The sequence below is a fragment of the Hyaena hyaena genome, unplaced genomic scaffold (genome assembly GCF_003009895.1).
Source record: "Hyaena hyaena isolate Hyena2069 unplaced genomic scaffold, ASM300989v1 scaffold_732, whole genome shotgun sequence".
In the NCBI taxonomy this organism is placed as follows: Eukaryota; Metazoa; Chordata; class Mammalia; order Carnivora; family Hyaenidae; genus Hyaena; species Hyaena hyaena.
In genome coordinates this window covers 420493-492581 of record NW_024081364.1, presented here as the reverse complement: position 1 = coordinate 492581, position 72089 = coordinate 420493, and the positions used below count along the sequence as shown (strand labels likewise).

The 72089-nt window shown below is 38.7% G+C and overlaps 1 pseudogene; it reads left to right on the top strand.

The window, feature by feature from the left end:
* The first annotated feature begins 21633 nt into the window (after positions 1-21633).
* LOC120220862 lies at positions 21634-68769 on the top strand (annotated as a pseudogene).
* The last annotated feature ends 3320 nt before the right edge of the window (positions 68770-72089 follow it).

Sequence of the window (72089 nt, the reverse complement as noted above, 5' to 3'; positions counted from 1 at the left end):
ATAATTATTATGGTGAGAAACAAGGAAATCATATCTTACGAAGAATAATTTCAGCAACTTTTACATACAAGAGAAGGTAGATCTGAGCAGAGTCATTCCAAAAAGCAGAGCCAAAAATAACAAATGTAGGTGTCAGGACCACAGACTTAAATGAGACCCAAGGAGATACTCCTTAATAATGAAAACTGTCAGGACAAGATCTCCCAATACACTGAAGATGCTTAAGAAGAAGATGATGACTTTCAGAGACACTAGAGGGTATTTCTATCCAAACTGCTGCTACACGAACATAATAAATGTCCTTCCAGTCCTAAGGATCTGTGAGATTATATGCACAAAATGGAGAAAATCTTACTAGAACATATATGTTGCCTGATTTGGCGTTTCTCTGGCCACAGGCACCGTCAGACCAACTTCTGCCAAACCTATCCAACACCCATCTCCTCCTCCTGAGAGAAAAACTTTTCTTAAGTTACATCCAAAAGTGAACATTATACTATTATCCTACTAATGTACAAAAGTGGCACAATTACAGAGTTTCTGACTCTGTAGTCTACAAAAATAGACACAGGACTGTGGCTTAGTTTTAATATTTCAAAGACCCAAAGAGAACACTTACTAATTCCCATAATGAGAATGGATTAACTAAACTGTAAAGTTCCTTTATTTTGAACGGGATTATGTTGATTGAATTATGTTGTCTCCAGGTCTTAATCACAGGAAGCCCTAAGTGTTTTCATTGTTATTAGCCAGGAAAATTATTCATTAGTTTATATACTTTTGTGTTCAGGAACTTATAAAACATGAAATCCTTCAGTTAAGAAATAATTACTGTAGGGGCGCCTGGGTGGTTCAGTTGGTTAAGCATCTAACTTCAGCTCAGGTCATGATCTCACAGTTCATNACAACCATATGGCGCTCATCCTATGTATCTGAAGGTTCCATAGCTGGTGACACATATCTCAGAAGCAGGCAAGGGCCAGTGAGCAGCCACATGTTAAGGCCATGCACAGGTACCTTTGGTAAAAATGCAAGCCTGAAGACTTGACTGAAAGACACAATAAGGGGTGCCCGGGTGGCTCAGTAGGTTAAGCATCCAACTTCGGCTCAGGTCATGATCTCACGGTTCGTGGGTTCGAGCCCCACATCGGGCTCTGTGCTGACAGCCAGCTCAGAGCCTGGAGCCTGCTTCAGATTCTGTATCTCCCTCTCTCTCTGACCCTTCCCTGCTCACGCTGTCTCTCTCTCTCTCAGAAATAAATAAAAAACATTAAAAAAAAAAAAAAAGAAATAATTACCGTGGTAAGAGATTCAACAAGATTGGTCACCATTCTATATGTCTGTTAAAAGTCAATTAATTGTTAGCTTTTTTGGGAGACAACAGGTCTTGGAGTCGGAAGAACTGGTATATATCCAGGCATTGCTGGCTAACTGTTTTGAGACCTTGGGTAAATTATGTAACCTCACTGAATATCTGTTATTACCTCCTTAAAATGAGGATAATGTTTGTGTTTGCCTTTGTACTGAATACTACTTCTATGAAAGACTTATATATACCATCAAATACAAGATAGACTACATTACAAATGGATATATTCAAAAACTGGTTTCCCCTAGAAAATATTTTTGGTGCTGTCAAAATATTTTCATCCTAGGAAAAAATAGTTTGAATGAAATTAAGATTTGTTAGTAATACACAGACATCATATCTGTAATTATCACTGACCATGTGGTTTGGTAGTAGACATCCTACATTCATTGGCATCTCTTAATTAACTAAGATACGGTTAGAGCATATGAGGTTTACAATGTCAGTTTCATATTTTATGATCACGATCTATAACCGAAAGCAAAATAAAAGTCCTCAGCAGGGCGAAGCAGTCCAGAGCTGGCTCTTGGGCTAAATCCTGGCCAATGACTGGATCAGACCCAAGAATAGTTTTTATGTTTTTGAATGGTTGAAAACAATCAAAAGTAGAATAAAATTTTGTGTCACATGAAAGTTACATGAAGTTCAAATTTTAACATCCATAAATAAAATTTTATTGGAACACAGTCTCACTTATTTACCGCCTTACTTATTTATTTATTTATTTATTTATTTATTCATCCACTCATTCATTCATTCATGTCATTCATTCATTCATTCATTCATCATTCATTCATTCATTTAATATTGCTTACCATGGCAGGTTGAGAAATTGTGACAGAGATTGTTTGGCCTTTAAAGACAAAATATATTTACTCTCTAATCCTTATCAAAAATGTTTGCCCCCTGATTCAAATGACACCGAACTGAATCACTTCCATTGAAGACTATCTTAACTGCTTATTTCCAAGTCAAAAGATAAATATTACTTTGGAAGTCAAAACTTACAAAGTACATATTTGAAGCTGCATCTATATATAATCTTTTTTTATCATCATGGAGGGAAAATCTGCAGTCTTCCTAAGAAAATAATATTATCCTTTCAGATAGTTACTATCTGGAAGCTCTTACCTAGAACATTCATCTCTGTTCTGTTTCTATTTTAGGAATAAAATGAGAAACTTCTAGACAAATAGCATTAACATAATTAAGCAGCTACTGAAATGCTAACGCAATACATTTTGGCTTAAAATGGATTTAACTGACTGCTGCTCTCAAAAATTTTGAAGTGTTTTTAAAATGTTTTAAGATATACATTTTGGTAGGAATATATATATATACACACAGATAATATATATACACAGAAACACATTTTATTCTCCCACCTACACCCAGGAACACATATAAGAACACTGATGAAAAAATCAAGCTACAGGAGAACGCTCAGAGTTGGTACTAGTGTGTGATCCTCCACTGTTCCTCCCCGGGGTGAATGGGGAATTAAGCTGCCCTTGCCTCAGATTCATCCTTGAGATGCAGAAGATAGCAATTATGATGATAAAAACACATCACAGAGTGTTGACAATGAAATGACATTACATACATAATACACTTAGAAAACGGGGGTGGGGGACATATTAAGCCCTAAACTATGTTCATCAACAATTATTCTCATGGTTGCTTCTGCTAATGCAATTTCCTGTTCCCCACCATTCAGAAGGGTCTACAGATATATGACAACATCTCTAGGGATACGTGATCTGTCTTAGCAGCCTAGGAAAGAAGAGCACCCATTACCCTGAATATCTCATTCTGTAAAAATAATAATTTATGAATGGAATGGAAGGGGTGGAATGGACTCCAGATGCAAAAATTCTCCCCTTTTCTCTCGTCCTTAGCAATGCTGAGTGCCCAGAAAATGTCTGCTAGTTAAGTATCTGTCTTTATTGGAAGGAAGTTTTGAAAGAAGGAAGGAGAAAAGAACTTTGGGCATTTTCCACTCTCTTGTAGGGATTCTGGTGACAGGTGAAGAAGGCTTATCTTTTCTTCAGGCAAAACCTGTTTATCATTCATCAAAAATGCAAAATGTGTAATCGTAGACTATAAAAAAAAAAAAAACAGTGTCAGGAAAGGGTGAGTAAATATGAATACATTCTAATGGCCAAAGCCCAGCAGAATGCAAAAATAATTTGAGAATCATAAATTTTGCTTTTGAAAATTTAAGAAAGGGAAAAACATATTTTGGGAGAAAAGGTGCTTTTTGTATGGTTTTGTTTTGTTTAATCTGTCATCTAAAGTTTATCTTTATGCATGCAATATTAGATCTATCACATTTCCCCTGCTGGATTATATTTTTTGCCAGTGATGAATAATACAATGTAACTAACTTGTAAACATATCAGACTGTGAACCACTGATAATTATAAGGTTTGATTTGTAAAATTATTTTTCAATATATGTCTGAAATGTTTGTAGCAATGGTTTATGGTCAATATTGCAATGTCTGCGCAAGGCGAAAGTAGTCCTTGAATGATGGATTTACTGTTCATGTTGGTAAGTCACCTTACCTAAACCCTTCTAAACCCTTTGGGCAAACTATATAGTTTCTACTGAATACTTGCTTTTACTATCAGAGACTGACAGACAAAAGGTGCTGCGGACCCACCATAAAAGCCTTATAGTCTCAGGCCAGCTTTACCTAGGAGGTGACATTTCTCATGTGCTGGAGGAATGACGTGTTTTCTGTGTGACTCCAGAAGGAGATGATTCTTGGAAGCTTATAGCTAGTTTTCTCTGGATGTCAACACACCTATCTTCTCTTTGCTTCTTTACTCTAGTAAATCATAGCCATGAGTAGGAGTAGGATTGTATTCTGAGCCCTGTGAGTCCCACTGAATCATAGAAACAGGAGGTGAAGGATTGGTGTGGGGGAGCCTAAAAGATCCAAACACATGACATAACTTAAATGTTAAGAATTTGACAAAGACGCAACTCTTGGAGCAAGCTATTTTTTAATGGTAGATTAACTCTGTAATTAGACTTCTTAAGCCTATCACCACAGACTGAGAGAACTTCACACAGTTTTCGCCAAGGTCTCTTTGGAGCAAGTATGTAAGGTACTAACATTCACTGAATATTCTAAGGGATTCAGACATATGGTGATATATTTAATAGTTGTATTATTGAAACTGAATCTAAGGTTTGTCCGACTTTAAAGCTGGTGCTTTTACCAGGATGGTGTACAAAATCTCCTGAAAAAAACAGAGAGAAGAGCCACCTTCTATTTTATTCTAAAGATATTTGCTATAACTGTTTACACATTTAAATGCTGCTGAGCATAATGAATACTTGGAGTGCAGAAATGTCATGCCCAGGAGAACCAGCGGGGGGGGGGGGGGGGGAGGGGCTCAAAAATGGGACCGTAGGGCTCACTTGCTTATCTCCCCAGCCCTCCTCCCTTAATGCACTGGCCCTAAAACTTCTGGCATTTTCCCCCATGCCTTTCAACCCTACCACCTTTCCCTGTGGAGTTCACTGATGATACTAATACAAACATTAATCACAAAATGCTTGACATTCGTTTTTCAAACAAATAAATAGAAGCAAAGCACCTAGGAAAATAAGAATCCACTCCCAGAGTTTTGTCTTCACAGTAATTATAATACGCACTAAATATTTAAAGGGTGCAGGGCTCAAAATATGATTTCATATATGGCTGTTCTTCCTTCCCAAGAGGGAATAAAAAAAAGAAATTAAAATGTGAACTGTAATGAGAAAAGTTGCCCTGGAGATGAGGAACTCAAAAGGAGAGGATATAAAACAATATGAGAATGGAGGGTACATATTAAAAGGTTTTAACAAGTATTAGATAAGGAACATTAGATACATTTTGAAGGAAGCTGAAAAATAATTCCGGTAGTTCTATGAGAGTAGTTTCTTCGTAGAAAACACAGCGAATTAAAGACCAAATTTCTAAAGAAACTTTCATTTACATTTCATCTCTTTATCTTATAACCATATAATGCATATAAGGTTACATGTTAAGAAACTGCTTATTAAGGTAGGAAAAAACCAACTCCTTTTTGAATGGGCATTGTGTGTCTACCTTGAAAAAAACCATTCATACTAATGAATATTTTGTGTTACATGCTGCAAGGCAATTACTCTTACAAACTGTCTTGCTTCAAAGCACTTGGTAAAGAGCCTCTCAGAGAGAGAGAGAGAGAGAGAGATAGTGTCAAACAGGAAAAATAAAGCATGGTCTTTGAGGTAACATAGGGAAAAATCTACAAAATACCGAAAAGCCAAAATCACACAACAAACTTCTCTATGAGGGTTGAGAATAAAGCCCAACACAGAGCTGTGACTTATGTGTCTCACTTTTTCACATACTGTAACACAAAAATGAGAAAACAGATTTATAAGAATGTTCAGAGCAATATTTTTTGTAATGAAAAACATCATATGACGTTTTCTCCATAGGCAAATGATACCACTGCTACTGAATAAAGTAGATTTCTGTGTGCTAATATGAAAAGCTCTCAGAGTTATACTCTTCAGTAGAATAAGCATCTGTACAGAAAAGACCATTGTGTAAAAACAAAATCTATCTGTATACTTAAGGGAGTATACAGATCCTTGGGAAATTTCAGAAGAGACATAAAAGAAAGGGTTGATACATGGAATCTAGGATCCTATGGAAGGAGATGGTGTCTGAAGTAGGAAGAGCCACTATACTTTGTCTTTTTATATGTTCAAAATATCTCAAGTCTTCTATAGTTCTACTTCGGTTCTTTATGTATTAGACCTTACTATACTTTTTACCTATATATACTAGATATACTATACTATATATTGATTTCCAATTAGAATTGAATTTTACAATAGGTAGAAAGTATAGTATAGGTATATACTAGATATACTATATAGATATACTATTATATATATATATACTATATGTATATACATATATATAGTATAGTATATAGTATATAGTATATGTATATACATATATATATAGTATAGTATATCTAGTATATACCTATACTATACTTTCTACCTATTGTAAAATTCAATTCTAATTGGAAATCAATTATTTACCATGAAAACTTTGGTGTATGTGCACATTTAATATTATTCTAACTGATCATCTTAAAAGATCAAGAGATTAGAAGCTAGCCAACCAAGAGACATGGGGTTTTTGTTTACAGTTTTCACATCTGGTAGTATGCTTCATTATTTCTTTATAACTACTTAATAATAGAATTGACAACCAAATTTTGCTACTGGGTTGGTTTGTTCTAATTTCATGTCAATCACATGCAGTACATACTTGGGAAATATGTAGAATGTAGTTCATACCGAGATAGATTCCATTATAAGGTTTCATCATTTTAGATACAGATATAACAAGTGGTCATTCTTACAGTGTTTCTATAAAATCAAAATTCTTTGTCTCATTTTTACTTCTCTTGACATGATGTTTTTTTCCTACTCTATACCTGTGGGTATAAAGTACCTTTTCTCTACCTCTCTACCTTTCATTTAAAGTCTATTCATCATCCCCAGTAAATCCTTTATATAAATACAGAAAATCTTGGTATAATACAAAGTGATATATATGTTGGCGTAAACAGAAAATAACTATTCTTAACATTATCAGTACAAAATCTTGCATAACTTTTCTTCATTCACCAATCTCCAATAATATCAGAGAGTCTACAAAGTTCAAGTAATATCATTTGACCAAAAGCAAAACAATGAAAACCAGCGGTGCTTCCTACACTCATGTTGCATCTGACATAAATTAATGCATTTATTCTAATATTATGAATAAATTCTAGAGTTTTGTGGTGCTGTAAAGTGACAGGCAGTTTTATGAGCTATCAAGAGGAACATTTACCCTACGACCCAGCAATTGCACAAGAGGAGCATTTACTCTATGACCCAGCAATTGCACTACTGCGTATTTATCCAAGGGATACTGTTTCAAAGTATTCAATAGTATTCTATTCAAAAACAGGTGTGCTGTTTCAAAGAAGCATCTGCACCCCAATGTTTACAGCAGCACGACTCACAACAGCCAAAGTATGGAAAGAACCCAAATGTCCATCAACGGATGAATGCATAAGGAAGATATGGTGTATATATATATATATATATATATACACACACACAATGGAGTATTACTCAGCAATCAAGAAGAATGACATCTTACCATTAGCGACAATGTGGATGGGACTAGAGGGTATTCTGCTAAGCAAAATAAGTCAGAGAAAGACAAATACTTCATGACTTCACTTATATGTGGAATTCAAGATGCAAAACAGATGAATATAAGGGAAGGGAAGCAAAAATAATATAAAAACAAGGAGGGGGGACAAAACATAAGAGACTCTTAAATACAGAGAACTGAGGGTGCCGGAGGAGCTGTGGGTAAGGGGACGGACTAAATGGGTAAGGGGCATTAAGGAAGACACTTGTTGGGATGAGCACTAGGTTTTAAAGTTTGGTTTTTTTTTATGTTTTTTTTTAAATTTATTTCTTAGGAGAGAGAGAGAGACAGCGTGAGCAGGGGAGAGTCAGAGAGAGAGGGAGTCACAGACTGAAACAGGCTCCAGGCTCCGAGCTGGCAGTCAGCACAGAGCCCGATGCGGGGCTCGAACCCGCGAACCGCGAGATCATGACCTAAGCAAAAGTCAGACGCTTAACCGACTAAGCCACCCAGGCGCCCCGAGCACTAGGTTTTATATGTAGGGGATGAATCACTGGAATCTACTCTTGAAATCACTATAGTACTGTATGTTAACTAACTTAGATATAAATTAAAAACAAATAAATAAATAATAGTTAAAAAAAAAAAAAAGAGGAGCATTTAATGGGAAATGGACACCCACCCAGACTGTTGTAAAGGAGACTTTTATTTGGGGTGGGAGAGTTGAACAAATAAGGCCACGTCAGGCCATGACAGCATTCTGTCATTCTGCCATTTTTAGTTTTCTGCCTAAATTAACATTCTTAGCAAATCTTATTAAAAATGTTTTACCTCAAAAATGGAATATTAAAAGTCAGATTGAGAAAAAATACCTCAATTTTGTTAATACGAATTCATTACTGTATCTTTCCTCAAGTTTCTAGGGAAGATGGGTAACCCAGCAAAGTAAAGAGATTTTAGAGTAGGAAGTGAAAAGAAGCGATGTGGACTTTGTTCATTAAAAGAGACGCTCGCAAAGGCAAATTAATTCCTTGACATTAATTCTTTCTGAAGTTCATTCAGGATCCTCAAGCTTGAAGGTGAGTTTCTCATAGCTGAGCTCTGGACAAGTTATCTAGAATTTTTCACCAAGTAAAATGTAGTTGTGAAACTGGAAAGGAGAAATCCTTAAAGACTCTGCAGGCCTTTTAAAATCACAAATCATAGTTTCAGCAGAAACTTAGACCTCATGTAATCTAATACTCTCATATTATAGATCTGGTAAGTGAAGCTCAGGAAAGTGAAGTGTCTCAATAGCTAGCTGGATAAATTTTCCTTTATCATGTTTCTTTGGTTATTTATTATCTTCTTGCCTTTAAATGTTTTTTTCTGGTGCTCCATATCTCCAAATAATAATAGATCATATTTTCTAAATATGCACTAAAAAACTGGCCTTGTCTGAAAAGAGGTGAGGCCTCTGCTCTTGAGAGGTAATCTATGTCATACTTGAAAGGATTATCTTTGTTTAGAGATTGGCCATTCACAACAGTCTGTTCAAGTTCGAAAGGGTGGGCGCTTCCCAAATCAGAAAGGTCAACTATGTGATTTTGGGTTGGGGGCGTTGGATCATGAGGTATCAGTTGACGTGGAGACTGAACTCAACCATGAGGTCAATCATTCAATCAGTTTCACCTATGGAATGAAACTCCAGGAAACACTCTGAGTCACTGAGCTCAGGTGAGTATCCCATTGCTGGCAATACTCTGTGCATATGGTCAGACATCATGGCCAGGAGGAGGTAATACCACCCATGACTCCTGACTCCACCCATGACTCAAGAAGCTCTCTGTATTAGGACCCCTCCCAGATTCTTCCCTTGTATTTATCTTCCCTTGGCTCATTTTATTCTGTGTCCTTTCTCTATAATATACCACAATCATGAATATAATAAACTTTCTGCGAGTTCCCTGAGTCCTTCTAGTGAATGAAACAAAGAGGGTGGTTTGGGGATTCCTTCCACCATTGCAGTTGATGTCCAAAGTCAGGGCAGTTTTATAGGGACTGTTTCCTCAAATTTGGCAATTTGACTAATTCTGTATACTAACTTCAATAGTCACATTTAAAGTTTTCTTAAAAGTTACATTATCTCATTTTTGGATCTGATAATATGAAGTTGCAAGAATAACATTCCCTACAGAAAGGGGCTTTGAGGGGCACCCGGGTGTCTCAGTCGGTTAAGCATCCAACTTCGGTTCAGGTCACGATCTCACAATGGGTTTGAGCCTTGCATCAGGCTCTGCACTGACAGCTCAGAACATGGAGCCTGCTTTGGATTCTATTCTCCCTCTCTTTTTGCCCCTCCCCTACTCTCTCTCTCTCTCTCTCTCTTTCTCTCTCTCTCTCTCTCAAATGAATAAATGTTAAAAAATTTTATAAAAAAAAAAAAGAAAGAGGCTTTGATGGTTAATTTTATATGTCAACTTGGCTATGTCACAGTACCAAGGTATTTGGTCAAATATTATTCTAGATGTTTCTGTGAATGTTTTCTAAGATGATATTAATATTTAAATCAGACTTTGAGTTAATTTGATTACCCTCTATGATGTGGGTTGGCCCCATCCAATTAGTTGAACATCTTATTAGAAGAAAGACTGACCTCTCAAAAGGAAAAGAGAATTCTGCTACCAGAGACTGCCTTTGGACTGGAATTGCAATATCCATTCTCCCCTGGGTCTCCAGCCTTCTAGCCTATTCTATAGATTTTGGATTCATCAGACTTAAAAATCACATAACCCAATTCCTTAAAATAAGTACTATCTCTCTCTCTCTCTCTCTCTCTCTCTCTCTCTCTGTATTTGTATGAACTTCCTATTGATTCTGTTTCTCTGGAGAGCCCTGATTAATGCAGGGGTACTGAATTTTTACCTACAGAGAACCCAAGAGCCACTCTAAAGCTTAGAGATATGAAGGTTCAGAAATCCCAAAGGAGAAGATGAAATTTATTGTAACGGGATTTCTAAGTGTTTTCTTACACTGTTACATCAACAACTCCAGAGTTCATAAAACACTAAAGGAATATGTTATAGAACAGGATATTAACAGTTTAAAGTCCCCTCATATTGACTATCAGTGGCTCAGTCTGGCACTAATCTACATGAAGACCGATACAATCAACGAGGAGTAAAATGGAAAGTTAAAATCAGCACAAGGGAAAAAGAACTGACCACTGTGTCATTTCCCTTCTCCTCATTGCTACAAATATTTCTTGAAACCCCTCTGAGCTACAGAAAGCTATGAAAAAGTGATCTGAAAGAGCTCTACTTCCTCTTTTTCCACAACATTCCTTGACGGTGGCCCAGAGGAAAGCAGTTCTGTCAATAAAAACTCCTTTTTATGAAGAACGTTTTTGGGACCTCACCTGTCTATACAGTGTATAAGAAGTTATTTTTTTTAACGTTTGTTTATTTTTTGAGAGACAGTGAGAGACAGACCATGAATGAGGGAGGGACAGAGAGAGAGACACAGAATCTGAAGCAGGCTCCAGGTTCCAAGCTGTCAGCACAGAGCCTGATGCAGGGCTCGAACCCACAAACTGAGAGAACATGACCTTAGCCGAGGTCAAGACACTCAAACAACTGAGCCACCTAGGTGCCCCAGAAATAATTCTTCTTCTTTTTTTTTTCTTTTTAATGTTTATGTGCTTATTTTGATAGAGCATGCATGTAAGCACTGGTGCATGTACAAGCAGGACAGGGAGAGAGGGAGTGAGAAGGAGGGAGTGGGGGGAAGGGAGAGAGGGAGAGGAAGAGGGAAAGGGAGAGAGAAAGAGAGAGAGAGAGAGAGAGAAAGAGTGAGAGAATTCCAAGTAAGTTCTGTGCTGTCAACATGGAGCCCAATGTCAGGATCGATCTCATGATCCATGAGATCATGACCTAAGCCAAAATCAAAGTTGGATGCTTAGCCAACTGAGCCACCCAGATGCCCCAGTGAGTTTACACACTGATTTCACTCATCAGCTTTTCTGGGAACACAATTTAACCCCTAACAATGAACAACAACCACAATTCAATCATAAAAACAGAAGACAGTATATTATTTTATATAACATAGGTTTCCTGGGGGTTGAAGATGAAGAAAACAAAGACATTGGAGAAGGATTTTCATCTGTGTAGTTTAGAATCTTATGTACTTCATAATGGATATATATATAAAATATATTTATTGCATTAAGTATTATACAGTATATATTTATATACTTATATATACATATGAATTATTTACCTATTTAAGAATACCGACAAGCAAAAAAGTTTCAGATTACTGCATTTTATGACCCAATTTCTGGGGGGAAAAAGGAAGTTGTTTATATAGCTGCTTAGAATACAGGGAGAAAAATGCAAAACCAACAGTTGGTAATAATTACCTCTGGAAAGGGAAACAGGTTGTAACAGAAGCATGCAAGGATTTCCTCTTTTTTATTTTTCTTCCTTTCCAATTAAAAAATATGTTCAAAATCTAATTTTATAGTTAAAAAATATTTTAAAGACTCCCATCGGGACCCTTTAAAGGAGCTGAAGTACTGCTGGGGTGCATCTTGCAATGTGGCCATCTCTTGCAGTGACACGGAGCTCTGTAGGGCAGAGTACTAAGGACAGCTCCTGAGATCAGCAACAGAGCACAGGGCTCGCCTGGGACCCTAGCTCAAAGCTGGGATTTCAACTTTACTGTCCTGTAAAAGAAGCAAGTCCCATACTCTAATTCCCTTTCACACATGAGGGAGAATGTCCCAGGAATAAAATAGCAATGAAGAGTAGGACTGAAATCTGCACCCACCTGACCATAAGCTTTCAGGACTTCACACTGCCTGGTTTGTGTGAAACGGTTTGTGCCGTTTCTTTCTTTCTACCCACTAGAAGGTAAGTGCTTCAAGAACAGCACCCCATGCATGCTTGCTTTGTACCCCTCCGGGGATCTGAGAGCCTAGATGCTGCCTGCTGTCTAGTTCATTGAACATATTTGTGTTAAACAAATAAGTGAATGAGAAGTCCTAGCAAAGATACTCATGATCTATCTGACCACATGACCTGTATCTAATAAATAACTACATGGTATATATAAGTATGTACAGCTTCATATACCCTCTCCTGAAGATCCTTTTAAACACCAGATCTTACCATTTTAACTAATTATGAATTTAACCATATATACTTTTCACGGTAACACCAAACACACAATTTTTAAACTACAGAGTTAACAGAAGAAAGATCACTAAAAAGGATTGCAGGTCATGGGGGTAATAGCTGCTTCCAAAAGAAAAACCAGAAAAGATAGCTCTGATGATAAGTAAATAACCCATATTTGACTTAAGACAAAGATCTAAAGTCATCATCACGTTTAAGTTGGGACTGCTTTAGAATTCCGATTTAAACACAAATGGTGGCATAAACATGCTGTCTTTGAGAGTTCCTCTTACCAGAGAGGTACTTAGCATGCAAACCTATAACATAAATTTCATTTACAAATGGCATTGCAGAAAGATCGCTGCTACATCTCATTCTCTAGTCACAATGGATGTGAAAAAGATAACTAGTTAGTGGAATAACTGTAATTCAAGTAGAAAACTGACATAAAGCCCCACAAGCTTCTCCAAGTAGCTTCAGTTTTTGACAGCACAGAGTTCTCTACACAGATATATCTTCTGGTTCAGTGACAGTTTTACCAGAATAAAAGATGGACAAGAATTAAAGTGCCATAGGGCAGTTGAATACAAGCAGACGTAGTTAAGAATTCTTTTTCGTCTGCTGTTCCTAATTCTCATCACATGTTAAACCTACTGTACGCCTGTGAGTGAGTCCAGTGCATAATATTTTAGGATAGAATCCAAGTTATCCTCATTGAGCTGTTCTAAAATCAGGGGACAGAATGCCACATAATATTTAAGAAGTAATCAGTCTTCTCATTGGATGATTCTTCAAGTTGTGCTTCATTGTATCCTTGTTTTTAGAGCAGAGATGCACAATTTTAATTTTTTTAAATGCTTATTTAATTTTGAGAGAGAGCACAAGTGTGCGGGTTAGGAGCAGAAAGGCGGGGGGACAGAGAAACCAAAGCAGGCTCCAGGCTCTGAGCTGTCAGCACAAAGCTCTGTGTGGGGCTGGAACTCATGAACCATGAGATCATGACCTGAGCTTAAGTCAGACACCTAACTGACTGAGCCACCCAGGCGCCCCTAGATGCACAATTTTAATGTGATGAAAACGGCGGACAATTGATTCATCCCTGTCTTCATATCAAAAAAAAAAAAAACAAGCGGTGGGCCTAATTGGACGGAACTTAACAGGGGAGTTATTTGAAATAAGTGGAAAGATAGTCTTTTTTGAATGAAAAACAAAAACAAAAAACCTCTGAGAAGCAGAGATACAATTAACCACAATAGGGTAAACTCCAGGGACTCTCATCACCTTATAAAATTTCATAATTATCAGCTGAGTGGCTACAGAGGACTGGTATTTTTGTTTGTTTATTTGCTTTTAGATAATAAATTCTGTAGACCTCTCTACAGTTAAATTGGAAACAAAATGTATACAGATGTTTCTAATACTTTAATGGTCAGATGCAATAATATTATAGAATTTTAAACTTAGACACTGCTGGTGAGATCAAATTATCTTGTCTCCTTTTACATGTAATGAAATAAATGCTAATAAAAATGTACATGAGGAGATACAAAATTACCAATTTTTCAAATAGTAATAAATGTAAATAATTTAATAGATACTTTTTCAGTGTTACTTTGTAACTAACTCAAATATCTTTGTGTGACTGTGAATAGAGTCTTTTAATTTTATAAATTATCAAAAAATGCCAATTCTCTAACATAGAACTTGATACAAGGAATCTTAAAATTGTGAAATTATTTATTGAGGTGAATGGATAGGCTTTATCAAGTGAAAGACAATTTACATTGGCTTCTTAAGAACAATTTAATTTTACAAGTTTAGAGAATTTCCCTGCATCCCAGACATATATTTGTAGTTTTTCTTTTTACTGAAAATACAAAAAACAATAAAACAAGAAACAGCACAAGACTTTGGTGGCAAAAATACTTTCGCGTGGTTCTCTTAACTAATAAGAAAAATGTAGAGATTTTCCTATGATTCTAAAGTGGGGTGGGGGGATGGGACTCAATTACAAGGCATTAAACTGGGCGATTCAAAAAAAACAGGTACATTTAATGGAAACCAAATTAGCTGCATTAAGGTAACAGTTACAATTTTAAGAGAGTTCACCGAACATTACATTTAATTTTTTCTTTTGGCAATAAAAGCCATTAGAGTTTCATTTTATTAGCTGCAATATTTTGTAAATGCAAATAAAGAAATTTTACTTAAAGTGTACCTATCCAATTATTTTAAAGTAAAAACAATGTGCTTGAAACTGATTCTTATTATTGTCAAAAAAAATACACAGCAAAAGCTAAATGAGTGAATTTATAGTTGGAAATATCCAAGAAACATAAGTAACTAAATTCATTTGAAAATCCACCACCTTTTCCTTCAGTGAAACACTCGTGTTTCTGAGGCTGGGGGGCGCACAGGGCACTTAATTCCCTCATGGATCCTGGTGCTTTGTTTCTTATCAACTGACTCTGTCCTTTGTGACTTTTCCACTTGAAGCACTGTCCAACACACTCCCATGCTTCTCCAGGCCCATGGAACTTGCAGTGTAAACCAGGCCACCTTCTATCCTTTGCTGCCAACGGGGTTCCTAAGTTACTTTTGCAAGGATTAGCCATTACTGAATAATCTGATATTTCCACATAAGGCTCCTTTCCATCCATCTTACTCCCTCAAAAGGGATTTTGTTTATTTTCTTTTATTGCAAATTGTATTTACATTAAAAAGTCCATGGAAAGCCTACAGTGCTCTGCTTTGGAAAAGCAGAAAAGGATATTGTCTTCAGCATCTTCCTGATATTCAGCATAATAAAGGCTTTGAAAAGTGTCTCCCTCTACAACAAAGGACTGATTCACAAAGGACTGATTCTTCAGGCTGTAGCTCAGCTCCCAGGTGCTGGAAAGTTCTTTCCCATTCTCGCTGTGGCTGGGTCACAGAGCCCACCTACTTCCACACCCAGCCCTTTGGCCACAGTCTCCAGAAATCTTCACCCCATCCCTGTTTCCATCCCTTCTCACCCATTCCTCTCCATTCTATGCCTGCAGCAAATCAAATTACAACAGGGAGAGGCCAGGAAGCAAAAGAGCGAAGTCCAGGGCTCAGACAACAGGCAGGTAGGTGCCAGCAGGGGAGGCATGGAGAATGAATGGGTCCCCACTCTAGCTGACAGCAGCCATTACCTCCCCAACAATGGAGGCCGCCAGGGAAATGCAGCTCCAGTCCTGCCAAAACTGCAGATTTCCCAAGAGGAACCCCCGTCTCTGGGGATTCCCGGGAAGCTTCTCAAATCTTAAAAGCAGACACAAAGCTAAGTCTAATTTACAAACAATACTATGTGAACTAAATAAAACTTACCTGTCATCCAGGTATGAACAGTAAGATAGCCAAGTCAACACCACCTTCTTCAGATTCCTTAACTACCTAGAACACTGCTTCATACGTAGTTGATAACCACTTAGAATTTATAGTATTGTATACATATATATATGTTGATAAAGTCAATTAGTCTATCAGGACCCACAAAATGGAAGCCACCCTACTGACCTGGCCCGAGTTACAAATCTAAACTTAAGTCAGCTTGCACTTATCGAAAACACCTGTTGAGGAATCCTAATATGCCAATCACAATCCTCCAGCTCAGCTTCAGCTAGTTCCACCTTACTCTAGAAAATAAGGAAAAGCCTGACCTCCTAACCAGTCATGCCCAGTTTCCACCATGCCTTTTCCATCACTCTGTAAAATTTGCTTTTGACCCAAATCTGCCGGGAAGACTGTCCACTGCTTGTGAGTCACTGTACTCCCCTAATCCAGGGATTGTTTCCTGTGAATAAATGATTCACAGGATAATCAAATTATATTGATTTTAGCACTTGATAATGTGCACATAGATATAGAGAGAGTCAGCCCGTGTGCTGCAAACCTCACATTTACACAAATGTGGAGGCAGGGACATTTGGCAGATACTATAGTTAATATGTCCAGCTTTGTCTGAATAAACAACTCAGTTTTGTGTATTCACCTTAAAAACTTCAAAAAAAATGGGGCGCCTCGGTGGCTCAGTCGGTTAAGCATCCGGCTTCGGCTCAGTTCATGATCTCGCGGTTTGTGGGTTCGAGCCCCAGACCTGGTTCTGTGCTGACAGCTCAGAGCCTGGAGCCTGTTTTAGATTCTGTGTCTCTCTCTCTGCCCCTCCCCAGCTCATGCTCTGTCTCTCTCTCTCAAAAATAAATAAATGTAAAAAAAAAAAAAAAAAAAAAAACTTCACAAGCTGGGGTGCCTGGGTGGCTCAGTCAGTTAAGAGTCCGACTTCAGTTCAGGTCATGATCTTGCAGTTCGTGGGTTCGAGCTCCGCATCGGGCTCTGTGCTGACAGCGCAGTGCCTGGAGCCTGCTTCGGGTTCTGTGTCTCCTTTCTCTCTGTCCCTTTCTCAAAAATAAATAAACACTAAAAACAAAAATTAAAAAAAAGACTTCACAAACAATAGAAGCTGCAGATTATTTGGTCTTTGAGATCACTAATACTTCACTGATGCTAACACGGGTGATTACAGCTTCACCGGGAATGATCTTGTAAACTCCAAAAAGAAGGAAAGAAGAATGGGTAAACCTTGCTTTCCTTTTACAAGGCTCATCCTGAAAGATTTTTACCCCTTGGGTGAAGTATGACTCTATTTCATCTGAGTACTTCCCATCTCTTCTGCAATAAATATGCAGAGAAAGGAAGGAACAACAAACCCGTTAAAATGTGACAAGATGCGATCACCCAAAGGAGACGCTGCGAAATTCATACCAGGCTGAAGATCTTTATAAACGCACAGCTGATCTAGAGCTTTGTGGATAGTGTTCTTTCTCCATAAATAGAAAGTAACCTACTTCCCACAATGTGCAGTGCGTTTTCACTCAGCTTCTTATTTTGCTCAAAAATACTGAAACTTCTTTCTCTATTTCTTTTTTGGGATTTGGGGAAATGCACACGAGTACGTCCACACCCAACTCCAAGTGGAAAGGATAACACTGAAGGAGGGAATAGGTTCCAAAGAGCATTAAGCAATTGTACTTTTTTTCACAATGCCCAGTCATGACTTAGATCATTTTCTCTCCTGTGTGTTTCTCATGTATTGGGTACAAACAATAACCAGCCGGAGGGCCCCGATCATCCTACATACTAAAGAAGTCCCTTTCCTTTACCATCATGTGGTTACATTTTGGTGCTGTTTTCAGTACTTTCCAATGAAAACTGCTTTTGTTTACTTGTCTAAATCGCAGGCTGCGTCACCGTAATAATAACCTGATTCCTCAATAAACAACTGAGTTTTGTGGCCTCTCTAGAGTGAAGGGGTTTCCCTTTTCACACGGTTCGATCTAAAAGCTAGTCTATCTGACGAGAGATAGAAAAATGAACCCATGTCCACAAGGCACAGATAAAAAGTAAAGCATTTATCCCAGGATTGTTGGGTTTACTGTATGACTAAACTCAAATCCTTTACCCTCAGCTTTGAGATTTTAAGATTTCACAGTAATATTTGAGGAGCTACAGAAAATTCATCAGCTCTATAAACTGGCAACCTCTATTTCCATGTCCGGTGGCTGTAAGTAGTGAATTAATTCCTAGCAAGACATCACTGGGACTTACAGCTCTGCCTTCACAGATAAGGCACCCCTGCTTTAATATGCAACTAAATGAAATTGCTGTAGTAACTTTAAACTTCCCCATCACGCATCTTCAACACTTTGGGGGGAAGAATGCTGCATAAATCTCACAAATGATAGGATGAACACATGCCTGGAGTAGGTATTATACACCGCGGAAAGGCAGTCGTCTGGGTGCCCTAAAGAAATCTAATCTAAAGCTCATTTGGATTCTCTTTCCTGATTTGACTGATCAAATCAAACAAGGAATTCCTCATCCTGACACTCTTGCTCAGTTTTTAGCCCCCAGTTGACAGAAGAATAGCAAAGGACTTTCACAAACCCAATCTTTCCTCTAGTGGAACAAATTCCCAAGCATGTACCTCGTTTACAGGTAAGAAAACTGCAGCTAGGAACCACCATTGACTTAGGACCCTGGCCCGCTACCCCCCACCTTGGCACCTGGTCACCAAGCACCCAACTGCAGGGCTCCAGGGGGAAGGAATCAGCTGCTTCATGCTCCTCTTCACGTAAAAGCTTAAAATAACAATTTTGGGGGTGTTGAAAGTATACAATGACAGGTCAATCTTCTTAAAGCCGAGTTTATGTACTACCACCTCTATATGTGGCCATTTGTAACTTTTATGAATGGGGAAAAGTAGTACATCTGGGCACCACGTGATTGGAACTACAAACAATGTTTGCAAAAATTAATATCTTACAGATAATTTAAAGAGCTCACTGGAGTTCCAATAACATCCACCCAACAGATTAATTGGATTATATGCATTCCTCTAGGGCAGAAAAGTCCTCAAATTCTGTAAAGAGCCAGTAAGTATTTGGGGCTTTGAGACCAGGAAGTCCCCTCACAACTACTTTAATGCCTTTATAGCAAGAAAGCCACCTGGTAACAGGAAACAATGGGTGTGGCAGTGTCTCAATAAAAGTTATTTACAAACACAGGCAGCCAAAGGGACTGGCAGTTGCCTGCCCACCCTTGCCTCAGGGCATGGCATTGGTAAAGTCACTGCATACTGGCACACCCAAATATGGAAAAGTCCCTATACCAGACTGGAGAGAAAAGCCAGGGTGGGAGATGAACACTTTTCTGAAAACATAAAACTACCTTGATTCTTAGGTCCTTTCCAATTCCAATTTTCTCAGTTATGGGATTACTAGCTAGTCATTGCCGAGTCTCTGGGAATAACACCAGCTTCGGAGTGGAAAGACAGGGTCCGGAAGGACACTGAAACTCATCTCATCCATTCCTTGTCCTCATTCAATATTACTGAGACCTTAAAATGTCAAGTATGTAAAGAAAGTGGAACCACAATTCCTGGTCCATTATTATACATTTCTGCTCTTTCCCCTTATCCAGGTCACCGTCTATGAGTAGTTCTTGAGGAAGAAGACAGTGGCTTTGAATGAGGAACAAGAAGCCTTCGTGGGAGGTTAGAAAGCCTTTGGGGTGAAGATGCACTGATGAATCTTGAATATTTTCTATTTTACTTCTTGAGCAATTTGAACAAATTCTAAAATTTGTTTCCTACTAAAATTTTATGACAAAGTTGTGTTTTCTTTTAAAGTGATTTCAAGTGACTTTTTAAAAATATTTTTTTTTTTGCTTTTATTTAATTTTGAGACAGAGAGAGACAGAGCACAAGTAGGGGAGGGGCAGAGAAAGGAGGAGACACAGAATCCAAAACAGGCTGCAGGTTCTGAGCTGTTATCACTGAGCCTGATGTGGGGCTCTAACTCACAAACTGTGAGATCATGACCTGAGCTGGAGTCGAAAGCTCAACCTACAGAGCCACTCAGGTGCTCCAACAAAGCACAGATTTTATTCTGGGTCCACTGTTTCTTCTTTCTATATCCTCTGCCTCTACTCATGTCCTCTGCCATGAGGTACTCAAAGACCTCTCTTTTGGTACCCAACGCCAGCCCACAAGGAATCAAAACTACCATCCCATCATCTAGCAGTGTTTTTTAGTTAGAAAGTAACCTATGAAAATAAACCTTTGTGAGAACTTATGTCCAAACACTTGTGACCCAGATGATGAAGTGAAGAACATACACCAGAATTTTAAGAACCTTTATGAGATCCCAACACTCAAAAATTATAAGCCACCTTATCTTCTGTAACTCTCCGTATCCCATGTACATGTGGCCACCATCCTTCAGACCTTAGGATGCTCACCCAGAACCATCATGGCAGTTGCTCTGACTTTCCAGACACCTTATTCTAATATATGAAAGATTCTGCACCTTTGACTCATGAGGATGACTCACATTCCCACCTGCTGTGACACTGTGTCTTAGCTCAACCCTGACAGTCCCTTGTGCTCCTGGATGTTTTCTTAGCATAATATCCTCAAGGTTCACCTATGTTGTCAGTTATGATAGGATTTCCTTCTTTTTTAAGACTGAAGAATAGTCCATTGTATATACACGTACTACATTTTCTTTGTCCATTCATCTGTCAATGGACATCTAAAAGGTTGTTGTTGGGGCACCCAGGTGGCTCAATTAAGTGTCCAACTTCAGCTCAGGTCATGATTGGTGGGTTTGAGCCTGTGTTGGGCTCAAAGCATGCAGCCTGCCTCGGATTCTGTGTCTCCCTCTCTATCTGCCTCTCCCCCACCTGCGCTCTTTCTCTCTCTAAAAAACAAATATTAAAATGTTTTAAAGGTTGGTTTCACTTTTTTTTTTTTTTATAAGGAAGGGAATACATTTTCACAGTGTGAAAAAAAGGAAATAAACTTTTTTGGAAGAGTCTCTGTCTTTGAGAGACAGAGCACAAGTTAGGGAGGGACAGAGAAAGAAGGAGACACAGAATCCAAAGCAGGCTTCAGGCCAGTAACTCTCCACTCAGAAAGAATATTACTTAATCATTAAGAAGCATCTAATTGCAAAATGCGGTGATGTGCATGGCACCTCGAGAGCGGAGACGGAGAACCAATGTGGAGCATCAGGGCAGACTGCCTGGGAGAATGGAGGTGTGAGGAGCTGCGGAGGAGACCAGGAGTTGGCCAGGCAGAGGGGGCAAGGAGCCTTCCCAGCACAAACTCAGCTGGGAGCCAAGTAAGGAAGAAACGTGGTGGGTGAGGGGCTATGAGAGAAGTCGTCGCCTCACAACAATTGTAACACTGGCAATGGCGAGTGCAGGGCAGAGCAGCACAAGTGGCTGGTGGAGGGGGATGTGCAGGGGCCAATCCTGACCGATGTGCCCGGCCACGTGACCTGCTGCTCAGAGTCACATGGTGTAACATGGGTCCACCTTTCTGCTACTGGCTTCTCTTCATTCCCTTCTGCTTCCTTCCAATTCAGTCCACCAAAGCTTGTGGACCACTGACTGTATGAAGTAGCAATCTTTGGGAGAAAGGCAGAGTTCTGCATGTTCATTCTGCTCAACTCCATGTTAATGAAACTAGCAGGATATGTTCTTGGTGCTTGAATTAAGTTGGAAATCCAAAGAACTGTGGACTAAGCACAGAAATTCACGACTGTCTCAGGAGAGAGAGTGAGAGTCTTCATTCCAGTGCTATCTTTGAGAAGAATTTTTCAAAGGTTTCATTCTGTCCAATGGTGTTATTCAATATTGGAGAATATTAAGTAGAGCTCAGAGAAACTCAATTTAAACTGTTCTTGTTTAGATTCTTATTATGTGTTTTTTTGTTGGTGGTAGATAGCTTTGTCATTTTAAGATAACATCTGTTTTCAAAAATATATTTAATTCGGGCTAAAAGTTAATTAGAAAGTAATTAAATGTTAATCAGAAACTGATCACAATTTAAAACAGTGAATTATTTGATCTGAAATTGTGTTTCAAAGTTTTATTACAGACTGACAAAATAGCCATAAGAATGAAACTTTAACAAAATATTATGTACATTCTATAAGTTGTTAACAATGTTCATACAATTGTAATAAAATGAAGTCAGTCATTTGTCAAGGGACTAAATTTTGTTGGACATATAATTAGTTCATCGGAGTATGATAGTAAATGCCCACCAGTAATTACTGAATTATCACTCAAATTATTTTGTGAATTTCATAGTTGATAATGCTGAAAAGATTATAATTAATTTTTCAAAAATTCTATGTGTACTATGGATAAAATCTTCATGCAAATTGCCTACCTCTCTAGTCAGCCCTTAACAAAAAGCTATGACATACATATGAAGTAAAAATGACAATTATATGTGTCAAATGAAATCCATTAAAAGCTAGAATGGATGGGGTGCCTGGGTGGCTTAGTTGGTTAAGCATCTGACTTTCGCTTAGGTCATGATCTCACGGTTCGTGGGTTTGATCCCTGCGTCGGGCTCTGTGCTGACTGCCAGCTCTGAGCCTGGAGCCTGTTTCAGTCTGTGACTCCCTCTCTCTCTGACCCTCCCCTGCTCACGCTGTGTCTCTCTCTGTCTCCTAGAAATAAATAAACATTTAAAAAAAAAAAGCTAGAATGGATGACTCTCATAAGACAAACAACTATATAAAAATGAACTACCAAGTTATTAATCATATTTACAGCAGGATAATTAGTAAAGAAATTACTTTTATAATTCAAGTAAAGCAAAAGTAGAAAATAAAACTAGACAGATATAAACAATATTTCTAAAATTCAAAGCAGCATTTGGTTATGTTCCATGAGGTCAAGGATTTGAATTCTTGAAGTATTCAACAATTTATATTTCATAAAACAGGAACAAAGCAAAATTAAAAAGCAAAAATGTTATTTGAATTCATAGTAAACTCTCCAAGGTTTAAAAATTTTTACGTATAGAGGGGCACCTGCGTGACTCAGTCGGTTCAGCATCTGACTCTTGATTTCCACTCAGGTTATGATCTCACAAGTTACTGAGTTCAAGCCCTTCATGGGCTCTGTGCTAACAGTGTGGAGTCTGCTTGGGATTCTCTCTCTCCTTCTCTCTCTGCCCCTCCCCTGCTGTGTGCACACACACACACTCTCTCTCTCAAACTAAATAAAGTTAAAAAAACATTTCACACATAATCATCAAGTGCAATTATTTTATATCCTAAATGTCTTTTACTCATTTTAAAGTTTCTGTATATTAATATACAGAAACCTAGTTGTATGGAAGAAGGCTTTATGATTTCTGTAGGAACAAATCTGAAAGTTCAGTTCATTACACTTGAACTGTACATGGACTTACCACATTGTATTATAATTACGTGTTTATTTGCCTCTTCTTAGAGGTAGATATAGGAGTTACCGATGTAACGTTAATGTACATAACAACTTGTGAGGATAAGTTTTTCTGTAATATGATTATCCTATCCTTGTGATTTTTACATCTTATTTTAGAACTAGAAAAAGAAGAATGGCTACCTCTGATCCAGCAAAGACCCTACTGACCATCTGATTCCTGGACTCATGTCCAACCTGGGGAACTTCTCTCTGACCCATTTGGTATTGAGAACAATGTGAATTTAACAATTCACATGCAAAATTTAGACAGTAACTTTAGCCCAAATACACAAGAAATAGCTGAAGCACAGGTTTAAAATTTATATGGTGATCATGCTCTACAAAACACAACATCAATAAAATAGTTGGGAATTCGAAAGTTTATTGCAGATATTAACAATATGAAATGAACACATACTCCTCTATTAAGAATATGTCTTACAGCTGCCCTGTGCAGATCATAGAGAAGATAACTATGTATACAACACATATTTTATGTGGCAGAGCTTCAACTTCTGAGGAAAATTCATCTGTAGATATAATATTTATAATAGCAATACACATATATCATGTCCTTCATTGAAAATAAAACACATTTTCATCTTTTAGATTTTATGCTTTTAATAGTATGGCTGTAAATATGAGAAATATATTTTCTAAATACCAACTTTACACTGTGGCCAATTACAGCATGAAATATTTTTTGGCATGAAACAGTATTAGGGATATATACATGGCCATGATGCAATAAACTTTGGCTGGGGAAATTTTTAAGAAAAAATAGCTACTAAATTATACTACATTGCCTAAATAGCTTTTTGCTGAATAGAAATTTAAATAAACCTAAAGGAGAGGAAACATCACAGAATTTCATGGAAATGAAGTCAAAAGAAAAATGCAAAAGACTTAGGGCAGATGTCAGTCATTCATCAAGATAAATGAAGTATCAGAATCTATTAATCAGAATGTAAACTGCAAAGATGCTGTTAGAACACACTATGCATATGTGAGAAATAAGCATATGCTTTTCTCTGAAATCAACTGCACCTCAAGTGTGCCAAGGCACAGATTAACGAGATACCTAATAAATGTCTAATCACAGAACATTGTGCCAGGAAAAAGTGAGGGAAAATATAAGTCTCCTGCTTGTCAAATCACTGACCCTCTCTACCTCACTTTCGTTTCTACTTCTTCATTCACTTACTTTTCATTTTCTGGGTTATTTTTCTCTGCTGTCCCCTCTGTTACTTGCCTTATCGCTGGCCATATCCACTGATATGTGGGATGTGGATTTTTAGCTCCTATCTGCCTTACTGTCTATGACATAAATACAGCCCCTCTTCTTTTCCATTTTCAGCTTTATTGAGGTATAATTGACAAATACCACTGCATGGTATATAACACGTTCATCGTGATGATTTGATCTATGTACAGATTATTGAAAGGATGGCCCCCCATCAAATTTATCAGCACATCCCTCAACTTACATAGGTACCTTCTCGTGTGGGTGAGAGAACATTGAAGTCTTACTCTCCTAGCAAATTTCAAGTATATAATATAGTATTATCAACTCTAGTTACCAATTAATACATGAGATCCTTCCTCAGACTTAATTCATCTTCCAGCTCAAAGTCTGGACACTTTTCCCAGCCTGTCCCTATTTCCCCCACCCGGCCAGTTATTGGCAACCACTTTTACACTGCATTTATCAACCCTCTCACCTTTTATTTTATAAAGTGAGTTCTAGCTTCTATCCCAGTAGCAGGTGGAATGTACTAGTGACATCAGGACAGTTATATCAACTCAAGAAACTGCCAAATGTATTTTTCAAAGTCATCCCAGGTGTGCGATGAAATCAAAATGGTGCTGTTTGTTCTTCTTCTGTATCTTTCTTCCTGACTTCTCCTAAATGTTTCTTTGGAAGATTTTCTGGCTTGTTGGTTTGTTACTAATTACCCTCAAATGATACTAAGGCACTGAAACTGTTGCACAGATTTTGGTTAGTGTAGGTTCACTGGGTCAAATAGGATCCTCAGTTTTTCAGAATGGATTGGTCATCCTTTCTGAAGAGAGAATTTCCGTAACAATCCAAGAGTTTTCAGTATTCCTGAAACGTTACTCAGATTCTCGTGCCAAAAAGCTCTAGTCTTCAGCCCTTCAATTTTTTTAAATGTTTATTTATTTCTGAGAGAGACAGAGACAGAGACAGAGTACAAGTGGGAAAAGGGGCAGAGACAGAGAAAGACACAGAATCCAAAGCAGGCTCCAGGCCCCGAGCTGTCAACACAGAGCCCTACAGAGGGCTAGAACCCACAAACTGTGAGATCATGACCTGAGCCGAAGTTGGAGGCTTAACCAACTGAGCCACCCAGGTGCCCTGCCCCTAAATTTTTTTCTTGATGTTTATTTATTTTTGAGAGAGAGAGAGACAGAGAGAGAGGGAAACAGACAGAGCACGAGCACAAGTTGGGGAAGGGGCAGAGAGAGGGAGACACAGAATTCCAAGCTGGCTCTAGGCTCTGAGCTGTCAGCCGAGAGCCCAATGCAGGGCTTGAACCAAAGAACCTATAGGGCGTCAAATTCATGACCAAGAAATCATGGCCTGAGCCTTGGTTGGAAGCTTAATGAACTGAGCTACCCAGGTGCCCCCTTCAACCCTTCAAACTTTTTCTGTATCTTAAGCTCATTTTTCATGTCCTATTAGGGTTTCTGAGGGTGCAAATCCAGAAGTACTTACTTGTTAAAGCTGGTTCTACCCATATATGATATTCACATTGTTTCCTTAGGATTCAAAGCTTGTTATGTCATAGATCTTGAAAGAAACAGTCCCACACTCCCACTCTGTATGTTTCATTTGAACCTTACTGACAGATCTCAGCTGCTTTGCAGAACTGTAACATTCCTTTGCAAAAATTACACCTCTGGTATACATTTCACTTTATGGTGATGTGACATCCTTAGTTCTCACTCATTGATACAAGTAACATTTAAAGCAGCTTAAATATACAAATATCCAAGCCCTCTTTTGCATCAAGTTTTCATGCCTGTCCACTTAACTCCAGCAGAATGTGCTTTTTGACAGCATTAACAATGGGCAAGAAGAATGCCTACCACTGAAATAAAGGCAATTCAGGAAAAAATATTACTAGTGCATCTATTGGTTTCAAACATCCCCTTCATTCATATTTTTTACTAGAATAGTTTTTCTCTAATTACCTTACTAGGCAAATGCAAGAAAATCTGCTTCCACTTACCTTCTAAAGGTTTTAGTAAATGGCTGAGAGAGATTCCTGGTAAAACAGGCCAGTTCAGACTGAGGAAATGATTGGTTTACTGTGGGATGGGGGGAAGGTTGGCCTTAGGAACCAGAACCGGCCCAGGGAAGGTATAAAGACAGAGCGCTCTCTTGCCAGAATTAGAATGTTTTCTTCTGATCTCTCCAGAAGTTGTGGCTGATTGACCAGCAGTGTTTCTCAGAAAGGCAGTGTTAGGGTTTCATGCTATTTAAACAGTAGTAGCATAATAAAGAGATAAGGTATTTTTCTTCTTAGTTAAATAAATCTGAAATAGAAATGACATTGGAAGGAAAATGTGCTCTGACACAGAGAAATAACTACCAGTGAACAAGTGACTAGAGACATGTATATTTAGAGGGGAAAAAAAGTCGAAGGAATTCTCTCTATATACGTCATTGTGATAGCACAGAAGATAGTAATCTTATCTATTTTAAATATAATGCAAATATTTCAAGAAGAAATGTTTTCTAAGGTTTTGAATTCATAAGGATAAAAAACTATCTTCAGCCTCTCTCTGTCCTGGTTAGCTCCAAAGTTAAAAAATTTAAATGTTTTTTGTTGGTCTTTTTCCCCCCAAAGTAACCAGTATCGACTTTTTATAGAGAGTCCCAACTAACTTATTCCCAGGAGAAACAGGTGTAAATGTTCAAAGAATACAAAATGTGTTAAGACCCAGCTTCACCGCAGTCCAGAGATAAGAGATATTCATTCCTCCCTTCTGGACCCTTTCTCTTTCTTTTTTTTTTTTTTTTAAATTTTAAATGTTTTACTTATTTTTGAGAGAGAGAAATAGAGACAGTGTGAGCAGGGGACGATCAGAGAGAGAGGGAGACAGAGAATCTGAAACAGGCTCCAGGCTCCGAGGTAGCTGTCAGCACAGAGCCCTATGTGGGGCTCAAACCCACGAACCGTGAGATCATGACCTGAGCTGAAGTCGGACGCTTAACCGATGGAGCCACCCAGGTGCCGCTTGTGGGCCCTTTCTCTAAGTCTGTTTAAGCTTCAGATGTTGGATTTAGAGAAAAAAGTGCAGAATAAGATTGTAGTATGTTAAAAACGAGCATGTAACACTATTCTTGGCATTCTGCTTACCAAATGTCTAACGTTATTCCAATCTGCCCTCAAATTTTGTTGTCTTGCACTTTTGTGGCTTGTTTTCTGTTAACAGTGCATTTTTACACTATGTATGCACTGACATGGCTAGTGTCATGCTTTCTCATACTGATACTGGATGTTAACGAGAAAGGGGAGTCTGTTTCCAGATGTTTTCAAAATATTAGTTCCACAGTTACTCAAGAAATTGGGAACATGGGGAGTGCAGAGACTCACTCACAACAACAAATAATCCCAAGTGCACAGCTCAGTCATTAGCAGCAAGCCCTTTCCTCATTTTTCATGGCAGTTCTTGCAAGTAGCATCCGAAACTTTCATTTGAACCTGACTCACACTGTGTCCCTGTTGGGTTAATTGACCTTCATGTTTCAAATTCTTACACATTAAAATAACAAATAGCCCTTTGAATGACATTTAGGCAGTAGGAATGACAGGCAATCAACGATATCCTCAGAATGACAAGCAACTACAGTATGTGAAATGGCCAAGGATCATTGCTGTCATGAGTAAATGTTGTAAATGTTGCCTCCAGGAAATATATTTATGTAAATCTGCAAAAGATTCTACTGACAAGTAGCAGAAAAGTCAAGGCCTGGCGCTGACACGGGGAAGTGTGTATACCAGTCAAGAGAAAATGGATCCAAAATCAGTGTCAGATGTTATTAAAGCCATCGGGTGTAAAATTTTCTGAGAATGAAGCCCCTTTACAGTATATTTCAAGTAACCTTCCATCTATTTGTTATAATTGGAAAGTGAAGTCATAAAGTCAAATAAAGGGGCAAAGGACAATGTTATTTAAATTCCATTATAAATTGTGAAAAATAATGTAATGCGTGAATCAAAAAGGCTGCAATAAATATCTAAACTTCTACAAAGTAGACTGCTATGCTTCTTTGATCAGAATTAGAAAATTTATTTTCTTATTGGTTAGTGTGTCCAAGGAATAATGTACAAATGGAAATGTAATCACTTTCAAGCAAATACTTCTATTTCTTGTTTAATGTCCATGAATTCTAGGTGTCTATCAAATGTTTAAAATTCTATATTCTTTTTCTGCCAATAATGATTTATGAGAAAAGACATTTATTTTATAGAACACATGTATCTGATATTCTCTACAAGAGTGCCAATAAAGAGAGAAACAGTTTCCAGGATTTAAGATAAAAATATTTTTGCAATAATTACTCTACCTATATTTCTACCACATAGTTATTACCACATTAGCTCCACAAAACATTTTAACTGACTTCATAGTTCACTTAGAAAAAAAGTTCATTTTCTTATAATTGCCTAATCAAGTGAACTCTAATTGCAATATTCTGTGAGTACCTTTGATAATGCTTTATAATTCTAACCTAGAATTAATGATTTGGTAATACTAATTAAACTTAGAAAATAAAACTACATGGTTCATTAAAGGAAATAAACAACAACTTAACAACAGATGCTATGTTTTCTTGCTTACTATCTTATTTTAAAATATATAATTATACCTAAAATGTTGACTTATATGAAACACTGGAAAATGAAGTATGCAATTTGGGAAAATTGTTGAAATGCAATAATTTAAAAATATATATATATATACACACAGAGAAAGGAAAAACATGGTATTTTATGAAATATGTTTTTAAAAGTCAAGAAGATAGGGAAACTGACTAAATAACTATTATTTTCTCAGAAGTCGACATAGTAGATATATCGATGAACACATGCTATAGGTTATAGTATGATTGAAGAAAATGGTCTATCGGATGCCAGGTCAAGTATGGAAGGAGGGGAGTATATTAACTGAAGAATATTAAGCATTTGCAATTATGTGAAGAATATTCAGGAATATTCACTCATCTAAATTTGCAACAATACTATAAATGAAAATATTCTCCATTTACAGACTGACATCTTAAAATCTCCTCCAAAGATTTCCTCGACTAATTTTTTCTAAATTTTCCTTTCTCAGATAATCACTGTCACCCCTTGCTTTATGTATATGCTTACATGTAGAGCTATCTAACCATCCATCCCTCCATCTATGTATCTTTCTATCTAACTAGCTGGCTATCATCTTTTCATTATTTTTATATTCTGCTCTGCCACATGGACCATATGTGGCTGTGATGCTATTTTGGAACATATCAATGTAGTTATTTACACTAATGTAACTTTTAACTCTATTGATATTTATTTGTATCAATCTAATCTGATTTAGAATATTAGCTCTGAAAAGTAAGGGCACTATTTGTTCAATTCGCTTTCTATACCAATACTTTCAAACTTTGGTCTGTGAACTCTTTAGTGCCTATCTGCAGGACTGAGAAATATGAGAAGGAAACTATGAGGTCCCACCTGCCCTTCAGACTCCAACATTAAGCTATAAGAAGTTGGGGGGCAGGGGAGGTGCTTGGGTGGCTCAGTGGGGATGAGTGACTGACTTCGGCTCAGGTCATGATCTCATGGTTTGTGAGTTTGGGCCCTGTGTTGGGCTCTGTGATGAGAGCTGGGAGCCTGGAGCCTGCTTCGGATTCTGTGTCTCCCTCTCTCTCTCTGTCCCTCCCCCACTCATACTTGCTCTCTTGCTCTCTCGTTCACACTCTCTCTCTCTTACACACACACACACACACACAAACATTTAAAAAAATAAAGCTCTAAGAAAAGAGTATTTAGCATTAACATGTGTTGAGCATACACTGGGTACAAAGCAATGCCAGCAAATTATGATGTGTATGACATAAAGCATAACAAAACGCTTATCTTTCCTCTGCATGTGATGAGGTAGTCAAGACTCTGGTATTCGCCTCCTTGGGTTTAAGTTGTTGTTTTTTTTTTTTAAATGTTTTATTTATTTCTAGGAGAGAAAGACAGCCTGAGCAGGGGAGGGTCAGAGAAAGAGGGAGTCACAGACTGAAACAGGCTCCAGGCTCTGAGCTGGCCATCAGCACAGAGCCTGACGTGGGGCTCAAACCCACAAACCGTGAGATCATGACCTAAGCGAAAGTCGGACGCTTAACCGACTAAGCCACCCAGGCACCCCTCACCTCCTTGGGTTTAAATGCCACCTTTCCCACTTACAAGCCCCGTGCCTCAGATTCTCCAGCTGTAAAATAGAGGTAATACAAGTACTTACCTCCAGAGGTCACTGTGTGGAATAACCACCCCATTTTTCTGAGCTAGAAGACACTAGAACAGTCTATATGGCACATACAACAGATAGTATTTTTATTGTTGATGGGGCTACGGCACATAAATATAAACTACAAGTACCAGAAATAACCTCTGACTTTAACTACTCTTACTTTAAAGACTCCTTCAGCCATGCATTCACTAAACCTTTCATGAAAGCATATCTTTTGTTTTGTTTTTGTTTTGCAACTTGGCTTCATTTATTTTATTTTTTTTCCTTTCATAGTTTATTGTCAAGTTGGTTTCCATATAACACCCAGTGCTCATCCCAACAAGTGCCCTCCTCCATGCCCATCATGCTCCTTCCCCTCTCCTCCATCCCTATCAACCCTCAGTTTGTTCTCAGTATTCAAGAGTCTCTCATGGTTTGTCTCCCTCCCTTCATGAAAGCATATCTTGAACATCCTTGTGTGTCAGGCCCAAGTCATGCTCAGGGCTTGCAAATATTAATAAACAACTATACATTCTATCCCAGATTTCAGTCTCCAGAAAAGACTGTGTAACTATATTTATAAAATGTGGGAATTAGTCTTGTACTCTGGATTGAGTTAATTAAGGACAGATAGTGAGTCTTCTCCACAATCCAGTCCAATTACCATTATTGCTAACAAGTTCTGAGGACTTGTCTTCTTGTCCATGTATCTTTTAGTCTGCTATAACGTCATTTAAAAGCTAGCATTTAGTTACCTGCTCCCCAGTATGCCTTATTCCATGACTATTTTCATAACCGATCTCTGTTTTTCTTCCCTTTACTTAGACAATGAAGATGCAATTTCAGATAGGTTTATCTGCACCTGACTAATCTAAGAAATGTCAGCCCAATGCCCATGCCAATCCTCATGCCATCCTTACCCTGGCAATAAGTCTTACTTCTCCATGCACACATTGCCATGGGTCAGCCAGACTGACTCAGGCACATCCATCAACTTTTTTGAATAGATCCACAATAACCAGGCTTTGAAAAGATCTGAAAGGAAAGTCACGTTTTGACAAGTGTGTCCTAGAGTACTTGTTAACAATGACAGTTGCTCCTTTGTAAGCAAATGTAATGTTACAATGAGACAGCCACTGAAAGTACAACTACCTTTGTATGAAACTACAGACTTAATGCCCGTGTACTTAGGTTTATGGCTCTTCTTAATTCCTCTATTGTTAAATGCTTCTATTTTGTGTGGTATATCTTCATGTATTAGTCATCCAAAAAAATTTTTTTATAATAAGCCTAACCAGAAAAAAACATCAGATGGCACTGTCGATCAGCCACATCTATACAGAAATATTCTAGAGAATTAGGCAAGAATCAAGAGGTCATTGGACCCCTTTGTGTGTCTTTCAGCCCCATGGGGAGACCTTGCCACCACAGGGTGAATTGTGGGAAGGTGGCCCCACAGGGAACCTCACAGTAGGCAGAGATTCTTCCAGGTCTTTAGCAGCAAATTAGGCATGAAGTGGTGTAAAGGGCAACTGTGACCCTTCCCATTGACTAGCCCTATTATCTAGTTCAAAAACCTAACAAAGGAAGACACCTTCATGGCTATACTGAAGTTTGGTTTATTAAGGTCTCTAATACCAAAGAAAAATCTCCCACATCAGTATACATGTCTCTCCCAGGTGGATTTATTTTTTCATTTATTTTGCTCCTCCAAGTTGGAATGAAGCCTCTATTATCTCATCATCTGACACTTGTCAGGGACTGAAGACTGTAAGTCATTATGTTTCCAAATGCGAAGATCTTAAAGAACTTTGCCCCTGGAAAAGCACTTCAATAGCAAATTTACAGAAGTACCTGACTATCGTCAGCTTCCAGCTTCGTGTAAGTACTGTTATCCTACATACTTGACATAAGCCATTGTGTGAAAGAAATTCAAAAGCTTATGCATGTTATCAGTTAGACACGGTAAGTGCAAAAAACAACGTTTTCCTCTTCATTTAATTTAAGCTCCGTCCTTTGGATGTTTTGTACGGGAGCCAAACAGCTCACTTGCTTGCCATTTCTCAACAGACCATGCTTGCCACCAGCACTGGACACTTTCTCTCCCCTTTCCCTCAACTAAACCTCAAATATTTTTGCAAAAACCCAACCTGAGTGCAAGTGATCACTCAGCAGTTGCTTTCTTTCAAAAAGAAGATTTGAAGATGATTGGAAATCCTAGCTCCAGGGAGTTTTTAAAGATCCTTTGAACAAAGGCACAGTTAGTCTATCCCCATACGTAAATGCTTCCCAAAGTCATTTCTTCTTCAGTGGATAACACCAGAACTGAGAACCACACTTCTAGTGAATATTAAGAAACTGCTCTAAAACCAGAGAGAAAACTGGAAAGGAAAAAAAAATTCCATCATAATGTGATATTTAGGGCTTGATTAGGAAAAAGAAGTATTAAACATACAAGAAGGTTCAACTATTCAGAATGTACACTCTGAGCAATCCACGCTGACACAAATCTCTAACGTTTTCTCAAGTATTTGAAATTCCCAATTTCCATCCCTGCGCTTTCCACTAAAACAAAAACAAAACAAAACAAAAACAAAAACAAAGACAAACCCCTCAAAGTACGCAGGTGCCAGTGAGGTTTGTCAGGTGGTGGGGGACACACATGACAAAGACCAAGTCTTTCTCACTGAAGAGCGACAGTGGACTGTAAGACACAAGAAAGACACTTGGTGTGACCGTGAGGTTACATACCCCAGAAATCATTCCACACCCCATAGTTTTCTAGGAGCAATTAAAAAGTGTGCATTACATTAACTCGTCATGTCTTCTTAATTCTAGAACTGGCTCAGTCTTTTATATATATATATATGTTATATAAAAAAATATATATGTAATATTATATATATATGTTGTGATATATATATTTTAATTTCATAACTGACACATGTTTGAAGTGTCTGGCCACTTGTTTGTAGACTTGGCTGAAATCTGCACGTGTCTGATTGTTTCCTCAGTGTAAGATCTCGGTCACACAGCGACACCTTGCAGTCTCCACTGGGTCTCACAGAGGATTGGGTGCTCTCAGGACAGTCCATTACTGGTGACGCTGTTTGATCACTCCGTTAACGTGGCAGCCTAATTTCTTATGCATTATACTTACAGCTAACCTAAATGAAAAATCAATAGAAAATGAAGGTTTATAATATGAAAGACAGGGACCAAAACAGAAAAAAAAAAAAAAAGCACAGAAGAAAATGCAAAGATCATTAAATATTAAGGCCTTTAATAGTGTCATAGAGATTGAAAGGCATTACATCCATGAAAATTAAACACTCTATAAATAGAAAGAACAAATAAGAAAATATTCTTATGCTAAACAGAAAATGATAACATTTAAAATTAAAAATAAAAAGTCAAGAGGAAGCAGATAAGAAATCTGAGGAATATCTCCAGAAAGGAAAGGAGAAAGACACAGATAGAAAATAGGACAGAGAAGATAATAGTGGAAGATTGATTCAGGAACTCTAGAAGAGAGAATTAAAAGGATGATGTTATATAGGAAAAGAAAAAAAAGATAATGAGCACGATATTGGAATGAAAAAAATAATTCAAAAACATTTACTAGAACTGAAAAACATCAACTGTTTTTGAATCAAAGCAAAAACAGACACTTAGCCTCACTTCCAATGACATTCCATAGTCAGAAACACACACACACACACACACACACACACATACCATTTTGTACACTGAGATAAACCTAAAGTAATAGGGTTATCCTAAATGGTTCTTGAATATTTCCCAAACCTGAGCCCTAATAAAAATAACGTTATGCTCAAGTTTTGCTATACTGATGTCTGAAATTAAGGCTCTCTGTGAATATGATAATCATGTGAGAAAGTGGCTGCATTTTCACCATGGACAGATGAATTTAACCTAGTAATCTGGATATTTAACAGTTTTTGTTATTATTGTTGTTTGTTTTGTTTTGTCTTTTAAAATATGTCTTTCTTTTTTTCTGTTTGGCAAGACAATTCATCTGAAGTCTGACTCCCCTGAACTCTAGGTAACTTCTTTCCTTGCTGAAATATGTGTCTCTGTGTCTCTTTTCAACAACAGACTAAAGGAAGCCATACCAACATATACAATCACATAATTTTAAAACCCACAGATCAACAGAAGATACTGGAAGCTTTCAGAAAACTCAGAAACACACACACACACTAGAAACATAACAGAATCAGAAATCAAAGTGAATAGGTCATGTCAAAAATAAGATGGTAGAATGGGGCGCCTGGGTGACTGTCAGCTAATCATCTGGCTTCAACTCAGGTCATGATCTCGTGGTTCATGGGTTCGAGCCTCGCATCGGGCTCTGTGCTGACAGCTCAGAGCCTGGAGCCTGCTTAAGACTGTGTCTCCCTCTCTGTCTGTCTGTCTCTCTCTCTCTCAAAAATAAACATTAACTTTTTTTTAAATAAGATGGTAGAAGACTATAAAATGGCTTTAGTATTCCGAGGGAAAAGTATATCCCGCCTAGACATCTAATTAGTCAAATTAACTGAGAGTACAGCTAAACTGAAGGCATTATTGACAGACAAGTCTGAAAAACTGTCCCCCAGATACTCTTTCTCAAGAAGCTTGAGGAGGTACTCCACCACGGCAAGAAATGAAAGAACTGGACACATATGCCAAGACACAGGGGATCTCATATAAGTACAAAGAAAAGAAAGCTCACAGCCTGATGGAGAAGTGAAGTCTTATCAATTGTGCAATATGCCTGCAACCAGCTGGTGTATTTGTTAATACACTGCATACATCTTCAGAAGTCTTGTCTTCAAGAAGGAAGATGCCAAGAAGAACACAGATTACCTCAAAAATCCGATCATTTGTCCTACCAAAATGATACATTATCAGGAATACTGGCATCCTCTTCCAAGGTCCACCTACCCAGAGGAGCCAGAGAAGAAATAAAAGATTAAAACCAGACACAAACACGTGGTGAAAACTTGCTGCTGTTCTAAGCTCGTTTCATGAGCCACCTGGGGCAGGAGACAGCTGCCCAGGCTGTGGGAGAATGAGAATCTTGTCCAGTCATGTCCTCCTAATTGTTTTGGAGAGAATAGATCTGCTGTGACTATGACCTTTCATTCAGATGTCCTGGGAATTAGATCAGGGAAGCCCCAAAGTCCCAGAAACTTCACTACAAGAAAGTGAGAAAATCACATGGAGGGTACTCACTCCTCCTCTTTCTCAATGATCAAGGGCTGGTGATTTAGAATGTAAGGAACGCTCCCTTCGATTTCTGTTTTCCTAAAGAGCAAAGGGTGAATGATGGCTTAGAAGTGCTTCGGAGGGTGGAGTCAGGTTTTCCTGGTTCTCTACCTTAAGGGCATTCATCCTCCAAATGGTGAGTTCTTGGAAGACAAACAAGGACGTGGGTCTGGCCTTCCTGCTCTCCCAAACCCAACCTAGCAGCCCTCACTGCAGGGGACAAGCACATGACATTTGAAGGGCATACTAATTCAAAAAGAAAATAACCTATATGGTTACACACATCATGAATTTGACCACTTGCAAAAGGATTTTATAGTTCTGTTGGAAATTTTGGAAAAGAACAAACGATACAGAAAAAAATAAAGCAAATGTGAAAATGAGGCGATTATTAACACCAGAGAAAGCAAGAAGTTATAAAAAGAAAAAACATAAAATTATAGTATGCTATGTGGTTCAACTTGAAACAGTAATAGCTATATAATTAAAATACTGTGAGCACTGAAAACTGATTTAACCAAAGCTTTTGACATATTCTATGATGGTATAAAGGGGGCACAGGAGAGATGGATGTGTATGGGAACAGAATGTTGGGCAGGAGGTAATATATAAATTTAAATATACTGAGAAACACTAATATGACTATTCCATTTATTAATATGAATACTATCTGATTTTTAAACTACCTCTATGTCATATGTTGATACAAATAAAATTTCAGTAAAGATACAATAGTTCATTTACTCCTTGGAAAGTGGTTTGTTTTTTTGGTCTCTCTTAAGTAGCTAAAATAAAGTGACAGCTTACTACAGAGATTTCATCCAAAGAAGCAGAGTTAAGAAAGAAAGAAAGAAAGAAAGAAAGAAAGAAAGAAAGAAAGAAAGAAAGAAAGAAAGAAAGAAAGAAAGGAGGGAGGGAGGGAGGGAGGGAGGGAGGGAGGAAGGAAGGAAGGAAGGAAAGAAAAGAAAAAGCCCATTGTTGCAAGTGTTTTAGAAAAGAATTTTTTTGCAACAGAGAGAAAACTACTTTAACTTTTATATGACAAAACAAACAAAACACCTAGGCTATTCTGAAACCCCCAGGATTCAGTAACTACTAGAGCTCCTACCCTTTTGGCTCTTAGCTGGCTAGAAATCAGAAAATGAAGAGCATCCCCAATTTTAAGTGAAGCAGTCCAAATAAATTGCACCCATTTAAAGCTAGAAAACAGAATACTAGGCTTACCCTTAAACTGTCTTTTAATTTTCATATACTGAAATGGCTGTATTTGACCGTGATATATGCTATGAATGAATTCTCTGTTTATAAACAAACATTCATATATATAACCTTAGTGACCTATCTGTTTCCTTGTTTTTTCTTAGTTATTAGTTTTAAAACCAAGTTAAGACCAAGATCATTTGCTGCGGCAGCACTACCCAAACACCTAACTCTCTACAGACAGAAATAAGGTAGGGAAAGAAGTCTGATCCCAAGGCAAGGCCCTCAGGACTTTTGCTAGTTCTGCAAGAACATCAAGATTAGAGGCAACAGAAATTATGAATAATTGAAATTGAAAGAACTACGGATTTTTAGAGCTAGAAGGAAGCTGAGAAATGGAAGAATGGAATGGAAATGGAAAAAGGGATTTAAGGGAACCTAAAGGCATAACATTCATAGTCCCAAGGAAACTGGAGTTGAGTTCAGTTTAACGAGCATATACTGAACAACTTCCACTTACAGGCTTTGATCCAGAGACTACAGAAACAAACTCACCAAGTGTACTGAAGGCCAGCTCTGATCCTGGCTTGTCCCAAACTGTACAGATAATGCAGTGAACCAAATAAACACATCTCCTGCCTCCAGTGATTATTATTATGGCCAATCAGGCAAGTAAACAAACTATTAGAGTATGACGTCATTATAGTAGGGGAGGGAAAATTTTGTCTGTGAGGACACTGACAAGAGCTGGACACAATGAAGCATCGGGGAACTTTCAGAGGAAGCAACCTAAAGGTTGAAAGGCACTGACCTTGCTTTTGAGCAGTTCCTGGGTTAATCTAATCACTGTAGCCCAACTATGTGGTTTGCCTGAGGAATGAATATATGTGTCACTTTTTACCATTCAAGTCGGCTATCTGTCTCCAGCAGCAGTTTGTTTAATAATAAAGAAACTGAAAGGAAATGAATTTATGTAGGTAGGAGTGTCCAATGACAGCTGATTCGAAAGAACACAAGGAATAAGACCTCTTGTTTCCTGCTCAAAGTTTCAACGACTGAGTGCATTTAACACCCATGGGGGAAAAGTAGCCCAAACTGAAATGCGAAGAAATTATTTAATACACCACACTTACAACTCCATTTCTTCGTATTTATTGTCCCTGATGTCTAGAAAAGGGGAAAAGCACTATATCCCTTCAGCTTGGTTTATGCCTCTGGTTTCATGACCTGCTGGTATCTTCCCTGCTTGATTAAATGTTTCAAGCTGGGAGTCTTATGCTCCATTGAGCTTTATATTTCAATAAGCAGAAATAATTTTTGTACAGTGATAGTTCTCACAATAAGAGTGATAGAGAATGGCTTTAACTTTGCTAATTATTCCGAGAAAAAGAGCACACCATGAACTTCAGACAGCATACTGGCATTGTTTCTTTTTGTTCTCTGCCCCCTCCCCCCCCGCCCCCATGCCTGATGTATTTCCTTGGATATTTTCATTATAGAAGTTCAATGAATTTCAGAAATTCCTTGTTTGTTCCTTTTCCAGCAGGAGATTTTGGATGCTCAGAGTCTGCTTTGGCCCATCTGTGCAAGCCTTTTGAGAGCAAGCCAAAGCCTTCTATGAAATCAATGCTGCTCTCCATTACGACCAACAAACGGGCTAGAAACTGAGTCTGTCCATTCTTTGAGAAAAAGAAACAACGAATCCATTGATACTTTCAATGCAACCAAAAATCTTGCTGAGGCTAACAGATAACAGAAGCCATGGATAATGACTCTAGAAATTGTTCTTCCCAGAAGCTCCATAACACATGAAATTTAACATAAAGAAAACACAGCTAATTCCCCAAATGCTATATGAGATTTAACCCAGAAGGTCTAAGGTCAGAATTTATCAAAGGCAATGGAATTTGTAAAAAGAAAGAAAAAGAAGCAAGACGTAGCATGCCAATTTAAATTCTTACCACTAAGCAATGGGAAATTTATAATAAAGTGAAGTTTAAAACTACAAATTTGATAGAATAAGTCCAACTCTTCATTTATGACCAGTTTATGTCATACTCAAGAATTAATCTTCATCAAAAAATATCCTACACTTTAGAAAGTATGGGGTACTTAGATCATGTAATTCAAATTTTTTAACAACTTTACTATGGTACAATTGACATACAATACAAGTCATCATTCTACAATTTACAATATACAATTTGATGTGTGTTCATATACATACACCCATGCCACCACTGGCACAATCAATATAATAAACATATATCCATCACCCCCAAAAGGTGTGTGTGTGTGTGTGTGTGTGTGTGTGTGTGTGTGTGTGTTACGAACCCTCAGCATGATTCTACCCTATTAAAAAAGCCAGCCCTGGGGCACCTGTGTGGTTCGGTCGGTTAACCGTCTGACTTCAGCTCAAGTCACGATCTCACGATCTGTGAGTTCCAGCCCCACATCGGGCTCTGTGCTGACAGCTCAGAGCCTGGAGCCTGCTTCAGATTCTGTGTCTCCCCCTCTCTCAGCATCTCCCCTGCAACACTCTGTGTCTCTCTGTCTCTCAACAATAAATAAACGTTAAAAAAAAAAGCGACCCACACGATTTCTACTTTAATGATCTTTTCAATGTGCCATCTTCTTCTTAAATGATGTATGTGAACCTTCGTTGAAAAACTAATGCTCAAGAACTTCACAAGTCTAGTTTACAGTTTCTGATTAACAGAATTAAAATTTATTGGATGAGGGGCGCCTGGGTGGCTTAGTCGGTTAAGCGTCCGACTTTCGCTTAGGTCACGATCTCGCGGTTCGTGGGTTCGAGCCCCGCATCGGGCTCTGTGCTGACTGCCAGCTCGGAGCCTGGAGCCTGTTTCAGTCTGTGACTCCCTCTCTCTCTGACCCTCCCCTGCTCACACTCTCTCTCTCTCTCTCTCCTAGAAATAAATAAAAAACATTAAAAAAATTTTAAAAAAAAAATTTATTGGATGAACACAGTTTAGCAACTCAAAGCTACCCCAAATTAATCAATCTCTGTCAGCTACTGATGCCATCCTCAAAATTTACATGCTTGTGTAGTATATGATTTTTAAATTCCAGAATACAGCAGATCCACTTCTCCTACAACCTGAACTACTTCGCACCCAAGCTCTTTTGTTTCCATGACAATAAAAAAAGGATGACTTCATGGGAAACACTAGCTAAACCAGATGGCATTTTAGCTATGGTGGGATTCTAAAGAATCAAATAGATTTGGGGGGGAAATTACCAGCGAAGGGGCAAATGGTATTTGTAAACCAAAAAGAAAATCCTATCTTATGTTGAGAGAGAAACTGCAAAGATTTTATACAGTTGTTCCAAATTCTTCATCTATGCCTAGGCACAAATGCTTCAAAATGTTTTCCTCTGACTCTGTCTGTAGAATGTGTATTTCTAGGGTCATCATAACTCATAGCACAGTAATCCTGAAGACATCTAACTGTAGTTTGCTGTACTAATGAGAAGTGTTAGCTTTACGTATTTAAGCAGAACTTGATATGAAAATTGGATTGCTACCCCAGGTTTATTAGATGAATTATTCTGTTTACAGAGTACTGTGCAATTCCACAGCTAGGTTGGTTTCAAAATCTTTAAATGTTATTTATCTATTATATTTGTTAAATTGCTAGATGAAGCTACCTGGAAAGCAATTATATGTACCCTGGAGAGTAATTATGCAATTTTATTGATAATAGGATTGGTGTAGCCTAATGAACACTAACATAATTTTCAAAAACAAAAACAAAAAAAAAATCAGAAATTTCTACCTTGTCTTTAAGCAAACTTCTCAGTCAAAAAATAGGTATACATGAAATGGTTGGGAAAGCATTCAAAAGGTGGGTGATTTCCCCACAAAACTACTCCCTTACATTGTTCCTTTCTCATGCCATGTCTCTGCATCCCTTTTGTTTCTCCAAAGGAGGCTGGCACCTCCTCTTCCTAGGTACCATTCTTCCTTTTTCTTCTCATCGATTGAACCTCACTCTGCAACTTAAGGGCCACATACCACTGGAAGTCTGTGACACCCACCTGTTCCCAAGTACCTCCTCTTGGCCTCTGCTTTGAATTTTCTCAGTCTTTTATTCCATGCCCTGATTTGTCAATAAGCTTCCAACAAGTGTACCCTGCCAACGCTTTCCATTAGTTTCCAGAAAATCTCTTGATCGGTGATGAGTCTCCCCTGGCAAAGGCCACAGAGAGGAACCCGGCCACCCTCCTTTATGAACACATGCAAGTTCCAAGGAAGTTATCATCCTGGGGTCAAACTCTGATCAATGAAGAAGGAGAGCCAGTGGATAAATTCTCCTCTGACATTTTCCGTGTGGCAGAAAGGTCTGAGGCATGGTCTGTATCGCTGAGTCAGGGTCAAGGTCTGTGGACCAGCAGGAGAAACCACTCTTGGTGTGTGGATTCCCTCCAACTTTGTTTGATTTTTTCTGGTCCTCTACTTATTTTTTTTTTAAAGAAAATTAATGTTTATTCATTTTTGAGAAAGAGAGACAGAGTGAGCGCGAGCAGGGCAGGGGCAGAGAGAGAGGGAGACACAGAACCTGAAGCAGGCTCCAGGCTCTGAGCTGTCAGCACAGAGCCTGATGTGGGGCTCGAACTCATGACCTCAGAGATTATGGCTGGTCCTTTACTTCTGACCCTGAGATTTCTTCTCCCCTCCTGAAAAAAAATTATTCCTGTAAACCTTTATCTTTCGCTCTGTTTTCCGGGGCCTAACTCCTTCACTGACCTAGGTCCTTGAACTTTTGCAAGGAGCTTGACGTCATAAATCCCTCATGTCTGATCCTTGTTTATTTATTTGACAAGTATACATATACAACATTACTAGCACCATGTACTATTCTAAAGATTATAAAATATTAACCCATTCATTTCCTCAAAGACCGGAGGTAGGTACTAATATTATTATATCATAAATGAAGACTTAGACACAGAAAGTTTAAGTGACTTCCCGAAGATCATATATCAAGTAGGTGAGGCAGTCAGGGTCCCAAATTAGGCATCTTATCGTATTCAAAAATAAGCTAATGTCTTTTTGATTGCAATCACAACTTTTATAGCGCTATGTCAATGAGGGCCTTCTTTACCTCAAACGTTTTTGTCCTCAAATTTTTGAACAAAATCTGCTACGATTTGACATTCTTTGCATAGCAATCATAGGGCAATGATGTAAGAGCACAGCCCAATATGCAAACCCTCATCAAATCTCTGCTTGTACCATGTTTGCTGATGTTCCATTGGCCAAGGCATATCACATGGCCAAGTCCAGAGCCACTGTGAAAGGAACCTATATATAAAGGAACGGACAGCAGGAAACAGAATGCATTAAGTCTTTTTCTTTGAAAATTATAATCCCTTGTGTATAAATGCATTAAAAAACAGTGCAAATAGAGAATGATGTGGGTTCTGTTTGCCACCATGACAGATATGGCAGAATAATGGAAAATGCAAAACAACTACCTGAAACGTTCTTTAGAAAATATTTTGATACGTTTAAGACACCAGCCATTTTTTTGTAATGGTTAACTACAAGAACAATTGTCAGGATGGTCAGGCTTTTAAAAAAAAATCTTTGGTAACTGGGCTGAGAAAGCCAAAGAGGCAAAACCAGAGATGCTTTCAATGGTAATTGTGCTCATCTTCACTCTTCTAGAGAAGACTTCAATTGCTTTGAGCAAGAAAACTACTTCTCTTAGTTCTGACATTCCTGTTTAACAAATCTGCATTTACCTCACTTTTATTTAAGTCCTTCACAGAAATCGGAGATATAACACTTTTACTAATACTGCGAAATGCTCAAATAAAAAGCACTACTAAACAGTAATTAAATGCACTGTATCATTACCTTTTACGGTCACTATAGGCAAATTGAGTGGTTTTTTTTTGGCTTGTTTGTTTTGGTTTTGGTTTTTTTTGCAGCATACAGGGTATGCACAGTTAAAAAGCAAAATCATTATAAGACTGATTAGTCCCAACATTTTCTAAGCAGAAATTTAATAGTTTTTATTCTCATTCAGGAAGTCAGCATTCTCAGAAAACACATTAAGTTCAACAAGTTCAGCTGTTTTTAAGTTACCTGAAAAGAGAAAATAAATGCACTTTCTTGTTCTAGAATAAAGAATTGCAAAAAGCCTGTTCATAATTTAAAACAGCTTACATTTATAACTTCAGGCTCTCTAAGTGTTGATTATTCAGGAGGAAACAAATGCTTAGCTAAATTTGAAAGGCACCAAAAAAAAAAAAAAAAAAAGAAGAAGAAGCTTATTATGAAAGTGTTTCCCCTGTTACAAGGCTGACTCTGCTTTGTATTTTTGAAATGTATGCAAAAATCTGAGGATTTGACCCAAATTATTGTTCCAAGATTCTACAAAAGGATCTGGAATGATCTTCAGAAGTTTTATCATTAATCTACATGTCAAGCAAAGTGGAAGGGGGCAGAAGTGGCCTCTTTGGTGAGGATGTAATATCCACAAAGAGACTCACATCAGTATTGGTTCTTTTTCAAATGCAGGAGTGAAAATGGAAGCCTTTTTCCCACCTTCTTATAGCAACTCAAAACAACCTCCTCTGATTCTGCTGAAATCCACTGCAGGGACTGAGAATGGAGAAGAGAAGTTGCTATCAGTCAGACAGCCTAAGATCACAAAGTAAAGTATTTTTTGGGTCTCATCTCCAATTCAAGGTGAACTCCCTACCTTCTGAAGATTAACCTCTCAACCTTATCTCTGGAATTCGAATTTGGCCTCAAGGACATTCTGAGGGCACCGGTAAGGCAAGAATAAAAATTGGAAACCCAAGGTCTGTTCTGCACTTCCCTCACTGAGACCCTCCCTCCCACACCTGCACCAAACTGGCTTCTCAAGCACTCACATCAAATAACCAGTTGACTGGTCCAAGTTAAGATTAAGCCCTCCTCCCAGACAACTGCCTCCTACTGGAAGAGGAGTGCCTCAGTTTGTTGAAGCTAAACACAGTGATGCTTGATCTATTGCAAATTCGTTCTCTTGACACTTGCAAATCCCACTTCCCTCTGCTTTCTTGATTTCCCTAAAAGGATTGCTTTTGGAACATTTACATGGGATTCCTTTCCTCTGAAAAAGTTTATTCCTTCATTGGCCATATTTGAATCTTGGGTTCCATATCACTTGGCTGAGTGATATTTTAAAAATAACACGAAACAAAATTATACAATTGTTTGTGATATGTCTGTCATCATAAGTCAGTTAGTTGTTGAGAGCCTAGAATCACACTACCTTGGTTTAAATACGGGCTTCATGATATACAGTTGGGTGAAAGTTATATGCCATTCCTGTGCCTCAATTTTCTCCCCTGTACAATAAAGATAGCATTATCTGTTTCAAGGGATTCTTTTAAATGTTAAATAAGTTAAAATGTAAAACACATGGAATATTTTCAAGCAAAAGTAGCTACTAGGTAGTGGATAGTGGTTACTGATATCACCATCATCATATTCATCATCACCATCATCATCATCACCATAAGGCAGTGGTTATTAACACTGCTTGCAAATTAGAATGAGTTTGAGGTGCTTTTAGAAAGGTGAAATTTGGAAGTAAGATCCAAATCATCAATAATTTGTAGTCTCACAACCAAGAGTACTTTTTTCAGGTTTTTTTTTTTTTTTTTGGTAGTTTCATGAACTGTGAATCTGCTGTACATCTATGATGCATCTGTTATTGTTGTCGCAGATTACCCTCTGAACTATTCTGTTATATATATTTACTAAGCACTTACTCTCTATGCACTGAACTAGGTCTGGGACGTACAGATAGGCAGCAGAAATAAGACACGTGCCTTTACAGTGGGAAAAGCAAACACGTCACAAAGATAAAGGATAAGCAAAAATGGGTATCTTGAAATTCCCATTAAGAAAAGCAATAGTATGATGGCATAAAGGATAACCACAAATAAGAGAAGGAGTTCTTTAAGACACAATGGTCTTCTTTAAGACCTCCATGTCTTTGCTTTTCATCACCTAGTAACTTGTTAGAACTGCAGAATCTTGGACCTCATCCCAGGCCTAATCAGAATCTGCATTTTATGCTACCCATAATCCAACTTGAACAATTATCAACTCACAGCAAATGTTTCTTTTATAGCCCTTGCTCTAATTATTTTGAAGCAAATCTTAGACATCATATAAATATATCTATAGATATTTTAGCATATATCATTAAAGATAAAGATACTTCTCCTAGGCTTTTAATTTGAACAACAGTGTAGATGAAGATCATACTTACCAGGCTTAGGAAATGGAGAGAGAAGATGACATGGGGACTGTGGAGAGTGGCAGGAAATGATTGGGGGAGGGGAGCAAGAGCTGTCTTTTGGACACAGTACATCTCAGACTCCTAGTTAGCAATCCTGTGGAACTTACCAGGTAGGCAGCCAGTCATACGATCCAGGACACTGGGGAGCCACTCGGGCCAGGGACATACAACTGGGAGTCATCCACATGCAGGTGGTATTCAAAGTTATGTGACAGATTTGAAGGAGAAAGTAAATAGACAATAAAACATGCCTAGTACGAGGCGCTTGGCATGCAGATGACGGGAAGCGAACCCTGATGGGGTCTAGTCAATGAGACTGCAAGCAAGTGAGGAGTGTGGAGTCACAGGCCTGAGACAAGAGAATGTTTCTAAGAGAAAACGCTCCACGATATTGAATGACGCAAAGAAGAGAGATGGGTGCACGTTCCTATCTGTTGGACCGGGTAACTGGTAACACTAACAAAAGCTTCGTGTGAACAGCCCATAAACCAAAATGGAAAGGATGTTCCCTCAAGCAGAGAGCGGGACCGTTCCCCTCAGAGTTTCCTTACTCTCTGAATGTGTCAGATTAGTCATGTGGCATGAGGAAAATCCCATAGTTTTAAAAGTATTTCCTTTTTTAAACAAATTATTCCATTTTTAATTATAAGCTAGATAACAAAGGAACAATGAGTGTGGAAGAAATTAGGGGAAGATAAACAGTCAATATAGACGACACTTGTAAGACATTTTGTTCTGTCAAGAGCAAAAAGAAAGGTTACGGCGTCAAGTAAAGAGGTGTGTTTTCAACTGTTTCTTCTTTGTTTGTTTGTCTTTGTTTTATGGATGAGAGATAATTATAACCATGTGGTTTCCTGAAGAGAATGGTTATGTAGAGGAGATGAGCACTGCAGATATGGAGAAGGAGAAATGGGAAGATTAAATCCTAACGACGGCAAGAGGGTAAGGAATTGGAAGCACAAGAACAGAATGGGACTTAAAAGTAGCAACCCTCCCCCTTCTATTTCACTGTATCCATAGAGAAAATAAAAAGATTATGAATATGTGTGATGGCAAATTTATAAATTAGGTTGTGGGAAGGTGAGGGAGGTAGGTTCTCTTAGTGTTGTTTTTGCTGAAATGTCAGAGGGAGCAGTCGATCAAGAGAGTGGGAAGTCCGTGTCACTAGGAAGAGGCAGCAAGACTGCCTGACAATGATGCGTGCCAATTTGGGAGTACATGCTCGAGATTTGATTTGTGTGTGTGAGAGAGAGAGAGAGAGAGAGAGAGAGTGGGGGAGGGGCAGAGGGAGAGACGAAGAGGCAGAGAATCCTAGGCAGGCTCCACGCTCAGTGTGGAGCCCAACATGAGGTTCGATCCCAGGATCCTGGTGAGGTAAAATCAAGAGTCAAACGCTCCACCGACTGGGCGACCCAGGTGCCCCTGAAAATTAAACCAGTCAGCCATGTTGTGTGACTTTCTTCAGCAAACTTCATGTGTTGGGGTGAAGGCAAAATAAAGGTGAAGAGCTGGGTACATCTATGGGGGTTTCTCCACGTAGGTCCAGTGGTGGAGAGAGAAGGGGTGAAGGAAATGTGCCTGACAGTGAATTAGAGGAGCTTCTAAGAACCACACAGGACAACCTTAACCCAATGTCCTACATTAGGTCCCAAATACAATAAAATCAAGTCTAGATCTACACCCTGAAATAAGTTTAAATGAACTGACTTATGTGGAGGGAAAACACATTTATTTCATTGTCTAGTTTCCTTTATAAGAGCAATCAGAATGCTGCATGGAAGGCAGGCCCCAAACCTGAGAAAACCTGTCAGAACAATAGTAACGACTGATGAAGATTAGGAGACTGGGAACCGTTAGCTTCTTTACGCCTACAGCTTTTCTTCAGCCCCCCCATCTGTGAAGTGTAAGACTGTGATCCGAATCAGATCCCAGTGCATGAATGCAGTTCATGCCACATACAGCAAAAGACACTCGCTAATTCCTCTCCGATCAGGCTGAGCCTGGTGCCCTGCATGCAGTCTGGCTTGGAAGAGGATTATCCGTGACTGTATGGATGGCACTTGGCTCTGGTATCCCCAGGGTCTCTGCAGGTGTCACGGAGGTTTCTTCTGATTGGAGCCCACGGTGTCCTTTGAACAGGGCAAGGAAACCAACGATAGAGAGGACTCACGAGACAGTCTGACAGAGAAGCAATGAACTAACAAGTGCACTCCTTGAAAAAGTAAACGGAGGGAAAGGAAATTGCTACAGCAAGTGTTGTGGTTGTGTTAGTGTGTTTCTAAAAGGCAAAGTGCAGGGCGCCTGGGTGGTTCAGCCGATTAAGTGTCCGAATTTGGCTCAGGTCATGATCACAGGGTTCATGGTTCGAGCCCTGCTTCGGGCTCTGTGCTGACAGCTCAGAGCCTGGAGCCTGCTTCCGATTCTGTGTCTCCCTCTCTCTCTCTGCTCCTCCCTGCTCATGCTCGGTCTGTGTCTCTCTCTCTTACACACAAAAATAAAATAAACATTAAAAAGAATTTTTTTAAAGGCAAGGTGAACAAGTACCATGTGTGTCATTTTTGGGGGAGCTAAAATACTATCCAAACGACTCTGACATATGTTCCCTGGAACCAGACACTTTCAAGCTGGCAGATCAGCAGGGATATCTGATAATAAGACTTTGTAAGATGTAAAATAAATTCTGGAGTTAAACATTCACAGTCGATTGTATATTCCATTTGCAGTGTCACAATATTGTTGAAAAGACCCTGAAAATAAACCAAAACCACAGATATTGAAGTCTTGGCTGCTTTAATGCACATGAATGGTATGGCTCACAAACAGATTTCAAAATATGCCTCTGTTTGATCATTTTGATATGGTTTAGGAGAAAGTTAAACAGGTTACTTAATTTCCCACATTCCTAATGAGGAGCCCAGCACATTTGCTTGTATTGTAAAGCGGCAGTTAAATAGGCTTGGGTCACATCAGCTACCGGTTTATTCAACTACATCAAAGGCCTCATACTAAGGATGCGTGTGTCCCTTAAATCCTTCCTCACAGCTAAAGTGAATTTTTAATGGTTCTTGTGACAGTCTTTCTCGTCATCCCATTCTCTTAACTATTTTAGTGTATTTTAGTGTATGCATAGGGATAATCTGCTCTTTTAGCAACAAGTAGATACAGCAGATTCAGTGAAAGACAGTATATACTCATAGGCTCTCGAGACTGCTAATATTTGTGAATTAAGTTCTGGTAGAATCTCTGCACTGCAAAAATAACTTAATTTTGGAGGCTATTTACCATTTGTGTTTCTAGACCTTTCTATTTGAGACCTTTCTCGTTAACTCCTTGTTTAGTTTAAACTTTTAAAGTAAATGGGACGCTAAGTGGCTCAGTCAGTTGAGTGTCCCTCTCTTGGTTTTGGCTCAGGTCACGATCTCACGGTTCATGGGTTTGAGCCCCACATCAGGCTCAGCGCTGACAGGGTGAAGCCTGCTTGGGATTCTCTCTCTCACTCTCTCTGTGCCCATCCCTCTCTCTCTCTCTCTCTCTCTCCCTCTCTCTCTCTACCTCCCTCAGTCTCTCTCTCTCTCTCTACCTCTCTCAGTCTCTCTCTCTCTCTCTCAAAGTATGTAAATACATATTTAAAAATATAAAGTCAATTTTTTTCATAGTCACAAACAAAGCTATAAATGTTAAATTTGATTTGAAACATAAACAAAAGCAAACCCTAGGTCTTTACCTGTTCCCACTTTTTCCATTTTGCTCCCTAGAAGCAACCACTCTAGCACTTTTATTTTCTTCTTTCTTGGTTTTCATCCCTTTTTTTGAAAGTACATCCTCCAACAAGAAAAATTGTATAACTAAAAAAACCCTGCACAATTAATTACTATATTCTCATGCCTATTTGATGAGGTTATTGAAAACCATTTTCCTTCAAAATTTTAAAAACGTTGATTCACCTGCACCCAATTTTCAGGATGTGATTCTAATGCAATCCCAGATAATTTATATGGGACTTTTTTTAATTTCTGAGAGAGTTTTAGGGTCTTTTCTTTATTCCCAACTCAAAGGAAATTTCTCAGTGATATTTTAAATCTGGAGACTCATGTCTTTCAGTTCCCAGTGTTTTCTTTATTATATATAAATTATATATATATATAATTATATATATATATTATAATTGATCATCACCATTTGCTTTCTTTTTAAATTACTACTTAGATTTTGGACTTTTAGGGTAAATACTCTAAGTCTTCTCTTTTCTTCATATAGTCCATCTCTATCTTTTTATTTTGCTCTGTTCCGTAATTTGAGAGAGAGTGAGCAGGGAGATGGGCAGAGGGAGAGAGAGAGAATCCTAAGCAGAGTTCTGCTCAGCGCAGAGCCTGACACAGGGCTCCACCCCACAACCCTGGGATCATGACCTGAGCTGAAATCAAGAGTCGGATGTTCAACCAAGTGGGCCACCCAGGTGCCCCCTCTCTATCTTTTTTATTTATTTTATGGGAGGTGGCTTCAACTTTTCCAACATCCTCTGATGCATGTATTCATGAAGCTTCCATATAACATCATCAATATCACATATCATCATAATATAAGACCATATTACTTCCTGAAGGATATATTTGGTTTCTTTGTTGTTGTTGTTGTTGTTGTTGTTGTTGTTTAATTTTTAATGGCTATTTATCATTGAGATGATAGAAATAGACAGAGCATGATCATGGGAGGGGCGGAGAAAGGGAGAGACACAGAATCCGAAGCAGGCTCCAGGCTCTGCGCTGTCAGCACAGAGCCTTATGCAGGCCTCAAACTCAAAACCTTGAGATCATGACCTGAGCCAAAACTGGACGCTCTACCAACTGAGCCACCCAGGTGCCCCAAATCTGGTTTCTCTGATGCTTCGTAATCCTTCCTAAATTGTGCATGTGTGTATATGCTTGAGTTTAAGTTCCTTTTGTTTTGCTGCTTACAGTCTGTGTCTCCTTTTATGTCCAAAGGTTTCTTCAAATGCCTAAGGATATTTGAAAATCAGTTTCTGGTTTAGAGTGAGGCACTAAATAGCTAAAATGAAAGTTCTGAGATACACAGGAGGGCTCTTCTGACTTCATGGTTTCACTGTGGTGCTCACTTTGCTATTTATAGTCTTGTGGAAGATCCCCAAATGTCTGTAGTGGAATAGCTTTTCTCCAGGGTGGCTCTAATTACCCTGTGAATGTATGCCATGTTTCTGATGTAGAATGGAGTGAGTAATCTTACCGTTCAGTGTGCTACTTCCCTTAATATTTTTATTTTCTTCTGCCTGTTCACCTTCCTCTTTATCTTACAGCCCCTCCCTCCAGAGCCTGTCACATGGTTTCCTCAGATGAAAGCTGGCTTGTCTCAAAGCTGGAGGAAGGGTAGGCACTTGACTCTACCAGGTTTCTAATAAGAACTTGGGAATCTACCGCCTTCATATACAAATGTGAAAAAAAAATCTCCCTGTTTCACCACTACCAATAAATTACCTTCTTTTTGGTGATTCCTATCCCTTACCCTTTTTCAAATGATCTCTTCCACTTATCTTCATTGGGAATATCCTAAAATTGGGCTTCCTCTTTGACCCACTCTGAGTCTTCATTTCAAGTTCAGAGTTACAGCTCTCTTCTAGGTTTATCTAGGATACAGTTTATATTTGTTTCTTATTCTCTCTTAATTTGGGGTGATCATCTGAGAAGATAAAAATGAATTTACTCTGTTGAAACTAAAACCTGGACTCAGATACCTTTCCAATATGTGATGAATTTTTATTTGTTCAGGTAAAGAAATGGTACTAAGGGTAACCAAATAAGTAAACATGAAGTACATAAATCCCTAGAGAACCTGTATCCAAAAGTGTCAAGTGTTTTTGTTAATCTCATTTCGATTTGTTTCCTTTTTGTTTCTGTTTCCATATAACTGCTAGACAGTCTGCTCTTCTGTGTGCAAAATCTTGTTTCAAAAAGTTATAAAAGAAATTACTAATGGCAAAAAAATACTGCAAAATAACTAATATAATACAATTTTAAAAAAGAGAATAGATATTTGGGTTTATCTACATATGTAAAAAAATTACACTTTAACATTGTTTTTAGTCCAAGAAGCAAAAGCATTCCTGTAACAAGTCTACCAACAGCACTATTACCACACATTTTGGTATAGGTAGTAAATGGCACAAACAAGCAAAATGATAAAACAGCAGATGTAACAGAAAATGGAAGATGCAGAATTATACAGCTATAATGGTAATTATAGTATGATCGCCTACTCAGGGAATTCAAGAGAAGGAGAGCCCATCATTATATTTTATAAGAGAATTCAGTGCAATGTTCAGCATAAAATTAAAATTTCAGAAATTGTTAGCTATCATATACATATTATATTCGGTACTGCAGTATATTTAAGGAAAAATACTGTTTATAGGACAGCTATCACATTTTAAAAATCTACCCAAAATGTGTAAGATCTGCATAAAGACACTTTAAAACTTTTTACTGAGGTACATATAAAAAAGGGTTAAAAATGGACTCGTCCATTTTGGGTAAGATTCAATATGACAGAGTCATAATTGTCACCAAATTATTCTATGAACTTACACTTTCCCATACAAATATTGTACAGTTTTTTTTGTTTGCTTTATTTATTTAAATTTTGAACCCAGGCAAACTGACATTAAAATTCATAAGGATAATTTAACATTTGAAGAAAAGGAAAAGAAAAAAGCTAGAGACTGGTAACTATCTCTACTTAATATTTAAGTCATGTTAAAATTGTATTAATGCACTGTGGAGCTGGTGTCTAAATAGGCAAACAGATGATACAAAATATAAAGTCCTAAAATATGGTAAAATGCATAAATATTTACTTAATGAATAATGATGCCACTTAAAATCATTAAGAGAAAATGGTTTTATGCAACTGATAGGTACCTAGATGAAAAATAACAAAAATGAGACAAAATACAAGCAAAGTTGGAGCTATCACTTCTTACTCTAGAACAAATCCCAGATTAAGCAAAGATTTAGACATGATGATAAATAAAATACACAAGTCTTCATTTAGGAAGAGTCTTTCTAAGCATCACCTCAAACCCAGAGACTAAAAATTCCAGTACTGATAAAAAGAATAATATTAGCAATCTGTGGATGTCAAGACATTATAAACAAAAGGCAAAAATAAACAGCAACTTGTGATAAATATCACATTCAAAACCCCTACTTTATTTACAAGAAAAGGGCTTCAAAATTAGGAAAATGACTAACTGATAAGGAGAGGAAGTAAAAGGGTAAAAATCGGAAAGTTCCTTTAGTTAGAATGCATTGAAACACAGTATCGATTGATTTTTTGCATTTATTAGCAAGATGTGTCTTAAGGTATCAGAGAATTCTGAGAGATTATTTTCTGGTCTAGGAACACTCAAAAAATGTTCTCTATAAATTAATGGCAATTGCTTCTCACAAAAGCTATCATAGGAATGCTCTGATTTCAGATAGCAGGGGCTCCCTGTGTTCCCCTTCTGGTTGTCTGATGTTTGACCAAGTGCATACACAACCCACTAAAATACACACACAAATATGCACACACATGAAAAATAATGCTGGTAAAGGAAAAATGATCCAAAGGGATTATGGAAAGTATGCTAAGATCAAGAAGAAGACTGATTCAGAAAAATGTATGAAAATTTATTCTATGAAGTCTGTATATCTACAAGAGGTAGGGCACAAATATGCCTTTAACATGATAAGGGCACAGCCATTTATACAAATGAGCGATGACTAGGTTTAACCACACAATTTCTGGACGAAGCACAACTATCTGTGATACTGAGACCTTCCAGTGGAAGTAGACGGTATGTAACAGACTTAATCATACCCTTACGTTACAAAGTGAAACAATTCACAGCAAGTTCTCTTTCTTCTCTAATCTAACTTTGTATATTACATAACCGCTTCCTGAGTGGAGTAATCCAGTAATACAATTTAGGATGTCTACAAGTCTGAAAGAATGACTTATCATTCAGATAAGCATCCATGGGTATTATGTTTCGCGACTGACGAACTGAGCAGCAGTGAATTGGAAATTATACCCCCTGACATTTACTTGGAACAGAGAAATCCTGTGTTCTATGTAAATGGGGAGGGGTACAAATCAGCAAAACTGGGGCTAAGCGAATGATTTGTTTGTGAATACTCAAGCATAACTAGGACATTTATCTCAATGAAAGGCCATGCCATCTCATATTTGTATCAGGCCAGGTACGTGCAGTTTGTAAAGCTTTCTACCAGAAATTGGCTTTTTTTTTTTTTTTTGGAGCAGCAACTTTGAGTAGCAGAGGAAGCTATTATTATGGATGAAGAAACCGATTTTGTGTGATTTGGTCAATCTCAAAGAGCCAGGTAAATGGCCCAGCCAGCTCTCAATGCTAGACTTGAAGCCACATCTGAGCTCTTTCCTCATACCTAATTGACTGGCCTTACAATATACATATTTTCTGTCGTCCACATCCCTGGGATATTTTATTTTGCTGTGCAATTTTTCCTACTTTAAATTTGAGCCATTCATTTATGCTTTCTAGGAATGTTTTCCCCCTTGGATACAACGAGAGCTATAGCAGGAGAGGGACGTGGGGGCCAGAGAGAACACACATGCGCGCGCGCACACACACACACACACACACACACACACAGAGGCATGGACACACAAGAGTACAACCACACATAAGGATAGAGTCTATGCGACTACACAAGAGGGAAACGGAGTGACTGGAGCTTAAGAAGAGAAAAAATGGTATCTAACATATGAACATACCTGAGAACACAAAGCAAGAGAGAATTCAGAGAAGAAATGGAAGGCACAGCCTTGGAGGCAGAAGAGACCTCTCTCACTCATCATCTGAGAGAAAAGAAGACGGGAGAAAGGTGGGGGAGGCTCTGGCCAATAGGTCCCTTCTCTGCTCTCTTTAGAGGCCAGTGCCAAGCCAATCGATGTTTCGATATTACTGAACCGTGAGTTTATGACAAATACATTTTATTTCATCACATAAGATATTGAAATAATCATTTATATATATTCATGTACATTATATATAAATTTTTATTAGTACTAAGAATGAACTTGTAATCAACATGTCTGTCTTAAAGTTTTCATGGATTTATGCGAGGGCTAAGCAAGCAATCGAGCCATGTATAGGAGTCTGAGAGGTACAGACAGCTTAGTGATGATAACATTTGATACAATGAAATAAAATTAAAATGCCCGAAAGAACTGTGTCAGCTGCTAAGGCTACACAGATAGGAACTGTTTTAGTACAAACATGTGAGTTTGCTTTATTGCCACTACTACACTGCAAGCTTCCTAAGAGTGAAATCCTTCTCGTCCATAACTCTATCATCCGCAATACCTTGCTTCATCGATGAGCACAGCTTTGTAAGTTCTTACATTAAAGAGTTTTGTTAGTATGTAAGTACCCCAAAGGCTTACATGTTGGTTTGTTTTCTGAATCACACAGGCATGGAATGAAATGTTTAACACCACTGGCTCTTAGAAATTGAGTAGGTTACTTAACCTAAAATAGGCTTGCTTTTGTTTATTTTTATTTATTGGGGGGTGGGGAGAAAGCATGAGCAGGGAAGAGGCAGAGGCAGAGAGAGAAGGGGACAGAGGATCTGAAGCTGGCTCCACACTGATAGCAGAGAGACTGATGCAGGGATCAAACTCACAAACACTGAGATGATGACCTGAGCTGAAGTCAGCCACTCAACTGACTGAGCCACCCAGGTGCCCCTAAAATAGGTTGAATAACAAGTATCCAGGACATTTCACAGAGTTAAGTTAGACAATTCACATAAAAGCATGTAGTACAATGTGCGACACAAAGTAAACTTACCATCAATGTGAGCAACCACTACTAACAGTCATCTCCAACTGGTCTCCTTGGCTCAAGGAAGAAATCACGCACTTTCATGCAAAACCCCGGCAGACAAGGGAATATTCTGGTTGTCATTTCTTGAGTCTCATGCAGTGCTATGTAGTTCAGATGATAGTTCTCAAAGCAGCTCTTTTTAAATACTTTATTTTTTTTAATTAACTACAGTTTTCCAAGCAAATATATAATTGAGAAAGATCACGTCAGGTTTTGTTTCATGAGGTGACCTAAGGAAATGTCCACATCTGCCTAAAAATAGACGGGCAGGGTAGGGGGAGGGGAAGGAGAGGTTTCCTATGAACTGCATGTTATTCTCCAAAAGTAGATCTGAACTTCGAGACCCCAGATCCCTGTGAAGTACAGCTTCTCTCTGAGAAAAAGAATGTGGATTGGCTCCAAACTGCTCTTCACAATTCTGACATTCTGTACATGACTGAAATAAAGATCAATTCAGACGCTAGTCTCTCTGCAGATAAATAAATAATGGGTGATATCGCGAAGACAGGTGGAGCTTTTGAAGGACGGACAAGCTGAATACATAAACATACATGAAAGGCCAATTTTGAGCACATATCCCAAGTCTCTTTGGTCTTCTCGGGCCTATCATCTGATGTCAAAAATTCCTTCTGTGGAGGAATTTTCTTTGAGGTTTTAATGGTACCTGTAGGTTTACTTCCCATTATTGTTGTCTAAATGGTAATGTGGTCCAAGACTCCTTTCCAGTGGGTTGTAAGCAGCTGACTTAGCTTGTCCAGATATATTGATTTTCAGGTTGTTAATAACCTTACCAGAAAAAAATTATTATCAAAAAGACATATCAAAAATCTAAACGAATTCATTATTCTGGTATTTTTAACAACATATATTGATATTGTGGATAAAATCTATTTTAAGAACAGTTCACAGCTGTAAATCTTACTATGTTCCAGAAGTATGAGAAACCGATTAAATTTAGCCGAATATGCACTATCAGTATGCAAATCTCTCTTTATATATCCCTATCTCCACCTATGTTTTCTATCCTTCCTTTGGGTCAGATTCCATCAATTGTATGATGAAAAGAAAATCAAAACAAAAATAAAACGTCTTCATTATTACAGACAACATCGGTGTTAATTCACCTGGTAAGTCACAGCACTGGTGAAGACCATAAGAATTCTTTCACTTCCTATAACCGGAAATGGGTACTCCTGGGTACTCAGGGTACTCAGCACAGGAAGAAAGAAGTACATGTAGATGTTTAAAAGGCAGTATAGGGTGAAGACTAAGTCATTATCAAGATTATGTTTATTCTTTGCCTGATGAAACAATTATTCTCCAAGCTTCCCTTGATTTCTACCTCTGATAAGAGCAGCCCATTTGACTTAATGTTGGATTATTAGATTAATAAACATTTTTTATGTCAAATGTCAGGTATCAAAAAGGGAATGGCTCAGAGGGGCACCTGCATGGCTTACTTGGTTACGCATCCAACTCTTAATTTCAGCTCGGGTCATAATCTGAGGGTTCGTGGGATCAAGCCCATCGCTGGGATCTGCACTGACAGCACAGAACCTGCTTGGGATTCTCTCTACCTCTTTCTCTGCCTTTCCCTCAACCTCCCTCTCTAATATAAAGAAATACACTTAAAAAATGGGGGGACAGGCTCATGAAAAGGGAATGTGACTGGTCATAGGAGGGATTGATTTTTATGTTTATCTTTAAAAATTTTAATTGAAGTATAATTAACATACAGTGTTTTATTAGTTTTAGTACAATATTAGTTCAGTACAACATATGAGTTTTAGTACAATATAATGATTCGACAATTCCATACAGTACTCAATGTTCATCATGGTAAGTGTATTCCCAATCCCCTCTCTCTCCCCAATCCCCTAATCTATTTCCCCCACTAACCTCCTCTCTGATAAGTATCAGTTCATTCTCTATATTTAAAAGTCTGATTTTTTTGTTGGACTGTTTCTTGCCTGTTTGTTTTGTTGCTTAAATTCTACATATGAGTGAAATCATATGGTATTTATCTTTCCCTGACTGGCTTATTTCACTTAGCATTATACCCTCTAGATCCATCCATGTGTTGAAAATGGCAGGATTTCATTCTTTTTCAGGTCATGTGATTGCTATAAACAGTAAAACATAACTGACTCATGTACCATATTATAGTTCATCTTGAAAAATGAGGTAAATTCCCAGATCTTAAACAACCTAAAACATTTATCTTATAAAAACACACACCCAGACAAATAGTTGCAAAACATTAAAAAAAGATTGTGTGTGAACGTTTTAACAAAGTAAGATTTATTTTGGCACATGGATAGAAACTTAAAGGCATATGTACTTGCTCTTTATGCTTCTACAGACAGAGCTTTAATTTTTGCCAGTGTGTTAGCCTGGTCCATGCTCTTAGTTTATTTGGGAAAGGCATCCTGGGGAGTCTGTGTGAGGAACGAGGGGACAAAAAGGAAGTAGGAAAACCAAGACATGCTGTATTATCAAGTTGGCCGCCATTTTGAGGGTCAGATGTGTGAGCCGGTAAGGCACTCAGAGTCTCCTTAGAGAAATGCAGTGTACGGGATCCGAATTGAGGTGCTGTTAGGTTCCACCACTGAAGATCTGTTTGATGCCCATGTGGACATCATGGGCTGGAGTAAAAGATGTGTGTATCTCACGGTGCATAAGAGACTTGGGAACAAAACCAAACAAGCAAAAATCTTCAGATGCTACATACATATAAGTAGACTGAAGCTATACAATGAATAGAAAATATATCGTTTCCTTAAAATATGAAATCTAAAATTCCTCTTAGCATTTTATAGTGAAAGCTTATAAAGGTGACAGACATTCCATAGAAGAAAATTTAAAAATTAGAAATCTTTCTGGTTATACAAGAAATACGAACAAACACACATAGAGCCTTTGGAAAACTGCCACTGCTAATTTTGATCAGATTTGTTCCATGAAAAACTGCTGAACTTCCTCTTAAACTGCCTCTATAGAGTACATGTATACGAAAGGCACAACACTTTCACTGCACTTTTTCTTACATAATCAGATGGTGTCTCTTCATCTCAGCATTCTGATTAAAAGTTAATCAGGCACTTGGAAAATTCCTTTTTTTCTTTTTAAATTAAATGTATACACACAGACCTTGCATTAGGAAAGTGTGTATGAGTGATACGAAGAGTTCTTGGACTTATTATTTTCTTGTCTTGAGAAACAATTATATCTGATTCTTAAGATTTTAATCTTTACAGTCTCCACCCCAAAGTCCACTAAATTTTCAGTGAATAAAGTTCATACCACCTAGTTTCGTAGTTTTACTTTAAAATGCCTCCTGCCTCTAAGGCAGGAGAATTGGGTGAAGTGGAGGAAGAACTGAGACCAGTCAACGACAGGGTGAATACACACAGGAAGGCTGGGGTAGCTCTCGGAGCCTCACCTCTCATTACTGACCAGGTAAGTCAGCCTCTAGCCTCAGAATCAGATGTCGATGCCAGACTGATCTCCTCCATATTTGGGGCTCTAGCAATTAGTGGGTTTGTGATTTGGGGCAAGTCACTTAATTCCTGTGAGTCTCAGTTCTGCCAGCTGTTAATTAAAAATTAAAAATATTTTTTTCTGAGAATTTTGAGAGGAGTTTTCAGAGAATTAATTGAAATAACATATGTGAAGCCATTAGCATAGATGGAGGACCATCGTGGACAATATTAGATATTTCTCATTATTTGCCTTTTTCTTTTTTCAAACAAATTTAAATGTTTTTTTTATTGCTTTTGAGGGGGGAAGGGCAGAGAGAGGGAGAGAGAGAATCCCAAGCAGGCTCTGCAATGTCAGTGAGGAGCCGGATGTAGGAGTCACTCTCACAAACTGTGACATCATGACCTGAGATGAAATCAAGAGTCGGACATTTAACCGACTGAGCCACCAGGTGCCCCAATTTGCCTTTGTCTAAAAGCAGAGCAGGAACTCACTGGCTGAAGTTCTCTACCCTTGAACACACATTTTCTCACATGTGCTCAATCAGGAAAATCCCTTCTCCAGGAAATGCTGAACCTCCCATTTCTTCTCTGAATATTCTGTTTTGTCTCCTCAAAGAAACTTCTATATCGATATTGTTTTCTCTCCTGTATATTCAAAGGCTCCCTCTTCTCTGATTAACATACACATATCCTTAGTTGTTTTTCCTTACCCATGTGTGTGTGTGTGCATGCGCGTGTGTGTGCGCATGCGTGTGTGTGTGCATGTGTGACCCCCTCACCCAATCGATCTTTCTCTCCAGCTATTTCGCTTCGTTCGCCACAGAATTCTAAACAGCCGTCCATATATTCTATCTTGACTTTCTCTCTTTCACTCTTACTCCCATCCATCAGCCTTGTTTTAGACCTCTTCATGAAATTTCTCTTTGCCTGGTCATGAAGGATTTCCGTGCCCTAATAGGGCACACAGATGTCTACTCACTTCTCCCCAGCACGAAGCACAACTGACCCCCATTTCATCTTAGGACACCCACCTTGGTTCCCTACCACTTCTCCAACGGCAGGGCCCTCCTCTTACTGGCTAACTGATTTTCGGTGTCCTTTGCCAGCTTTATCTGTCTACTTCCTGTGCACTGCCAAGAGCATGCAGGGCTCCGTCCTAAGTCTTCTTCCAAAACTGGGTCCCCGGTGCCTGGCGGCTCAGTTGGTTAAGTGTCCTAAGTCTTGATTTCGGCCCCAGTCATGATCTCATGGTTTCATGGATTCAAGCCCCACGTCAGGCTCTGTGCAGTCCAGAGCTTACTGGAGATTCTGCCTCTCTCCATCTCTGTCCTTCCCCTGCTCACACACTCCGTCTCTCAAAATGAATAAATAAACTTAAAAAATAAACTCAGTCCTTAAAAAGCCTCATCGATTCTCATGCATTTAAGCACTGCTTAAGACTGCTTTTGCACAACTTTTATAAGTTGATAGATGTTGCTAACTAGCTAGAAAAATACAGACTGTTACTAGTTAGGGTATGTGCTGGTCAGGTTTAAATCCTATTATGCAACTTCCTAGCTAGACAACTCTGGATAGACATCCTGAAACTGTTCTGTGCCTTACTTTAATTCTATTTCACAGGGTTATTAGAGATATTCCTATGTGTTGAGTCGTGAAAAATGTGTTTGGCACAGAGTAAGTGCTATGTAAATATTTAATATCATTGCTATTTTTATACTAATTCAGATGATGTCACTCACTTACTTACAATCATTCTTCCATTGAACTTTAAATGACACTCAGCTTCCTCAGGTTAGCTTACATGGCCCTGCACAGTGTGACACCAGCCCTTTCCTCCATCTCAATTCACACCCCCATTCATCCCACTCCTTGTTCACTCCTGTCTAGTCACAGGGCCCACAGCATTTCTTTGGTCAGCAGATTTTCCACGTATTCGCCCCACCCCGCTCTGCTTTTCAAAGGCAGCTCCTTCCCAACATTTAGGATTAAATGTATGCATAACTTCTCACTCTCTTATACAACGTTCCATGGTGCCTTATCAAGGGTTACCACCCCCCACTTTCCCCACCCCAATTATTTTTGAACTTGGACTCTCATTTATTTCCCTCATATCACCTATCACACTTTAATGTTCACAGTTTTGTGTCTGTTGTTCTCACGGTTCAAGAAGGCATGAGTTCTGTCCTTCCTTTCACAGTGCAGAGTCTCACACCTGGTAGGCACTCACAACTATTTGTCCAATGATGAACAAATGAAGACACTGGTAGGTAGTTTTTGCCTCCATATAAAGTAAAACTTTCTAACAGACTCCTCGAAAAAGCATCTTCTAAAGCAGCAAGAGTATTCAAGCCACATTAAAAATCCATTTGCAGGGGCGCCTGGGTGGCTTAGTTGGTTAAGCTTCCGACTTTCGCTTAGGTCATGATCTCACGGTTCGTGGGTTCGAGCCCTGCGTCGGGCTCTGTGCTGACTGCCAGCTCAGAGCCTGGAGCCTGTTTCAGAGTCTGTGACTCCCTCTCTCTCTGACCCTCCCCTACTCATGCTGTCTCTCTCCTAGAAATAAATAAAACATTTAAAAAAAAATCCATTTGTAAAGGAGGCTAGAGTGAAAAATATTCTGCATTTCTGCATCTTTATTTCTATACGTATATATTTTTATTTTAGAGACAGAGAGAGAGAGAGAGAATGAGTGGGGGAGCGGGCAGAGGGGGAGAAAGAAAGAGAGAGAGAGAGAGAGAGAGAGAGAGAGAGAATGAATCTTAAGCAGGCTTCATGCTCAGCCCAATGCAGGGCCTAATCCCATGACCATGAGATCATAACCTGAGCTGAAATCAAGAGTCAGCTGCTCAACTGACTGAGCCACGTAGGCATCCCATTTTCCTATCTTTTTATTAGTGAAAAAAAGGATGAATACCATTTTGTAATATGCTAGTGTAATAATACATTACAAAATGCTTCTAAATGATGATAGAAGGCTCCACCTTCATAATACAAATCAAATATCTGGTTCTCACTATGCTTACAAAACCTTAAACATTTTAAATATTCTAAATATTCTGTTCTATGTCCTTACATTTACTTACTAACTCATCACACTTTCGTTACAGGCATTTATAGCTTCTGGTATCACATCATGACTATCCTATGATATTTGGGAAGGTCTAGCCTGCCGATTGGATGGAATCTAATTTCCCATTTAAAAATGGATCCATCCTATAGAGAACCATTGGAAGTGATCTACTCTCTAATAGAGAGCAAGTGAACCATTTGAGGCAAATTCGGTCTTCTTAGAGCAGCAGGGTACCATTTAGTAATTTACCTCCTCTGGGGCATTAATTGGAACCCTAGAGCAGTGGAAGAGTTAATTTACCTCATAGAGTGAACTCTTGAATCCTAGAGAAGTATGCTTAGTTTAGCTCACAACAAAGCAGGATTAAGACAGAAATTAGAAGTAGTTTAAATCATATGGTAAAACACACATTCAGATGAAAAAAAAAGTACTGTTGTTAAGATGTCACTTTTCTTCTATGGATATTTTGGGAGTTTATAGTTCTTAAGCTCAGTACCTTTTTCCTCTACTTCAAAACACAAATTCCTGCTGCCTAATATCGACACATTTGCAGTTATCATAGGATATTGACTCATTCTCAAAGATCAAATGGTTGTACAGTAATTTCCGATACTTTTCCTTTGAAATTCTACTAAAAGAGAAGAAAGAATAATGAATGCACCTGATAAGTGTGAGGTATCCTGAGGTGCCTTGACCTCACACATGGCCATGAACTGACAAATCACTATTTCGCTTCAGTGACTTGGGCAACAAGTTCTGCTATAGAGACTGTGCATCTGTTATCCAGCAATGTCCTTGGAAGCAAAAAACCATCTTAAGAATATCTATGAATGTCATACTATAATGGTATTCAAGTTAGAAAACACCTGTGATTTTCAAACTTTTTTTAAAGCAACAGAAAACCAGTAGAACTCCTCTGACTGGAATTTGGTGATCCTTGGGGAATCACCCAAGATTAAACTGAGGGTATCTTTTAGAGCTGAAGGTCCTTTGGGCCAATGGAGTTTTAAAACTCTTAGGACAATACCAGATTAAATTGTTTTCCAAATCCAACAGAATGTGGCCACCCTCTTTTCTAAATCACCATTGTACTTCAATTTCCAAGGTAGCACTCTACATTAGTACTATTATGTGTATATTTCCCACAAATCGTCTTTCAGCTGGGGTCTGTATCTTGTTCATATTTATGTCACCTGTGGCATTTTTACACTGTAGTAGCAGGTGCTCAATACCTATGAATTAATTACTTAAAGTCTTAGGTTCTCTGTTGTCAGATGCAGAACTGATATTATGAAATAATTATAATCTCCTTCAAGGAAAGACAAATTTACCCAGCTGAAGCCTGAAGCAAGAGAAGAAGTTGGCTGTCATGGAAGCAGGGGCAGGTAGGTCCATCAAGGGAGACAGACCCTACAAAGGCTTAACACTGGAAAGAAAATGGAGGATTCTGGCAGTCGATCAGAACGGCTGGAGCTTAAACTGTGTCAGGGAGAGAAATGTGGACATACAGCCCAGGGAAGTAAACGCAGCTCCAGTATCGAGGTGCCTTTGTGTTTCATGCTACGGGTTTGGCATTTTATCCTAAGATAACTTGGAACCCTTAAACTGGGAGGGATCTTTTCAGATTTGTAAATCACAGAGATTGGTCGGACTGCCGTACTTTATTCTGGATGAGCAGGGAAGAGTACTGAAGTCGGTGAGTTTGTTTCTGATGTTGTCACAATTTATACCATTGCTGCATTACTTCAACTGCTCACACACATGCATGTGGACAGGCACATACACACAAAAATGTATATAGAATGTCTCTTGCAAAGTCACCTGGAATACTTCTATGATACTACTTTACAGCAAAATTGATGTTCACATGGTATTTATCAGACCCTATGATAATTTCAAAACATCTTCATGAAAGAAATACTGGGGTGGTCATGGAGACATTATTTTTTTTTAATAATCCTACAAGAAATATATAGTCCACAGCTTTATTAACATTCAATTTTAGGTCAACTGTGATAAGTCATGGAAGTCTACCAGTGAACAAGAATTTGCTCTAAGGTGATAAAGGATAATGTTGTTTGTTCACAAGAATGCTCTGTGGTTACAAAATAATTCAGGAGTTGGAATTACAGCATGTTTGAGTTGGAAGGACCTTAGAGATCATAGAACCCCATCTCACCTCCACAGATGAGATGACTGAGGTCTCATACATGAAAGTAACTTGTTCAGTCTTCATATTTTTCCTTGAATACAGATGAGAAAGCTTTACAAGCCTTGAGACATCTGCCTCAACTGCCCATAATCCCCACCTGAGACAATCCATCTACCACCGACTGCTATTTGCATGCCTGTGCGGACTCACAAGAGCCCTGCACCAAGCCTTACACATTCACCCCTGCAAATTCCTATTCATTCTCAATTATGGGGTCCTTCCTCCAATCTTAGAATTCTGCATGTAATATAATCAGAATGAATGGGACTCAGCTTTCTTCTACCATCAAGTAGTCTTTTTAATTGAGATCCACCACAACGAAAGGAAAATAACAGCAGCTGCTTCTCAGACAGGATTTAGTGACTCACGGCTCTAGTTGGCACCATGTTATTGAGGAGATGGATGAACCACCTGGTCTTCCACACCTGAGGACAACTCACCAAATACCATGTTGGCCCCATAGCCCAGGGAGAGAGGAGGATAAACCACCATCTTCCTTTGACTCGTTCTTAAGAGCTTCTACACCTGAAATCACTTTCAGTTCAGTGTTAAGTTTAGAGTTCAACTGAAGCATCATTATTTTAGGTTGCCTCTTTGTAGGGCAAGGGTGGGGGGCAGGAATTAAAAAAGACCATTCTTTAAAGGTTGATAACACTCTCTAGAATCATGAATTCTGATCAACAATCTTTAGCTTGCTATTATTGAAACTCAGTACGCATTAATACTATCCTTTCTCAACATCCATAATCCAGCCCTAATGATTTCTTTTGATCTTTCTTTCATTAGACTCCACAGGTCTGTAACCTGTCAATATTCCTCTCTTTCCCAGCCTGAGCCTGAGCGTCTGATCTTTAGTCAGTGTTCGAAAGAACTGTTTTGCTTACATTGAACAAGATGTTATAATGACCTCAATCATTGCAGTTGGATGTTGTTGTTTTTGTGAGACAGGAAACTGTGCCTGATGAGCTGAGGGAAAACATGGCCCAACTATTTTCTGTACAGGAGCTGTAACCATAAGCAGTGACCTGGAGAAATGTCACTTAACAGTGGGCTCCCAAGCTGTCATGCTTAGGAGCTTAAGGTAACACTGGGAGTAAAATGTTTAAAGAAAGTGTGTGTGTATATGTGTGCATGTGTGCATGCACGTGTGGGTTTGCATCCATGTATGTGTTTGAAGGGAGGAGAGTCTTGCCAGGACCTAGTAAAGGTGAAAAACAACATGAATCAGTGTTCTATATGAAACACTGATTGGAGCGCCTGGGTGGCTCAGTCATCTAAGCTACTGACATCCTCTCAGGTCATGATCTCATTGTTCCTGAGTTCGAGCCCCATGTCGGCCTCTGTGCTGACAGTTCAGAGCCTGGAGCCTGCTTCCAATTCTGTGCTTCCCTCTCTCTGCCCCTTGCCTGTTCATGTGCTGTCTCTCCCTGTCTCTCAAATATAAACCAATTTTTTTAAAAAATTAAAAAAAAACTAAAACAAATACGGATTCCCCTCCCACATACAAACTTCGTAGATAACACAGAGAACATTCTAACTGTGCAGTTCTGGTGGAAATAAATGAAATAATTTTTAAAAATTGGCATATTTACCTATTTTCATAATTTCCTATCTTGTTTAATCTTTTTCTTTTTTTTATTTTTTCAAACTAGAAGTCAAAGAATACACTTTGTATTGACTTCCATTAGGTAGCTTATTGCTATAAAGGCAGCTACTATTGAAGTTTTCCCAACACTAAAAACAAAACAGTAAGTCCTTCAAATCCTTAATTCATAGTTTCTAAATTCATGGTGATAATTATTTTTGGCTGGCATAAGGGTATTTAATGTCTTTATGACCTTGCTTATTTGAGCCCCCCTATCCTATACTTTCTTGTTTTCATGCAAATGTTTCTGAGATAGAATGTTCCTCTAGTCAGAGCTGGGATCAGGAAGTGAACACCTTTCCAGCCCCGAAATAAAGAGGGAGGTACCAGAAGCCAGTTACACTTGGTGACACCTTACGGCCATTAATTAGTAAGCAATAGGGCAATGAGATAGGGAAATACAATTTCAGGGCTCTGTCAGCCCCAGGCTAATGGCTGGTAACCAGCATCTTATCGGTTAGATGTCAGGAGCTTGCATTCTAAATCAGTGTAGTCTATTAGAATTATAAACTCAGGTTACAATCCCAGAATTTCCTGTTGAAGGTTTTCAAGCAAGAATGCAGCCTTTGAGACATGATCCATGTGATGTCAATGGATAGAGCTGCCCGGAAAATAAAATATCATTTAATTGTACAAAAGTCTGTAACATATGAGAGTGCGTGCCTATGTTTACGTTTGTGGGAACACTTTTTGTATGTCTTCTCGATTGAGACTCTCAGCTAGAAAGGTTGTTTCTCTTGTTTGAAATATTCAGCTAAGTCAAGAGACCAATTATTGACTCTGCTGTAAGAGTATGGACATTTATATACCCCTTGTCACTGCACTGTATAAAGATGAATGCAACACTCATAAAAAATAGAGAACTCCAGAAACCCAACAGGAGAATGAAAAACGTGGAAACGGTACATGTTTGATGAACATGTATTTCTGTTTACCCTTCCACCTCCTACCAACATATCCAAGACAAAACCCATTTGAGAGAAGAGGATGGTGGATGGCACAGCCAGAAGGCTAGTGGCGCAGCACGGTGCGTCGAGAGATTTCGATATGGACAGGATATTCAGATCCAAGTTTTGCTGGCCAATCAGGGGAGGTTCACCCCAGTGCCCAAGTTTCAGAAGCCCCTGTCTTGTTCATTCATTCACTGCCCGTGCTCACAACCTTGTCTGGAGGGGCAGGAGTTTAACATTAAACATATCCCTGAAGGGGAGCCTGGGTGGCTCAGTTGGTTAAGCATCTGACTCTAGATCTCAGTTCAGGTCATGATCTCATGGTTTCTGAGTTCAAGTCCTGCAACAGGCTCTATGCTCATGGTACAGAGCCTGCTTGGGATTCTGTCTCTCCTTTTCTCTGCCCCTCATCTGATTGTGCTCTCTCTCTCTTTCTTTCTCTCTCTCAAAATAAATAAATGAACAACAAAAAAACATACCCCTGAAGACAAGAATGCACCCTTCAAACAATGTAGTCTATGACTAAGAATGGAAAAAGATGTCCCAGTACTTCTCCAAAGCCAGAGAAGGAAGATCGGGTGTCCTTCTGTGCTGAACATGCCTATAGGAATGCTCTGGCACTTCAGGATCAAATGAAGACCAATCCAGGGTGTGTAGGTGAAATAGTCTTGTGTCAGCTGAACTCTTATGCGAAGACAGATCTGGAACTCAGATTCCAGAAAGCAGCCACAGCGAAGCCAGCTGCAATCTGGACATGCTGGTGTGTACCCGGCAGAAGAAGTTGGCGTGTTACGCATGAGAAGCTAATTTGTTTGCAGTCTTTGTACGTCGATCAGTTTAAATGACTTCAGCATTTGCTCAAAGAGAAGAAGCAACGTTATTTATTTACACGGTTGTAGAGTGGAACATGAAGCTGTAGGCGGTAGTCTCTTGACTGGCTCAGACAGACTTTTGGCCAAATGACAAGAGAACATAAAGCATCTAAAATGTCTTCAGTGGTATCACCAGCTCTATGGAGTGGAAGCCTTATTTCACAGGCAGCTGGAGGAATGCAGAATGTTGGTCACAGGTGTGTGCTGCCCAACGGGCTCATATGATTCATCCCAGTCAGAGGTGCTTGGCCTTTGTGGATGATGCTCGTTGTTCCGATCAGTCTCTTCCAACGACCAGACATTGCCTTACTCCTATCTGTCAAGACACGAATCAGGTTCCCTTCAAATGCTGCCAATGGTCTCCATGGATACCCTGCAACAAACCAGGTCCTGTAACCCTCTCTGAGGATCCGTGCTGCCCACTGCCAACTGGAAGTCCCTCCCCACCCCACCCCGCTGGAGTAGGACTCAGATGTTGTAAATGACAGTACAGGGTGCCCTCCTTCACCCTTGCTTTTTGATCCTTCACTAACCCTTGAAGATCATTCCGCCAAAGAAATTGCTGAAGGTGCAATGGATATTCTGGGCTAGATGCAGACGGCTGGAGTGGGTGTAGATCACAGGGGTCTCGAAATTGGGAGAAAGCCTCTGCACCACTGCCTCAAAGTGGAGTGGCTACTGCCAATGGCAAGTTAGAACCCTCTTCCATCAATTGATAGTTTGTTTGGGGAACCATCTGACCTTGGAGGATTTGAATTTTCCATTTGTGAAACACGTATCTTTGACTCTCACTGAGAGATGACTCAGACTGCATTGTTTTTCCTCAGGGTTATTGAGTGCTCCAGTTAAACATAAACTAAATCTGGGGGGAAGAGACCAAAAGTATCTACAAGTTGTGGATATCCTCCTGATCTGTGTAAGGAAAAGAGAGATGGATGATTCCTGTCAGAGCTGTGGGAATTGACAGAGTATTTGGGATCGAGCCTAAAGGAGAGACATCTTTGTAATGGGTATTCCCAAGTCTTGGAACAAATCCACAGGTTTTTTAGGTAAGAGATGTGTATCCTTGGGATATTGATGGAATCCAATGTCTGGTTATCTCTATCTAATGTCCTGTGTTTTAGCCTTTCTTCACCTTCCACCTGATTGGGTAACCAGAGTCCTCCTTCCCCAGTGAACTCTGACCTACAACCTCTGAGAACAGCAAACAGGACTGGGTCCTCCTTGACCATTCGTCTTGCTTTTAACCTATATAAATTTCTATAGTGGCGATCTTATAAAAGATAAAGTTTATATATATATATATATATATATACACATATATATATATAGTTTCTATTAAATGTTAAAATGTTATGAAAATGTAAAAAAAAAAAACTTACTTGAATAAGACCACAAAAGACTACACTATACAATGAAAAGATGTTTGATAAAGGTATTGTGGACTCTGAAATTAAGGCAATTATACAATCTAATTGTATTTAATCGGGGATTAAGCAAGGAGCAGAATCCCTCTGCATTCTTGTCTTCTGGAATCTCTAAACATCATCTGCATGAGTTTTGGAGATTATAGGGGAGATTTATGATCACTGTGCAGGCACAAATAGCTCACGGCCAGAGACAGTTTTGAAAGGTGGCCAATGCCCATGGGGGAACATGACGAACTGATTTTAAATAATGCAGTGCTGCAGCCACAGGGGGGCTTCCTGGGCTTAGATGATATAATGCCTAGAAGATAGTTCCTGTGTTACTGGAACCCCATGCTGTTAAATAACATTTACTTCAGTTATCTGGCACTATTAGCCTTACCCCCCACTGGTCAGCTAATTAGACATAAATCTATTAAAACAGAAATAAATGTGTATGTACTTGGCTATCGCTTACATCAGGCTTGTGTGTATTTAAATTATTATCTTGTTTAAGTTTACAGTGTAAAATACATTCTGAATTCTTCTTGGTAGGTAAAGAAGAATTGAACAGTGGATGAAGGAAACACATGGTTGACATGGCTTATTTGTTTTGGTTGTGTGTGGAATTTGAACAAAGCCAAGACAAAATTCTGAAACTACAGGCACATTCTGACCATACTTATTTTTAGAAATCACACAGGTCCTCTGAGACCCCATTTATACTGTACAGTTAACTATGTAACAAAGCTGTCACATGCAGTCATCCCTAGAGACCTGAAGCCACTGCCAGTCTTCTGGCTCCCACACCATTCCAGGGACCCTTTTCCCAAATATAAATTTATGCCATTGACGTATCTCACATTTTCCTCCTTGTCCCACGGAAATCGGGCCACTTTTTACTTTGCCAGGATGTGCCCAAAGGCACAGCTCAATTTCTTTCTCTCCCTTAATGATCTAAAATTGAATCTATTAAGAAAGAGACCAGGTTGCCCACTCAATATAAGAACATCATGTGATTCCTTCAAAGACTAATAAAATAGGAATGGAAGAATGAAATATGCCTATAGCTACAATGATATTAACAATTATAATGCCTTAGATTTGGATATTATAAAGTACAGTTTCGTTTAAATCTATAAAGCCTTGAGAAGTAGATCAAGGCGGCAACATTATACTTATTTTTTCACTATGTATACTCTAAAGCTTACAGCCATAAGTCTTGTCCAAGGTCACATAACCAGTAAGTGGCAAAAACCAGACAAGAACACGTTTTTCTGACCCCTAGTGTCCATCTTTCCTCTGCAGGAGCTGTTACCTAAATATGCGGACCAGCTGTGCAGGCCTTCAGGGCTAGTGCACTGCGTGTAATTAAGCCTCAGCCAGCACTAGAACTTCACTGAAGAATAGATATTTTTCACAAAGATTCTCGCCTGCTCCAGGGTCATAGCACCGGAGCTACTAGGTGGTACCCAACCTTCCGTCCCCTTGCCTTTCTCTCTCCAGGATGGCTATAAGCTGGAACTTCAAAGACAGATCCGAGTTCATATTCTGGTTCCACTATTACTATCTGCATGATCTTGGACTAGTTACTGAACTTCTGGGCCAGTCAGTTTCCTCAGCTGAAAGTAGCAGTGTGTGCAAAGCACTGAGAGCAAGGTGGTGACGTGAATAAACATTACCTACTATGACAGCAGTATAGTTTTTCATGTTTATTTTTGAGAAAGAGAGACAGAGGACACATGCAAGCAGGGAGGGGCAGAGAGAGAGGGAGACACAGAATTCGAAGCAGGCTCCAGGCTCTGAGCTGTCAGCATAGAGCCCAATGTGGGACTCGAACACACAAACTGTGAGATAATGACCTGAGCTAAAATCAAACACTCAACCGACTGAGCCACCCAGGTGCCCTGATAGCAATATTTTTAAATACATGTAGTTCATACTGTAATTAGTAAAGTATAATTTAAAATTATAAGACAATTTAAATAAACTTTCTGTTGGTATATATTTTCTCATTCATAGATACCAATATTTATAACTCTAATAGAAGAGTTTATCATTTTTTAAAAATGTTTATTTATTTTTGAGAGAAAGAGACAGAATGTGAGCGGAAGAGGGGCAGAGAGAGAGGGAGACACAGAATCTGAAACAGGCTCCAGCCTCTGTCAGCAAAGAGCCCCATGCGGGACTCGGACCCACAAATCGTGAGATCACGACCTGAGCTGAAGTTGGACGCTTACCCAAATGAGCCACCCAGTCGCTCCAAGTCTATCATTCTATTATTGTAATTACTTAAATAGGCGATAATGACCTAACGGGTTACAAAATGTTCCTCTAGCCCAATGCAGCTACTAATTTTTACAGGTGCGTAAGTATACACTCTGCTGGTGACATGCAGATTGCCAAGGAGTTGGACTGCCATGCTTAGCTGTAATTTAAGGAACTTTTCAAAGTACCTCAGTGGGAAGACACAACTAGAAAGTTTTGGTAAAAATTCTTGAGACAGCAAAGAGGCTGCCAAGTGCCTGTCCCTCGCTGCCAGAATGATCCCAGCAACACAGTGCAGCAAGTACCTGCCGGACAAGTACTTGAAGCCTAGCCCACACGCTTTGTGAAAATATGCAAAAATT